The following is a 72,089-nucleotide window of genomic DNA, read 5'->3' as shown; positions in this document are numbered from 1 at the left end:
TTTGTGGAATAATTCTTGGAAATATAAATAGGTATAATTACTTAAAAAAGCAAAATGTAGCAAAATTAAGGAATATAGATGTGCTAATTTTTGTATAACAGTATTACATTTTGTTTTAATGTTTTCAGAGCCAAGGAACTTACAAATATTGAAACATATTTTACTTGAAAATATCATATTTCTTTCAAGAAAATGAATGTGTAACTTATTATAGTGACTTCTAGGATTGGTGGTTCAAAGCCAAACTGTATTGGATAATGAGGCACTGACTATGAAGTTATACCATCTTTTCCTCTAAGGAAAGTTCATAACTTTCAATACCTTTTGGGATTGTCTGTAAGTAAAGATATTACATAAAATTTCGCTAGCAATATTTGAGATTAAAATGAAAAGAGAAATAGTTTTTAAATTAACTTTAAAAATAGTTACTGGTATGAATATTTTATGGAAAGCAGTTCCACCAATTAGCTCCCAGGTGTGCAGAGACCTGATAGCTGGATGCTGCCTAAGGCACGTATGACATTAGAAAAATAAATCAGCTCTGAGGAATTCAGAGGACAGGTTGGAACATGAACATAGATTAAGTCACATGAAAATGAAAGTACTAAAGTTTGAATTTCTTTAAAATTTGCAATAAGACTGTAAACTCAATTCTCAGTTGCCCAGTCTGTGTAATTGCTTGGATACATGCATGCTAGAAGACTTGAAGCCAGATGTTGATCTTTTATTCTCACCCTATGGATTCTGTCCTCTGTTTGAATTTATTATTGATTCCTTCAAAGTAAATGTTCACTGGGGTTTAGATTAGAGATGAAAACCTGGCACATAATTATGCCTGTGAATCTTACTACCAGAGGATTTGGCAAATGACTGTTTTCTATTTGAATCTTCTCAAAAATCAGTAGCAGCTTTCGTTGGCTTTTGTACCAATTAACTAGAGAATTGATTTTAAGTTAACCCACAGAAGCATTTTATGACTATGGAAATATTTCGGAAGTTTTATATAACTTGCATTACATTTTAGAAATCACTAGTCTGAGGAAAAGTTGGTTTGTGAGATTTGTTTTTTTTTTTTTTCTTTACCATTTTGGAAATTAGAATTAGCCATTAAATATTTGTTTTATATAATATGTTTTGGTCTGTTAGAATCCTTATGTTTTAAGCTTTCTTACATCTCACATTTCTACAAGTTTATGTCAATACAAATTATAATGTAATATTCTTGGTAGTTTATATACTGCTCACTCAGTTGCATAATGCTTGCCAACTCTCAGGAGCAATATTAGTCTATAATCTAATGTAAATAGCATTCTAAAGTGTAACTACAATAATAGGGCCTGGCATACTGGCTGAAGGCTGTAAGTCCAGTGCTTTGGGAGGCCTAGACAGGCAGATCACCTGAGGTCAGGAGTTCCTGACCAGCCTGGCCAACCTGTTGAAACCCTGGCTCTACTAAAAATACCAAAATTAGCAGGGCATGGTGGTCACTCGCCTGTAATCCCAGCTACTTCGGAGGTTGAGACAGGAGAATTGCTTGAACATGGAAGGTGGAGGTTGCAGTGAGTGGGATCACTCCACTGCATTCCAGCCTGGGAGACAGAGCAAGACCATCTATAAATAAATAAATAAATAAATAAAAATACAGTGTAACTATAATAATAGTGTCTTTGGTTTTGTGAATATTATTGGAAAAGGGCATTAGAATACAATGGGAAAATTATGTAAAAATAAAATCTAATTCAACTTGTATCATAGATATTTTTGAGAATCATTTATTTATTCATCAATTATTTACAAAACTCCACCACATACTATTTGTGGTATGTGCTAGAGATTAATTTTGAGGAAATCATACATAATTGCTATTTTCACAGAACTTTATGAAATTAACTAATGGAATCAAGGATTTGATTAAATAATATTATACATATATAACTTTCTAATTTAGTAAATTCTGATGAGAAGAATTACAGAAAATATATGTATAATGGAAATTTTTTAAATGATAAATAAATTAAAGCTTCTTTTTATAAAGCAGCAGTTGAGCTGAAAATTGAATAAATTAGTTAACGGAAATACACATGTGGGGTTGCTTTTCACAAACGTTCCATAAAATCTCTTCTACTGAAATGAGCTTGGAACAATAAGAAATGAAAGTTCATATGAATGTAGCATAGAGAACAAGTGAAACCATAATAACAATATAACATTCTAGAATAGAACTGAAGCAGGACATACAATCAAATTGAAGATTTAGATATTTACCTGAAGAGTAATGGTAACCAATTCAATTTTTTTTAACAGATGATTGAATTAAGTGACCAGTCTTTCTGGACACTTCATCAGATTATTAATATGCCCCTTTTTGTTATTCCTCATATGACATTTCAGTTACTCATCCTGAGCAAGGTCCATATCTGCTAAGATTATTTCTTATTCTGAATATCAATTAAGGTTTTTATATTTTCAGAATGAAAGTCACAGCTAACGATGAGAAGGAGAACTAATCTTTTAACAGCATTTACAACAAAGCATGATTATATGATACTCTCCTAGTATTTATCATGTTACTCCAAATTCCACATGTTAAAATATTAAATATTAAAGTCAATCTTTCATGCTTATAAATGAGTTTATAATATAAAAATTTGGGTAATGGTAATTACGGTAGGAAAAATTTTCAGTCATTTTTTTCACAAAAGTAGAAGTAAAGGTTAATCCAGTATTGGCATATCTGTCTCTTACATGGTTAATTTAAACAATGATGACATTGTCGTTAAAATTTTAGTTTTTAGCTTGAAAGTCTACATCAAGAACTGGCTTTGCCATTTTTAGACATGGAATGATTTATATTTTCACCAACTCTAGAATATCTGTATTACCCACATTTTTTAGATGAGAAAAACAGATTTTGAGAGTTTAAGCTGTTTCCCCAAAGCACAGTGTCAAACAATCTCAGATTCTATAAACCTAAGAATAGATGATCTTGCCTTAAATTTCTTCCATGTAAATAAAGGCTTTATTAGTATTTGTGTAAAAATGGTCAATTTACATCCTTTTCTGTGCCTCTGTTTTCACATTTGCAAGTTAATGATGATAATATGATTTAAAAATAGGATTGTTGGGACAAATAGGTAATGTTACACAAAACAGCGTTTAGCACATAATGCTTAATGTTATTGGTTCTCATCATCAGTAATGGTGTTATTTAGTGCTAATAATGATGATGAGAGTAGTTACAGTATTTATGTGGTGTAAAGCATGAGTGTGAGGTAAGAAAAAATGGATGTGAAAGATATTGATACCTGATTATCACAGGTTATTTTCCCTTTTGCAGATATATATAGAATCTGCAGATTTGTATCTGGAGAATGTATATCTGCAATATATTCTGCAGATGGAGATAGATTATATTCCAAGTATCTTTTGGGATTAGGTAACCATAATAATGATGTTATAGTCAATGGGATGAGAACAGAAGTAATATTTGACTCCCTCTGGCCCAATTCGTAAGTATATCTAACAAATGATCATTTTTATCTTCTCTTTTGCTAACTGGATGCTAATGACAAAGGTGATTTTGCAATTTGTAAATATTAGACTCATCACTTTGAATAGAGATAACTTATATTTGAGCAAAAGCAATTTTGGAGTCTAAATTCTTCTGTTTTTTCTTTCATAGCATAATGATTCTTTTTTGTATAAAGTAAATTTCAGCATATCAATGTATAGCAAAACTATAATGATACCAAGAGATTCTTCTGTCATGGCTAGCTATAACCCTCATTCAGATAGAACTATGGACACAATAAATATTTATTCAATGGATATATATCAACATCCACTGGATAAAGTTAAAAAAACAACCAAACTGACTTAAAATGCATAGCTTGTGTTAAAAAATCTTTTTTATAAAAACTAGTTTTATGTTATATATTTTCAAAGCAGCATAAAAGTATAGGAGGCTTTATTATGACAACTGCCAATTCTATTAATGTAGAAGTGTTTGATTTGATAGAGGCTCTTTAGTAAAAGTCCTAAATTCTCTCACTGTCTAACCCATTATTTTACAACCCCTAACTCTATTAATAAAAAACTTTAGGCACCTATTTTTCATTTATTGGAAACATAAATTACTAAAATTGTCTGATCTTTGTCAATTATTAATAGTGCTATTAATTATTAATTATAAAGATATATAAATATGAAAAATAGAATTTGATACCTGAGAAAATGGTATCTAGAAAGATACAAATCATGTTAGCCTAGGTCAGCAAGATGTCAGAATGGAAATTTCCCAGTTCACATCCCCCAGTGGAAACAAAGATTTAGCAGTAATCCACAAAGTGCCTTTGCAGGAGCACTGAAGTCCAGATAGGAGATTTGAGTCCCCAGTGGAGTTTAAAACCAAAAGGGCCACTATAAGAGGGTAGGCTTTTGCCTCAGTGGCAGGCTTACCAACCATAGTCCTAGCTTAGACTAGAAGCAGCCTCCAGCTACATCCACATTGCTCCAAAGGACATGATTATTTTTCTTATTATGGCTGCACAGTATTCCATAGTACATATGATATATGGACCACATTTGCTTTATCCATTCCACAGTTGATGGGCATTTAGATTGATTCTGTGACTTTGCTGTTGTGAATAGTGATGTGATGCACATACAGGCGCATGTGTCTTTTTTGTAGAATACTTTATTTTTCTTTGCATATATATTCAGTAGTGGGATTGCTAGGTTGAATGGCAGTTCAACCCACAGTTCTTTGAGAAATCTCCGAACTGCCTTTGACAGTGGCTGAACTAATTTACATTTCTACCAACAGTGCATAAGCCTTCCTTTTTTTTCTGTAATCCAGCTAACATCTGTTATTTTTTGACTTTTTAACAAAAACCATTCTAATTGGTGTGAAATTGTATCTCGTGCTTTGATTTTTATTTCTCTGATGATTAGTGATAATGAGCATTTTTTCATCTGTTTCTTCCTTACTTATGTATCTTCCTTTGAGAAGTGTCTATTCATGGCGTTTGCCTACTTTTTAATGGGATTATTTGTTATTTGATTGATTTGTTTAAATTCCTTGTAGATTCTGACTATTATGCCTTCATCGGATGCATAATTTGTGAATACTTTCTTCCATTCTGTAGGTGGTGTTTACTCTGTTGATAGTTTCTCCTGCCTTTCATGAGCTCTTTAGTTTAACTAGATCACACTTTTCAATTTTTGTTTTTGCTACAATTGTTTTTCAAGACTCAGTCATAAATTCCTTCCCAGAGTTTGTTCTAGGATTCCCCTGTCTTAATTACACAGGGAAAACATAATTTCAGCATTAGCTACTTTTTCAAATCATTACAAATAATTGAAATTAAGAATATGGAAAATTTTGTTCACTTAAAGAAATAAAACATTATGTCTTTTAAGATGACAATTGTCAGGCTATATATTCGTAATTTGCCATCATTCAAGTTTATAGTCTTAAAAACTAGATAGCAATTTAAGCATATATTTAAAAGTACATTAAGGCGCTGTTCCTGTGTTGATGTTAGTTTGGGTTATTTTACTTTTATCATTCAAATTTGGACTTCTTTTTCATAAATTCATAAATTATTTTTCATAAATTCATAAAAAAAGAAAAAATGGCAGTATCAAAATTGTGTAGGAATATTCTCTTACATAACATGTGAACTTACCAAATAGACTGAGAATCATTATCAATGGAACACTAATGTAAAATGAACATGTCTTATAGGGTTATTTTATTTTTATTATTCAAATTTGGACTTCTTTTCATAAAATCAGAAAATAATAGCAAAAAATGGCAGTATCTAAAATTGCATACTAATATTCTGCTTTACATGAGAGGTGAGATTTACTTATCAAATACACAGAATCAGTATCAATGAAACACTAATATAAAAATGAGCCGTTATCACATAAAACTGCTTTTATAAAATAAAACATTTGAAAATCAAGTATCCATGAGAGCTGGATAATATTCATATAAAAATTGTTTTAGATATGTTAGAACAACTAAAAAAATATTAAATTAGTGGTATAATTATTTACTAAAAATATAGAAATTAAGGAAAAATAAATTATACTGGCTCTTTTCAAAAATATGTATACTACTAGAATGAGAAGTTAAAAGTGTGTGTGTTCATTCACAGAAGGCTGAAAAAGCTGCAAAACATTGTGTTTAAATAATATGTATTTAAACATTGTCACAATTTCCAAAATTAGAGTTTATAACGTGCCTATATTTTTTTCAGAAAAAAAGCTGTAAACTGATTATCATAGCGTAATGTGATCTAATAATTTATTTAAGGTTAGTAACATTCCTTCAAAGAATAATTGTGCTAATAATTTTTAAGCCATGTGTAATTATCGAGATTCTCACACAAAAAGTGTATTTATTTTACTTTCCTAGACAGTGGAAAAAATAATTTTCATCGAAGTATGTTTTCAAATTTCATCCAAGACAAATTAAAGTGCTAAAAATTGAAAATATTTTATAAATCACTCTGAATAATATTGCTGAATCATCTAGAGTATGATCAAGGCCAAGCATTTTTCCATATAAATAGGCTAAATGAATACAAATTGTTTATCTCACTATGAAGAACTCAACACTTATTGCAAATTCTAAATTCACAGCAATTCTCCAGGTAGAAGTTGATGGTTTTGAGCTGATTAGGAAACAAATGTAAGATAGATTTCCTATATTCAGTATAAGGCCAAATCTAAAAGAGGTCAAATGAAAAGAAAATATAGTCATATAATACAGCATTCATAGTTTAATTGGCAATAACATCTTCAGCTTAGGTTCCTGTCTATGATTTTTATAAGGTTATATAATTCACATGCTTTTGGGGATTGAATATGGGACACAAAAGACTCTAGAGAAAAAGAAAATCAAATAATTTATTGAAATGAATAAAAATAAATATTATATCTAAAATGATTTATACACAATTTCAATGCAACATCCATGTTTTAAAATTTAATTTTACTTTTTTTAATTTAAATAGAGTTATATATTTTATTTTATTTTTATTTTTGAAAGAGTTATATATTTTATTTGAGTAATAAAGTTGTCAAGGAATATATAAAAAGGATAGTTAATGCCTAGGAATGTAATAAAAATGTTTTAATGCTTTCTCAATATGTTTTGATTCAAAATTATTTAACGAAGTAACTAAGAATGTCATAAATTGAAAATGTAGAATAAATTATAAGAAATTTATGATTGCTAATCACATAAATTGTAATTATTTGTGACATTTATAAATTATGAGGGCTGTTTCAATCATTTCTGATATAACAGTTAATTAATCAAAGTTACTTCAACCTTTCTGAGAAAAACAATTTGAAATTTTATTATAAACGATATTACTTATCCATCAAAAATAATCTCTTACAACCTCCATATGAACTCTAATTTGCAAATTAAAAATGTATGCTGGTATTTATTGAACACATCTAAATGTGTTAATATTTTAATCTCTTCCAATATAAGGGATAAAACAAAGTATAAAATGAAACATTCTAAATAAGATTCTATGGCATTCTACATGAGTTGGTGACACAGTTAGTTATTATGGAAGGATAACTGATAGTCCTAAATAAGTTGTTAAATATTTTCCCCTATAAGCTTGTTGTTTTGAAGAACATAGTGAATTTACAAAATTATTTAAGCTTCATTCAATTTTATGAACTCTTTCTAATGGAAAAATAATCTGCTTACATTACACTGATAAAGGATAATACATGTTATTAGAATTAAAATATCTTGCTTGGTTAAATTTTCATTTTATAATTCAGTTTTCATTTTTCTTCTGTTTTCTACACCACATCTGGTTAAATTATGTGAAATGTTATCTCTATACATGAACTTAATAAAGATTATTTCCATGGCAACTGGTACAACTTTTCAGTAAATAATAGCTTTGAAGGTGCTGTATCTTTGGGTTTATGTTTTGGGTTATTCCATTAACCCTAAAAGATTTTTGTATTTATTTTTTCTTGGAAGGACTTAATTTGAAGAACAAAAGTAAAGATCAGAGTTAAGCTAAAATAGATTTTTCTCTTTTTTCCTCTGAGAAATATCTACAGAGACACAGTGACATGCTTATACCCTGTATTACACAATTGATAATTTAAAACTAAATCAAACCAATTATTTCCAGATATGATTGATACTTCAAAGATATTTTTCCCATTGGTAAAATATATTCATTCACATTTGCCTTCACAATCATTTATTCCTTAAGGATTATACCTATTTTGTTTACTCTAAAGCAAGAAAAGCACATCAGATTTACCTTATAGATGCTATAGATTATTTGATTTTTAATATAATTTAATTTGTATTCTTATTTATATCTAAATATAATTTAATAATAGGTAATAATTATTTTATTTTTTATTATCTCAATGAACATTGATTAGGTTTTCTAATGTGGTAATTATCTAGAAGGACTTTGAAAGTAGACTAGTAAGCAAGCAGACATTGGCCCTCCTCTCATGAAGAAAGCATGTGTTTAGGTAACATTACAATTTCATATAAGGGTAATTTTATCTTCTCATATGAATGCAGAAGACTGAGATAAGTGATAAGACATAATAGAGTCACACACATTAAAGTAGTAAACATCCATGAGTCTATCAAGGTTTAAACTGCTTCAAACATGTCATAGGGAAAAATCCACAGTATATGAAATCAGCATACAAAAATGCTGCCTTAGTTGAGAGAACAACCTTGAACAACAGAAATGAACAGTTCTGTGAAAGATTTCTACATTTCTGTGCCTTTCAATTTCTGTTTTCCTGACACCACGTTGCAGGTCTGAAATAGGCTTTAAGTCATTCTTTTCCATGTGTTTTAGACCTTACTGAATCATTTGTGGTTATTTTTCCAGCTTCTTGGTTGATGGATTACATACTGTCCATTTTTTCCCCTTTCTCTAGAGAGCACAGTACCTATCTTTACCTGTGTATATATAGACTGCACTTTGTCATACAGAACTACATTAATTCGATTTTTGTTTTTTTGTGATGGAGACTTGCTCTGTTGCCCAGGCAGGAGTGCAATGGTGTAATCTCAGCTTACTGCAAACTCCGCCTCCTGGGTGCAAGTGATCCTCCTGCTTCAGCCTCTGGAATAGCTGGAATTACAGTCACCCACCACCACGCTCAGCTCATTTTTGTATTTTTAGTAGAGATAGTGTTTCACCTTGTTGGTCAGGCCGATTTCGAACTCCTGACCTCATTTCTTTCCACTAAGCCCCCAGCTCAGCGTATCTTATCAACAAACATTGCCTTTTTAAAAACTGGTTCCTTAACTTGGAAGAACATTGCTACTGAAACCAGTAGCATCAGAAAAGATGCTCAGCATACCAAATGCATAATTGCATCCTTGGAAGCCGTTTATAATCCTAACTTTTGTAGCCAAATATATCATTCCACATAAAAATAGCATGTAAATTGTGTCTCTTATTCATGAAGATTTAGAAATTAATTATACAGAGTAAACAGATTCATTTCATTGAACTCACCTGGAACCTAAAAAAATTATATAAGATAGAACTATGACAATTAATTGAACAACTTTTTTTTGAAATCCTAGCAAGACCCAGGTTTAAAAAGTAAATTAAACTCAGAGAGTAGATCACTATTAAATAAGCGTATGAAAATGTTCAACCTTAATTGTGATAAGGAAAATGCAAAAAATTACTACATAAATACAATTTTATAGCCACTATGTTAAGAAAACGTATAGTTTGAAAGTACCAAAAATGAGCAAGTAAAATATAATGGGAAGTTGTGAAATACTAATACTTAAGTGTATACATTTATTAACCACATTGCAAAATAATCGTGCTTTATCTTGAAAAGTTGGACATGTTTACTCGATCATTCCTTATTCCAGTTTTATGTATATTCATTAGAGATACTCATATATGCATAGCAAAAGTGTTTACAGTTGCTCATATCAACAATGCTTATAACAGAGAAAACTTAGAAATCTATCAAATATCTATCGATATGAGCACTTAAATTTTGGGAACAGAACACTTAGGATCTCAAAGGGAAAGGTAGAAAGAAAGCAAAATTTACAGATTTATGTAGCAGTTGTGGTGAGGAAAAATATAAAAGTAATTATAACTATGAAATATTTGAATTATAAGATTATATATTTCGAATTACAGTCTGCTGTATAGCGGTTAGACTTTTAAATAAAACATTTGTGCTTGTGAATTTAGATAAATTAGTAAACAAGTTTACCAATGAAAAAAACGACTAATTAATATATTAGTATGAATTGTAAATTTTGTATTGGTGATCAATAAATTCCCACTGGATTATTGACAACCATCTACGTCAAGGGAGGTTTAAGTTATTTGTATATTCTGCTTCTTGGACTTTTATTCTTGATCTGCTTAATAATTCTAGACTATAATAGAGCAATTTAGATGAGACATATTCACTATCTTGACAGTTTATCTGATATTCAGTCTTAAGTATTTTCTGTCCCTCAAAGAGGTGTTGCTCTTTTAGAAAAGATTTTATAGGAGTAGGGAGGAAAGGTAGAAATAAGAAAAAGATTATGTTGGATGTAATTACCAGTTTATTAGTGGAGGAGTGTTCCAGGCAAGGTTAAGAAATGGGCTGGAAATAGGAAGAAGGTGTGCAGTGGCTGCTTTACCTGGTTTCTTATTCTCCAATAATTATTAGAGCCTCCCAACGTCCCAAAGCTACTGAATTTTTGAACTGCAGATTGATTCTGGTAATTTTTTTGCCAATCCTTCTTTTTGTCTGGACTTGAAGATCATTTTGTGAAAAATTTATGAAGGGTCATTTTTTAAGGCTTCATCAAATTTAATAAATCATTACTGATAAATATTAAGTAATCTTAAAAACTGAGCAAAGGGAAAAATGTATTTTTGAAGTGAGAGAAGGGGCCATTATGAAATGTCAGAGATTTCATCATCATATTTATTATTAATATATTTAATAAAATAAGAATAAAATAGTGTTAGTAAATATCCGATAACTCCAAGATTTAAGTAGACACTGGTTTTACGGGGTTAATATAAGCAAACTTTTCTATGAAGTTCTCTACACATGCCATTTACAAATCTTCATCAGCCGCTCATTTTTTAACACACTTCAGGGGGCTGCCTGAATAATTCTTCCAGAACTTATCTCGAGTAAGGTTGTTAAAGACCCCATATCATGAATGCAATGAACATACCTTAATCCTAATTTACCTTTCCCCTACTTTAGCACCTTATAGGGTTGGGCATGATTTTCTCTAGAAATATTATTTCTTTTGAATTTTCTATTTCCATAAAATGACGTTTTAAGTTTTCCAGCTATTTCTCTGGACCTTCTTTTATAGTATCTTGTCAGTTTCTCTTCATTTATACATGCATTAATGATTAGAGGTTTTCTGAAATTTGTAGTAGACTTTTAAAACATTTAATGTGCATGTACTCTCATTGTTTGAATTATAATCTCTTCGTGAGAGCTCTCATATTCACATCTCCATCTGGGATTGCTCCAGGACCTAAACATGCAGCTTCTTACTGACATCTGCCCTGAACTGTTCCACAGGCACTACCCATTTAGCACAAATTTCCTCTTCAAACATACACACTTTCTGTGTTCCCTAAATCAAGAAATTACATCATGGTTTACATAATGGTTTTCCCTCAGCCCCAAATCTGGAATTATTCTCGATTCTCTTAACTGTCATCAATTCTATAACAAATCCAGTTTATTCTATATCATACATACCTCTGAAACCCACCCACAGTTTTGTTCCTCATTGTCAAATGGCCATGATTTCTCTGGATTACTGTAATATTCTCTTTAATAATGTTTCACAATTAACTCTTCCTACTTTGTTATTTATTCTTCATTCTTTATTATTTTTTTTTTTTGTAAATGTAAAACTGATGGTCGTCTGATATGTAGAACAATTCAAGGCCTTCTTAGTGATATTTGAACAGACACAAAATCTAGCCAATAATACCATCCAGGGTTTTTTTCGTCTCACTTTCCAGGATCTTTTCACTTATCTATTCCTTTTTCTCTCCCTATCTTAGTGATGCTGACTTTCACTTATTTCCTCTATTTGTCATGATCTAGGCCAGTTTTTCTGTACCTCAAAAGACGTGTAACTCCTACTGTTCCTTTATGGGAGCACTTGCATAAAAACACAAACTGATATAGATTCTTCTATCAATTCTTCACATCGAATGCTGAAATTAACTTCTTTGTAATCATCATAATTGAAATTTATTACATGATAAATATATATTTTCTATGATATTGGAGGTTTTTATTAGCACAGCACCTGTGGTAGTCTTGTTCATCATTATAGTCTAAATATGAGCTTGATAAATTGTAGGTATTAAATAAAAAGATATTTGAATTAAAATGAATAAATTAAAAACCTCTATATAAAGAGAATAATTAAAAGTACTTCAATGAAGAAAAAACACAGAGGCCCAATTTAATTTAAAAATTTACTAAACCTTAAAAGGAAAAAAAATGTGTTATCTTTTATTATTCTGAAATTAAATCTAGTGTGGATCAGCCAGGGCCCACAACCAGTGAGGTAAGAACTTATAAAACCTTGAAGAAATCAAAATGAAGCAAAATGTTCCCTAGAGTTTAAAAGACTAGTGTCTTTCAGGTGTATACATTTTTGAAATTTTATTTCTGTTCTTTTAAAACTATTACTCAGATTTCATGGAATAAAATAAAATGTATTTATATATTTTTACTTCTATGAATATAGGCAAATATCTCTTCTAGTAAAAATCTTTCTTTTAATAAAAATACTTAAACACATTTAGATATTTTGTATATTTATCTAGCGTTTTATTTCTAATCTTATGTTTAGCAGTTATTAATATTCCTTTAGCACAACATCATAGGTTTCATAGACAGAGATTTCCACAACTAGGAATCCTATACTGGAAATGCTGTATATACTGCCCTACATCTATTATACTTTAACATATTTAAGCAATTTGTTGAATTCTTATTTGCTAAATGTTATTTTTACATCTTTTGGCTGGGTTCAGTGGCTCATGTCTGTAATCCCAGCACTTTGGGAAGTTGAGGTGGGCAGATGGTTTAAAGTCAAGTGTTTGAGACCAGCCTGGCCAACATGGTAAAACCCCTTCTCTACTAAAAATAGAAAATTCATCGGTGTGGTGGCACACACCTCTAATCCCAGCTACTCAGGAGGCTGAGGCAGGAGAATCATTTGAACCCAGGAGACAAACGTTACAGTGAGCTGAGATCAGGCTACTGCACTCTAGCCTGGGCAACAGAGATACTCCGTCTTAAAATAAATAAATAAATAAATAAATAAATAATTTTAAATATAAAAGTAAATAAATTTCCCATCTTCTAGTAAATTTCTGTTTTCAGAATTGATCATCTATATTTTCTGGCCTTTCATCCTTTTAAACATCTTAGTCAATTACTTCTGTACTCCATTTTTGTCTAATATATTCATTGATGAAATGAGGAGTGATTCTCATAATGATGAATATCTTGCTATATTAACTTAGTGTGTTGATCTTACTGCCTGAAGTACACTTTCAATCTTCAACTTTCTTGTATGAATTTAAAATCTGCTTATTATATTAATATGTATCTTTTAGTATTTTAATGTTGTTTCATTTTTTTCTGATTAATACTGAGTAGGCTACAAAATACATTGTATTTCATACTAATATTTTACATACAGAATAAACATTTTATATACTTCTTTAGAATAAGTTACTAAAATTTCTAGATGCAATATAGTTGAAGGAATATAATGAAGTCCTTGAGTGCAAACTAGTTGATTTTAGATATATTCCATGTTTTATAAAAGTCAATAAAAATGGCATTAATGTATTTTTAAAAGATATTAAGAGAAAGACTAGAAGTTTGCGTAGATTAATACATGAAAAGTAACTCAGTTTTTATTTGCAAAAAGAATAATTATTTTTAAAGAGATAGTTTTGTTCTAAGTTGTCTTTTGACTCATTTCATTGAAATGGTAAGCTTGATTAAATTAAACAGTTTTTCAAAGAATATATAGACACATTATATAGACACAACAATATACAGACACAACATAATATAGACACAACATAATATAGACACAATAACCCAATACAATTTTATTTATATATGTTGAAGTTCGAGTAAATAACATACACTTAAGCTGAACTGTAATACCTTCTTCAAAACGTGTCCAATGAAGCACCTTTGGTGAAAAGTTTGCATTTCTTCCAAATGTCATAACCAAAAATCATTTAATTAATAAAAGTTTTTTTTTATTAAACTTTAAGTTCTGGGGTACATGTGCAGAATATGTAGGTTTGTTACATAGGTATACACATGCCATGGTGATTTGCTGCATCCATCCCTCTGTCATCTATATTAAGTATTTCTTCTTATGTTAGCCCTCCCCAATCCTCCCACTCCCTGTTATCCCTCCCCTAGTCCCCCACCCCCAACAGGCTCCAACATGTGATGTTCCCCTCCCTGTGTTCATGTGTTCTCATTGTTCAACACCCACCTATGAGTGAGATCATACGGTGTTTGATTTTCTGTTCTTGTGTCAGTTTGCTGAGAATGATGGTTTCCAGCTTCATCCATGTCCCTGAGAAGAACGCAAATTCATAAAACTGCCTGCTCAAGTGGTTCCTTGACCCCCTTTAACCTGACTATACACCCTCCTTTCTTTCTTTAAGATGTTTGTCATTAATGATTGTTCTTTCTATTGCAATAGCCTGAATAAAATCATCTTCTTAATTTTTCAGTACATATTATCTCTGACTAAAGAAAGGTTGTAATTTAGCATATACTAATAATTTTAGTCTTTTTATTTTTGAATTATTGTATCTTTCAAATGCATAGTAAAATGTATCTTTTTTTTTTTCCCAAGACAGAGTCTTGCTTTGTTGCCTAGACTGGAGTGCAGTGACATGATATCAGCTCACTGCAACCTCTGCCTTTCAGGTTCAAGCAATTCTCCTACCTCAACCTCCTGAGTAGCTGGGATTACAGGCACCCACCATATCTGGCTAATTTTTGTATTTTTAGTAGAGACAAGATTTCACCATGTTGGTCAGGGTAGTCTCCAACTCCTGACCTCATTATTTTACCATCTCGGCCTCCCAAAGTGGTGGGATTACAGGCGTGAGCCAACATACCCAGCGGTAACATGTAATTTTATAGAAAGTTATAGACATAAATTTAAATGGTAATATATATGTATATGTATGGACATGCAAATATACTGCATTAGTCTGTTCTCATGCTGCTAATACATACATACCCATGACTGAGTAACTTATAAAGGAAAGAGGTTTAATTGATTCACAGTTCCATGTATTTAGGGGAAGCCTCACAATCACAGCAGAAGGCAAAGGGGAAGCAAGACATATCTTCCACAGCTGCAGGCAAGAAAGCTTGTGTAGGAGAACCCCCTTGTAAAACTATAAGATCTTTTGAGACTAATTCACTATCACAAGAACTGCATGGGAAAGATCTGACCCAAGGATTCAATTACTTCCCACCAGGTCCCTCCCACAACACATAGGAATTATGGGAGCTACAATTCAAGATGAGATTTGGGTGGGGACACAGCCAAACCATGTCATACACACGCATTATTCACCTGAATTAAATAAAAGCAAGTAATAGAAAGAAGAGAAACATTAAATTATATGGAATAATTTTCATAAACTTTATATATACATATATACAGTTGCATACACACAAACAGTTTAAGGTGGCTACATGAAAAGATTAGCTAGAAATAGACAATTTTAATCTCTTTAACTAAATGTAACTATTTAAAAATCCAAAATAGGTTCTTGAAATCTTTATATGTTTTTATTTGGGTTCAGCAACATCTTGACGTTAAAATGTTAGCACCACAAAGCACCTCAATATGAGCCTAATGAAAAACTTAAAGAGTAATAAGGGCAGAAATCTCTCTTCATTTAAAAAAGTTATTTATTTATAAAAATTTTATTTTCCTGACGATGGAATATAGAAATGAAGCTCAGATTTTGCTTAGTGACATAGCCAAGTCATATTCCAGATAGAGATTTTTATACTACCACAGAGTTAATAATGAAGACATGTAGGTTTCCTATACAGCCTTTGCACCCAAAGTTTAAATTAAAAAGAAAAAAAAGAGAGATCTTGTATCTTAGAATACCTTCCCTTCTCTTAGCAACCACATTATTGTAATTCAAACTGCTAACATTCTAAAATCCTCTTTTTTAAAAAAAGGATAGAACATGCTGAAGAAAAGAGTTACAATGAGAAAATATATGGTAACAAAATACCTATGTAGTGCAGAAGTCTGCACAACTAAACCATTTAGAGTAGAGGGAAAAAAATAAGATTCCAAAGATCCAATAAAGTCAATTTTTAAAAACATATATAAATCAGTTCCTATGTTTTTGATCAAGTTCAATTTTCTCTTTCCTTAGCCATATATTAACATAATCTAAGATAAATTAACTTGTCTTATATTTTGCAAAGCAGCTATAAGTATGAAAAAATACCATAATAATAATCAGCATATAAAATTCGCTCAGAAGAGTTTTCAGAAAATATATCTCCAAATAGAGTGAACAAAAACATTTTATAATAATTGTTGCTTAAAACTAAATATTTTTAAAATAAATTTATTAAAATTATAATAGCAACATTGCTAAAGAATATACCTAAATAAATCTAGAAAACAGTTCATTGTTTCCTACTATCAAAATAAACATGTATTTATATATCTATTATAAAACATGGTAATTATATTAAATTTGACAAAAATAACAGCCACAGGGTCACAGTCTTTGTAATATTTCAGTATAAGTAACAACAAATTATTAAAGAATATGCTTTTTAATTGGTGAGAAATATACCAAATAGTTGATTGCACCAGGGTGGGGCAGCATCAAAGCCTCTAGTTTAATTTTTTTTTGTGACAGTATCCCTATTGCCCAGGCTGGAGTACAATTACCTGATCTTGGCTAACTGTAACTTCTGTCTCCCAGGTTCAAGCTATTCTCCTGCCTCAGCTTCCCAAGTATCTGGGATTACAGGCACCTGCCGCCTCACCTAATTAATTTTTGTATTTTTAGTAAAGACAAGGTTTCACCATGTTGGCCAGGCTGGTCTTGAACTCCTGACCTCCAGTGATCTGCCCACTTCAGCCTCTCAAAATGCTGAGATTACGGGCATGAGCCACTGCACTCAGCCTCAAGTTTAATTCTTAAGTGAGTCAGTCAGTTATAGTTCTACTCAAATATTTGAGTGAACCTAAAATTTCATCTAATGTCTATTATCTTTCATTGTATGCTAAAACAACTTGAAGTCTCATCTATATAATTTTATAAATAATAACCTATTAAACAAAACAAGAAAATTAAGGGTTTACATTTTAGAGCACCCATATTCACCTACAGTTGATGAATTTACTGTTAGAGTGAAAAACAATAGAATTTTGATGAATTCTGAAATGGCTCCACCCTATCCAAACAAGTTGTGTTAATGTGTGTATATATTTCTTAATAAATTACTAAAATTGCTACAAATACCAAGGCTTACAAATTTCCATTGAGAGTAGCCTCTGTCAAAGCTTTACTGTTTATTGATTAATTTCGTTACTATAAAACAAAAAGATGTCTTCTAATTGAAAGATATCAAACACAAAATGTTGAATTATAAAAGCAGCCTCAAGCAAATAATAATTTTTACTCAGCACTAAAATTCACATATTCACAGGAAGTAAGCAAGCATTGGGCATGGACAAAGCATTCTTTTCCTCGAGGATCCCAAAACCAACAGATGTAGAAACTAAAAATATCATTTTCCCCTTATATTAGCATGTATTTCAATTTTGGATTAAGAACTTTTGACAATATATGCAGGAACACCATTCATAAAAGGAAACTATTATGGCTTTGGAGATTTTTTCTTTTACATACTGTTGATTTCATTGAGGAAAAAAATTATATTTAGGTTTCTCCCTATTTTCAAGCCAGCCAGCCATCCTAAATTCATATAATATTTTATTTTAAATTATAACAAATCTAGACCATGATATTATCTCCTGCTCCAAACAACATACTTTTCCTAGTTTGTACCATTAACATGTTTATTAATGGTATTTATATTATTAGGTGTTATTAGGAGATCATTATAATTTTACAAGAATGTCTAATTAAGATAATTTATTCCCTCTTTTATGTTAATCCTTTCCTACCTAACATCACATAAGATAATGGAGGTGTGATTTTTTCCAGTAATTTTTGCAGTTTAATAAATGACATAAACAACTTTCTCATCCACATCCATTTTGAAATTATTCTTAGTATTTTAATACAAAAGAATAAGATAGCATAATACTGCTGAATCTACTATGCATTACATTTCATGATTCTTTAATATTGTTTTGATGAGAGAATAAATTAAAATATCTTTCTCTAGTTTTGATATCCTGAAAGTTTATCATGTTTTTTTCTTGCCTAGACTGAATAACCTCTGATTTGGCGGAAGTCCTTAATTCTTTTACTTTAATCATAAAATGTATTAGATTATCTCTTCATGTATGTATGTGTTTGTATGTATATATGTGTGTGTGTAGTAAATCAAAATAAGTTGAAAAACAATATTATCTGATAACCTCTAAATATTGCAATAATGTAATAGAATTGATATTTTCAAATATATTTTATTTTTCAATTGGCTGTACCACTATTGGCAAGCTCAAAGTCTCCAAATACATTCTTCATGGACTTGTGTGCAATAGAAGATAATACAGAAGCCAATATTTTCCCTTTTGCCTCTTGGTAATGCATAGGCAAGAGGCTTGCCAAAAAAATCAGATCTTATTCCTCAGATAACAAATCCTATAAATAAACAGATACTGTCTCAAATATCAATATGCTGAAATTGAGATCTAAAAGGTGTCTCTAAAATGTTTCTTAAATATCTCTATTTCTGGTATTTGTACCTTGTGAAATGTTCTGTTTTTGAGTGTGACCTGGGCTCTGAAATGCTACTAATAAAATACTGCATATTTAATGAGACATTACGTGAAAGACTACAAAATTAACTGCTGACTTTCATCTAAGATGCTCTTCCTCACTCTCTTGCTTGCTTACTTTCTGGGAAGACATTTGTCATACTGTGAGAAACCCTATGAAAAGTCCCAAATTGCGAGAATTGAGAGACGCTCCAGACAATAGCCAGGTAGAACCTGAGGCTTTTATCCAACATCTTTGAAGAACTAAGTATTGCCATGAACCAAATGAATGAGCTTGACATGCCACCCTCCCCAGGTTGCCCTTCAGATAAAACTCCAGCCCTGGCCAACAGTGTAATTGAAAAAAACAAGAAAGTTTAGCCAGAGGTATTCAGCTGATGCACATTCAGAATTCTGTCACTAGGAACTGTTGTTTTAAGCTCATTAATTTGGAATAAATTGTTATGTAGTAATAGAAAACTGATATAATCTTCAACCCATTGTTAGGATATATGGAGCTTAAGGAAAAAATGCAGTTTCATAGAGATACAGTGAGAAACTGCAGAATGGCATGCACAGGTGGAAAGTAATTAGGGAATTGGGGCATGTGAATACAGTTAAACTGTTTGAGCCTTTTAGGTACATATTTGCTTTAGTGGGATAAATACATTTTAAAAGTCCAGGATGACACAGACATTTATAATTTTTATTCAATTATCTCATATTTTATTTCAGTGTTAAATACTCATCTATGTTAAATCAATTATGCTCATTGGATTATTTTACTTTTATTTAAATTTTATTATCTGGTACTCATCATATAAAATATGCAAATCAAAGTCCTGTCCTTCAGCAATCAATAAGGTAAGAGAGAATAACAACAGAAATAAGTAGAATTTCATGATAACTTAAAAGACAAATAGACTTCACTTTGTATGCTAGTGTGAGACCGTAACAATTACTATGAATGCTGAAACTGTTCAAAAAAACCTTAATAATCAATGGGAAAAAATTTGATTGTTCCATGACCTATAAAATATTTGTTAAAAAATGTAAAGTGTCGTACTGCGGGTGATAAAAATATGTAGGGAAATAAAAATATAATAAAACTAATATTTATTTAGTTAACTATAATTTTTAAAATAAAAAATAAGTGTTTTATTTCTTTAAAAAAACTTATCAAGAATAGTTTGAATACTGATTGCCTTCTTGTTGTATAACTTACAGCACTAAGCAAGCATCTTTTTGTATGCCTTAGAGAATTGTTGTACTTCTTTCTAAATTTGGATTGTTCCCCAATATTATATTTTATTCTTTACAATTTCAATATTAAGAAATATCTCTGAGAGCTATTTGAATGTGATTTTTTTTTTTTTTTTTTGTGGTACTGCCTGTAGGTCACCTCTAGTCTTTTATCATAATCAGCTTCTTTATTTACATTGATAAGTTCACCATCACTAAATTACCCTGGATGCATATTTAGATTTTCAAGCAGTGGCAGTGTCAACATTGTCACAATCTACCATTTAACTTGTAATATCTATATAGTGTTATATAAATATTATGTATTACATAGAGAGATTATATATAACAGTATAATATATTACATATTATATATGTAAAAGGCAAATAAATCTCAGGACTCCAAAATCATTATGCCAGAGGAAAAGCCAAACTGGGAACTATGTCAGAGAAACATACCTCCCGTTATGTCTCTAAATATGATTGCTAAAAATATAAAAAGTTGCATATATCTCTCACAATTTGCCCACAAGGAATTCTTTGTGGACAAAGGACAGACCGAACTCAAAGTCATCCCTCTGAGGTTCACCTGTGAAAAATGCATATCTGTTTTCTTCCTCTGCCCTATTAGTTATGTAAAAATGCAGATTAACTGAGCCAGACTAAATTTGTGTTCGGTGGAAAGCTGATCAAGAGCTCAAATTGTGTATTCAATGGAAGGCTAATCAAGGACTGAAAATAATACAACTTTTTGACTCTTACCTACTTCTAACTTGGAAGCCCCCACTTAGAGTTATTCCACCTTACCAAATCAAATAAACATACATCTTACACATATTGATTAATGTGTCTTTTCTCCCTAAAATATATAAAAGCAAGCTATATGCTAACCACCTTGGGCACATGTCATCAGGACCTCCTGAGCCTGTGTCATAGGCATATCCTTAACCTTGGAAAAATATTAAACTTTCTAAATTGATTGAGACTTTTCTCAGATACTTTTTGGTTGACATGCAATAGCATATATGATACAATAATGGTATTATGTTACCAATATGTACTGTATTCTATTAAATACTGTATTATATTAATATATAATGGTATTGTATATAATATATGGTTTCATTTTTATAAGAAGTCAAGTAAGCCTATCACTAGGAGATAAGAAACAACACTACACATTTGTTATCTGTGTGTAAACTGAATCACAAGAATAGCTGTGATTACTCATTCATTAGGACATGAGTCTGTTATATACATAGTAATGTGTGGGGTGCAGAACCAGCAGCAGTTTATACTTTATGAAATTACAGTTTACATTTTGTCATAATTAAAAATTATACTATGTTGTTTGACAGGTGTTATTTCATCTAAATCATGAAAACTGAAATTTGTGCATATCAGTACCATGAAAAGTGAGATTTTATTTACTTAAAACATGCACTTTCAGAACATCAAAGTCTTTATAATAATAGCTCCTTGTATTTAAACTTACTTTTCTGCAGGAAATGGTTAATTCAGCAGGTCCAGGTTACTCAAATTCTATGTATTCAGAAAAACAGAGTAGTTGATCAGTTTAGGAAGAAAGATAATTTCTGAGACCTTAGAATATTCTGTTTGATAGGTGTGTTTTTGCATGCCTAAAGCTTTGGTCCTGAAGGACCAGTTATTGATGCTTACACTGTGACTTAGTTTGTCTGCATGTTTTCCTCCTAAGGGACTGGAACCCGAGTAGCTGAATTCAGTCATGCAAGGACTAGATGCCTATTTGACAGGCCCCTATATTAGTCCATTCTTATGCTACAAATAAAGACTCAAAACTGAGTAATTTGTAAGGGAAAGAGCTTTAACTGACTCACAGTTCAGCATGGCTGGAAAAGCCTCAGGAAACTTACAATCATGGCAGAAGGAGAAGCAAACACATCTTCTTCATATGGCGGCAGCAAGAAGTGCCAAGCAAAGAGAAAAGACCCCATATAAAACCATTACATCTTGTGAGAACTCACTCACTCTCAGAAGAACAGAAGCATGAAGATTACCATTCCCATGATTCAATTACCTCTTACCGGGTCCCTCCCATGACACGTGAGATTATGGAACTACAATTCGAGATGAGATTTGGGTGTGGATAGAACCAAACCATATTATTTATCCCTGACTCCTCCAAAACTTCATATCCTCACAACTTAGAACACAATTGTGTCCTCCCAATAGTCCCCCAAAGTAGTAACTTATTTCAGCATTAACTCAAAAGTCCAAGTCCAAAATGACATCTGAGACATTAAAAGTCTCTCCCACCCATGAGCCTGTAAAGTCAAAATCAAGTTCATCACTTCCTAGATACAATGGGGTCACAGGCATTGGGTAAATATACCCATTTCAGATGGAAGTAATTGGCCAAAACAAAGGGGCTATAGGGCCCAAACAAGTCTAAAATGCAAGAGGGCAGTCATTAAACCTTAAAGTTCCAAAATAATCTTCTTTGATTCACGTCTCATATCCAGGTCGTGTGAATGCTAGAAGTGGGCTCCCATGGTGTTGAGCTTTGGCTCCCTTGTGGCTTTGCAGGGTACAGCCCCACTTCCAGATACTTTCACAGACTGGTGTAGAGCAACTAAGGCTTTTCCAGGCACACAGTTTAAGCTGTTGGTAAATCTACCATTCTGGGTTCTGGAAGATGGTGTCCCTCTTCTCAAAGCTCCATGAGGCCATGCCCCAGTGGGGACTCTGTCTGGGGTTATGACCCCACATTTCCCTTCTCCACTGTTGTTGCAGAGGTTCTCCATGAGGACTTCACCCCTGTAGCAAATTTCTGCATTGACATCCAGGCATTTCCATACCTCCTCTGAAATCTAGGTAGAGGCTCCCATCAATTCTTGACTTCTGTGTACTTACATGCTCAATGCCACATGAAAGCTACCAAGGCTTGGGATTTAAACCCTCTGAAGTGACAGTCTGAGTTGTCCCTTTAACGCTTTTAGCCATGGTTGGCATGGCTGGGACATGGGGCACCAATCTCTAGGTTGCAAACAACAGAGTTACTTATGCAAATTTCTGCAGCAGCCTTGAATCTCTCTCCAGAAAGTGGATTTTCTTTACGATCCCATTGTCAGGCTGCAAATTTTTCAAACTTTTATGTTCTGTTTCCTCTTGAATGTTTTGCCACTTAGAAATTTCTTCTGCCAAATACCCTAAATTATCTCTCTCAACTTCAGTGTCACAGATAGCTAGGGCAGGAATAAAATGCCGTCAGTCCCTTTGCATAGTAAGAGTGACCTTTACTCCAGTACCCAACCAGTTCCTCATCTCTATCTGAGACCACCTCAGTTTGGACTTGATTGTCCATATCACTATCAGCATTGTAGTCCAAGCTAATCGCTAAGTTTCTAGGAAGTTCTAGGAAGTTTCAAACTTTCCCACATTTTCCTGTCTTTTTCTGAACCCTCCAAACTGTTCTAACAATTATTTGTTTTAGGCTCATAAGTGGCATGTCAAAATGGAAAATGACCTCAGGTACAAGTTCAGTAACTGGCAGGCTTAATGATAGCAGAGGAAAAACTGTGTAGAAATACCACACTTACTGTCTGAGACATAGGCTCCTAATTATAGGACACTAGAGAGATTGACATCTACTTAGAAAAAGGAAGATATGATCACAGAAAATATAACACATAAAAGGTCTACAGCTTAAAATACATCGACAGTTATGGAAAAACAATAGCAGAAAATATGCAAATATTTATGTTATTTATGAATAAATGGCATTATAGGACAGTTTAACTTCTTTCTTTATACTTTTACATTTCCAGAATTTTACAGTGTGTGCATATGTATGTATATCTATAATGAAAAAAAATAAATTTAGCAAATTACCTTGTAAATTTAGTGATGTGAATATTATTAGTCTTTCAAAAGCAATTAATATTAGTATAATTTGTATTGTTTAAAATACATCAGTAGATTAAATGTATTTGTAATTATAAGAGATAAACATAATGCACACCTTAACCTTAATGTCATCTAAATAGAAGATCAAGTAAATGTATTATTGGAATAAATTATCTGATAATTTAGTGAATAAAATTATAGAAGTTACAGTTTTTCTGAAACTTAAAACAGTTTTAATTAACAGGCTAGCCTTGAAACAAGAGTATTTTGAAAAATAATCCATGTGATATTGTAGTAATTAAAGCCAAAGACGTTTTAAAAGTCCTTTTAATATTGATCCCAATATTTTCATTATAGATATGGTATAGCCATACACTGTATAAAGATGTGTTAGTTAATGATGGACTGCCTATATGACTGTGGTCTCATAAAGTTATAATGCTATATTTTATTAGACCTTTTCTATGATTATATACACAATGGTAAATACCATTGTCTTACTACAACTGCCTACAGTAGTCAGTACAGTAACATAATGTACAGGGTTACGAACTAGGAAAGGCTATATCATATAGCTTACGAGTGCAGTAGGCTATATCATCTAGGTTTGTGTAAGTACACCCTACGATGTTCACACAGTGACAAAATCTCTCAATAATGCATTTCTTAGAACATATTCCCATCAGTAAGCACAGGATTTTTAAATGACTGCATTTTAAAAACGTTCTAAGTAGTATTTTAAAACCAGAAATGATGATCAATAATGTTGATAAGGAATGAGAAAACAGCTAATACATTTAAGCAGTCTAATTTTTATCTTAATCAATATATATGTTGTATAAATCATCTAAGTCACAGAGATAATCAAATTATCATATTTCATGTGAAATGTGAATAACAATTTTTTTTTTTGTATATTCTTGTTTAATTATGCTCCAAATTTATTTGTAAGGAGTAAAGTTATTGTCAGAATATAAACATCATTTCAATATGCTTAAAATTCAATCAACTTCCTTTGGCAGAATCAATGAGACAATACTGATAAGACATGAGCATACAATAAGCAAATTCTTAAAAAATGAATTTTATTCTTCTTCAGTCAATATGGAACCAGCATGACTGACAGTGTATTGAAATTTTATTTTTTTATCACACTTTTAAAACTGTCATCTCTGAAATAGTAGAGTTAAATATCTGCAATAAAATAAAAAAGACTACGGTTTACAACATTCAAGGAAATAGCATGTATTTTAATCTTAGCACTGTGAAATTCATTGAGAGCTCATTTACCAAATGCCATTTACAATTTGTGAAACAATTTGTAAACAATAGTGCCTGCTTATATAGTTAGTTGTGTGAAATTTTACTTCAGTAATATTTTATGGGGTATTTAGGAGATTATATATTCTTTTATTTATTTTGGTCACTATTTTCAAACTTCTATTTTTTTTACCCTTCCATTGTCTGCAGATTGCCATTTGAGGACACCTTCTACATCTGAGAAAACGTGCATTGGTTTTGCAGCATTTTTCTCCTCCAAATAAAGGTCAGTAAGCTAACAACTACACTGTAAGAAGTGAGTTTATGGATAGTGTTAACCACCTTACTTTGTATGCTATAGTTATCAATGTAACAGTTCTTAGAGATAAAAATTGTTTAAACTATGGCATAAAGGGGCCATTCATATTAGACAAACAGAGGTAGATATTTTTTAAATGGGAATATTTATTACAAAGTTGTTACTAAGCTTGTTTTAAGTCAGTCTCCAGAGATAATTAAAAATGAGAAGATATTAAAATAATTTAAACATTTTTTTGCCTAGCAAATAAATTTATTTAACATTTTAGATTATTTCCAAATCCACACTTCTAATAATTAAGAAAATTTAATGCAGTGACCTTCTAAGTATTTTTCCAGTATATTTTAAAGTATGGACCAAATAAAGCAAATGCATATAGTGTTTTCAACATATAACATAATATTTGATTTTATTATTTAAATATTATAAGATTATATTTAAACAGGAAGAGTTTCATATGCATTTAACATTATTTGTGAACAATTCTCGAAGGATATTATTGACTTTGCTTATACTTAAGAAATAGTAAATGTAGAATGTAAGAACAATTAAAATAACTGGTAGGTTTAGTACAATAGGAATACATTTTAGTGGTTTATACTTTATTTACTAATTTATCTTTGAAGAATTGAACATAGTAATGTTTTTATTTTGCATATTTGTCTTTCATTTCTCAGGTCTGAGCCAAAGGACACTTGAGTTATCCAATCTTGCAGCACTTAATATAGCCTATTGTTGGTACTAGGGGCATTGAGAACTTCAGATTTGATTAACACCCAAGAGCTGCTACCATACAATAAACTAGGCAGCTACTGGACAATAAGATGAGGCACATGTGTAAAACCTCTGCACTTAGCTTGGTGAAGAGTGATTACACAGCCATTATTACAAAAATTACTTTTTTCCACAAATAAAGACATCAGTTGTCTAGAGAGTATATGCTGCCATTTGCTTTTGTCATTTAAGAAGTGCTCAGTAGAGAATTTAATATAAACTTTTATTAAAAGGCAACTGTGATTTACTATCAAAAGCAACATAGACACTTCATTGAAAAAAGCAAGATTCTTAAACTTCCTTAGGGACAGTCCAGATGCATTATACTCTTTCAGAGTTTACTCTTTCTTTTCCAGGCCTTTCTTCATTTCCACCCTTCCCCTACCGGTAGGAGAGAGATTAGAGATATTACTTTTTTCGTCCACAGTCAGATAATGTTGTTTTGTTGCAGTAACTTTTATTTGTCTTCTCAAATCTCACTAAGTTTGTTTTCAAGCTTTCTCAAAGATAATTCAGTTATCTGCAACCTACCAAATATTTTATTTAAACCTATCACATTTATTTATTTGTTTGTTTCTAGCTATTCCGAAGCATAGATTTTGTTAGTATTTCAGTAACAATTTCTTAAACAAAATTTAATACAAAAATACATATTTAAAATATAAAATCAGATTCTCAATAACTATTAAAGATTTTAGTTAATTCTAAACTTTATGTAAATGTTAAAATGAGTTCAATATGTATAGACATGTTTTCTTAGGCTGTTGTGTTTTTTTGCAACATTTAGAAAATCAGTGGGATAGTACAGGGCTTTTTTTCATATTGTTAAGAATTTTACGCTATTAACCTTCCTTTTCTGGTAATTTGTGTTCTACTATATTCATTAGGAGCCTTCTGGTACAACATATCTGAAAATGTTGTACAATTAATATAACAGTAACAACTTTTTATTTGAATCTCTAAGCAGAAAAGTGTGAAGAAAATTCAGAGTCCAGAAACTATGGGAAATCATAAATTAAAAATGATTTTCAAATAATAGAATTGATGCTGCCTCTGGGTCATCTGTTAATATCTAAATTACCTAAAGCTTAAAAACAGAAGGCAAATTTGAGACCATGCAGAATAGTAGACCTTATCAAGGAGTACACATAAAACCAGGATTAATAAATGTAAGGAAAATATAATTCTTCTACAGAAGAAAATTAAATTCTTACTAATTTTTCTTTAACTTCTAAGTGTGTGTGTCACACACACTCACACAACTGTAATAATCTTAACTTTATGTGAATTTGAGGACCTATTTTACAGCATCAAAATTCTCCACAATGGCTATATAATTTAACTTTTTAAATTACTGCTTAGTCATCATTTAGAAAACTAGCAAACAAAAAATTAAAAATATTTTGAGAAAATTATTTTTAAAAATTTAATAATTTTAATTAGAATTGAATTTCCTAAATACCAGTCTCTGAAGCATAAGGAAACAAAGTACGATGATTGATAGTAAAAATAAATACAGCAGAATCAGACCCACATGAACAGAAGACACAAAAATAAAAGCAACATGTCTTAAGGTTCCCAGGAGAAATGGATTTATGTCTGTCTACACATATATACAGAAAGAAATGTATTATATGGAATTAGCTCACGTGGTTATGGAGGCTGAGAAGTCTCAGGATGTGGAGTCAGAAAGCTGCAGAGCCAAAAGAACAAACAACATAGTTTTATCTGGGTCTGATGCCCTGAGATTAAGAAGCGCTGAAAGTGTAAGTTTCAGTCTTCGTCTTAGTCTCAAGTCAAAAGACCAATGTCTCATCTCAAAGACAGGCAAAGAGAGTTAATTCTTCCTTAACCTATTGTCGAGGCCATCAACAGATTAAATGAGGCCTACCTATGTTGAGGAAGGCAATCTAATTACTGTCTTTTGATTCAAATATTTTTCTCATTAAAAAACACCTTGGGAGGCCGAGGCGGGTGGATCACGAGGTCAGGAGATCGAGACCATCCTGGTCAACATGGTGAAACCCCGTCTCTACTAATACAAAAAATTAGCTGGGCACGGTGGCGCGTGCCTGTAATCCCAGCTACTCAGGAGGCTGAGGCAGGAGAATTGCCTGAACCCAGGAGGCGGAGGTTGCGGTGAGCCGAGATCGCGCCATTGCACTCCAGCCTGGGTATCAAGAGCGAAACTCCGTCTCAAAAAAAAAAAAAAAAAAAAAAAAAAAAAACACCTTCACTAGCAGGCGAGTCTCGCCAGCAGTGTGGAGACTGCGAAAGGAGAGGCCAGGGAAGGTTTTCCCCATGACAACCCTCCCTGAAGAGCATGCAGTGCTAAGAGGGATCCAGAACCCCCAGGAGCAAGCAGCCTTAGGCAGCAACCCCTGCATGCTATTCTTCTAAGGAGCAGGAAAGAACAAGGTGAAGATGATTAACATCTGAAACCTGGCACTGTCACTAAGGTTCAGAGAATTGTAAACCGCCATGTGACTGTGAATATAGTCCTAGCACAAACCAAAAAAAAGGAGAAAAAAAAATTATTTATTTTAAATTGTGGTAAAATACTGACTGGGCATGGTGGCTCATTCCTGTAATCCCAGCACTTTGGAAGGCCAAGGTGGGTGGATCCCTGAGGCAGGAGAATTGCTTGCACCCAGGAGGCTAAGGTTGCATGAGCCAAGATCACACCACTGCACTCCAGCCTGGTCGACAGAATGAGACTCTGTCTCATAAAACAAAAACAAACAAACAAACAAAGATTTGGTAAAATACTGTTAATATAAAATTTACTATGTTAATAAAAGTTATTTTAAAGAAAAAACAAAGTACCTTCACAGATACAGCCAGAATAATGTCTCATCACATCTCTGGGCACCTCATGTGCCAGTCAAATTTACACATAAAACTAAACATCATACAATATTTAATAGAAGTAAAGAAATAAAATAGGAATTAAAAGATATGATAGGAAAACATTAGGGTATAAAATATAACAATGAGGCTATAGGGTAGATTTGATTGAAAATTCAAATCAATAAATAAAAGAAACAAATTTATTAATTCTGTAGGAGGTATGCGAAATAAATGTGATCACACATCTTTTTAAAGTATTTTACATATAGGAAGTACCCCAGAACTTAAAGTATAACTTAAAAAAAAAGAAAAAAGAAAAACACTCATTCAACATAAGGTAAATTTGTAAGATAGAAGCAATAGGTAAAATCACCTGGAATTAATGTTCTAGGTAATATCAACATAAGGGAAGATGAGGAGTAATGATACAAGACTGAAACAAACATTTGTTTTTTATGAGCAGTTAATTAAAACTATGTGTTTTTTTAAACTGAAGAGGAGAAAAATTGAAACATTAAAAAAATTTACAGAATTTAAAACATATACATAGTTAAGAAAACTGTTGAATTCTAAACACTATAAACATAAAAGAATACAAATTAGACCAATAAAATTAAAATCAGATTATCTAAAAATTAGAACAGCTTAAAGGCAGCAGAAAGATATGATTGATCCCTTAAAGAATAATAAATAGACTTACAGAACACTTCATAACAACAGCAATGAAAGTTAAGAAAAAAGTGAATATTCTCAAAATGCTTTGAGAAATAGATTTCGACATTGAATTCTGTATCTACCCAAACTATCAATTTAAGGGGGAGACAAAAAAAAATTCAGTTAATTTCCAACTGAGAATCACTTGGGAATTTTTTAAAGATGTATTTCTAAGATTAAAGAATGAATGGTGAAAAATGTGTTTCTGGTTAGAATGAGGTAACAGAAACAATATTTGTCCTCCCATTTGAAACTACCAAATATGGAATAAAGAAAATAAATGGCAGTTCTCAAGAAATGGAATTTGAGACAACAAAGGAGAGGAATCTTTGAAGTATGGGGAACAAAGGACTTGACTCTTATCAACTCACTGCATTGACACAGTTTCCAAGTCATGATCAACAAGGTAGATTCAAGCAAGTCTGCCAAATGGCCTGAGTTAAGGAGAGAGAGCTGAACATCCATGTAGACCAAGACTGCTATTATTTGCCAGTTCAAATAATGCCAGAATATTTTAAAAGAATGATGCATCCAGAGATACATGGGTTTATCTGAATAGTGTAAGATTGGTTTATCACTATAAAATTACAATGTGTTTCATTATATGAAAATATTTTTAAAAATATCTTAATATATATAATTATTACATAGCATCAAAAATACATTTTTAATAAAAATCTTAGCAAGTTAATAGTAGAAGAGCACGGTCTTGATCTGATAATGAACATCTAAGTAAGGCCTACAGATAAAAATAAACAAGAATAAATAATAAAATATATTATTCCCAACATCAAAATTAAGATGAAGATTCTAGCCTCTCAGCATTTCTATTCAGCTTTATACTAGAGGTAACAGATGGTGCAGTAGCCAAGAAAATAAGGAGCAGGCATCAAGTTTGAAATGTAGAAATAAAATAGTTTTTATTTGTGGATTATATGATCATGTATTAAGGAAACATGATATAGTATCAAAAACCCACCTAATAACTATGTTTATCAAGGTTACAATATTCAAGAACAATAGACAATAATCAATTGTATTTCTATATATTGTATATACTACAAAAAACTACTAGAAATTGAAACTTAAATATAATACTAATTAAATTAACAGCAAAAATAGAAAATACTTAAGAATAAAACTTTTTTGTTAATGTGAAAGACCACATCTACTCATGGATTAAAAAAAACGAAAAACAAAACAAAAAAAAACAAACTCTTAATGAACTAGGAGCTAAAAGGAAATTCCTTAACTTGATAAAGAATGTCTGTCAAGAAAATAGAAAAACTGAAACATTAAAAAATATTAACCCCATACTGGTGAGAAACTAGAAGCATTTGCACTAAGAGCAGAAAAAAAGGCAAGGATGCCCTCTTTCACCACTCCTTTGCAACATTGTACTTAAATAACTAGCTAATGCAATGCAAAAATATAAACAAAAGGCATGCATTGACAGAAGACATGATCATCTATGTATAAGGTAAAAGAATCAAAAAAAACTTAAAAAATTATAAAATTATTATAGTGAGATTTCAGGATAAAGTTGATATGTACAAGTCCATCACTTTCTTATACAACATCACCCTCTCATATGTACTAGCGATAAACAATTGGCATTTACAAGTAGAAGCACAATACCCTTTATATTAGCACCCTAAAGATGAAATCCTTAGGTATAAATCTAATAAAATATATGAAAAATCAACAGAAGAAAAACTACAAAACTCTAACGAACAAAATCAGTGAACTAAATAAATGGAGAGATGTTACATGTTAATGGATGAAGACTCAATATTGTTACAATGTCAGTTTTTCCTAACTTGATCTATAGATTTAATGCTATCATGATCAAAATCATGGGTAGTCATTTTGCAGATAATAATAAACAAATTCTAAAGTTTATATGGTTAGGCAAAAGACCCAGAATGGCCAATGAAATATTAAAAGAGAAGAACAAAGTTGAATGACTGATAATACTCAAATGTAAAACTTACCATAGGGCTACAGTAACCAAAACAAGTGTAGTATTACAGAAAGAACAGACAAAAAGTGTCTGGTAGAGAACTTTTGGCCTCGTTCCCCAGTCATGCGGAAAAGGCCTAATTCCCAATAAAGGAGGCCCTTCCTCCCCCGCAGGGAGGGTCCCTTATCACATTCTATCCTGGCCCAAGGCCAGCAACCTTTCCGCCCAGCAACCCCCGGAGCCAATCACCATCCGCCCCCGTAGCCTCCCGTCCCACAAGCTCCCGCCCGGCAGGTTTTCTGCCCAGCAACCAACCCAGCCAATCGCTAGATCAGCTCTCCTACCGCTTTTCTGCCCAGCAACCAACCTGGCCAATCGCTACCTGCCAGATCAGCCTTCCTACCGCCCCAGGCCCTCAGTCCCTATAAAACCGACGGAACAAAGCAAGCGCGCGCGGTTCGTCCTTTCCCGCTTGAGTCGCCCGGAGATCCCAGTAAAGTCAGTACTGGTCACCACGTGTCCTGCCTGGTGCCTATCGAGCGCCTGCCTCCGTGGGTCGGGGTCCCACAGCCGGGGTCGCACAAAAAGATCAGTGACAGAATAGAGAGCCCAGAAATACACTCACATACATATAGCTAACTGATCTTTGACAAAGGAACAAAAGCAACACAATGGAGCAATGTTCAACAAATGGTCCTGGAACAACTTGATATCCATACACACACACACACACACACACACACACACACACACACACGAAAAAAAAAAAAAGATCTAGCAACAATTCTTAACACCCATCACAAAAGTTAACTCAAAATAGATTATGTACCTAAATGTAAAACACAAAACTGTACCACTCCAAGAAGATAACATAATATAAACCCTACATGACCTTGGGAAGGTGGATGATTTTATATACAACACCAAAAGCACAAAATGTGAAAGAATAAATTGATAAGCTGGACTTCATTGAACATTTAAAAACTTTTGCTCTGTGAAAAAGAATGTTAATAGAATTAGAAGACATGTAACAGACTGGGAGAAAATATTGGCAAAAGATACATTAACTAAAACATTATCTCAAACATAAAAAGAATACTTAAAACTCAGTAAAAAGAAAAGAAACTCATTTTAAAATGTGCCCAAATTTTAAAAGGAACCTCACCAAAAAGATGTATATAAATGAGGGAATGTGTTCCTTTTTCAGGGTTCATGAGAGGGCATGGTTTTAAGGGCAAGAATTTCCCAGCGCCATGCATCCCTCCCATCTCTCTCCATCTGGGAGATTATGTTTGAATTTTGCGGGTTAAGGAAAAAACTAAAAGTCAGTCACTCCAGCGGAAGTTTAAAGGAACTTCCTTCATTCTCCAGAGGAACTTGGGAAGGTGGGAATTTCTCCCAGGATAAACTCCCCTGCTCCTTCACCCACTATGGATTTTCAGCTCTCTGGAATCCCCTCCCACATGGTGGGAGCTCCCTTTCCCCTCTGGGATTTCCCCTCTGGAATTCCCTTCCACAGTCTTTGTGGAAGCCTTTCTCTTCTTCTCCTTTACTTTTCTCTACGTAAATAAATCACCTTTCTGCAACACTTCTTGGGTCCAATATTTACTTTTATGAGCATATGGTGCAACCTGCAGTGGTCCCATCGCTTATTCTTTAAGAGATTGGAGGCCAAGAACGCACAGCATTCTCTCGGAGAAGCTGTGCCTCACCAGCACTCAAGAAAAAGCAGGTTACATAAATACATATTTCATATCATATGTCATCTGAGAAATACAAATTAAAACAACAGAGATACCTCTCTGTGCCTTCTAGAATGGCCAAAATCCAGAACACGGACACCATCAACTCTTATTCATAGTTTGTGGGAATGCAAAATGGTAGAGTCATTTTCAAAGACAATTTGCTTGTTTCTTACAGAGCTAGATATAGCGTTACCATAAGATTCATCAATAATACTTTTGGGTATGTACCGAAAGCAGTTAAAAGTGTATGTCCACACAGAAACCTGTATGTGGATGTTTATTCATAATTGCCAAAATTTAAAAGCAACCAAAGTGTCCTTCAGAAGATGAATAACTAAATAAACTGTGATGCATCCACACAATGTAGTGTAATTCAGAGATTAAAAGAAATGTGCTATCAAGCCATGGAAATACATGGAAGAGTCTTAAATGCATATAATTAAATAAAAGAAAACAATTTCGAAAGGTTACATACCATATGATTCCAACAATATGACAGCATAGAAAAGGCAAAACTATGGAGACAGTAAGGCGTTCAGTGTTTGCCAGAAGTTGTGGGCAGGAGGGATGAGTAGGTAGAGCACAGTAGAGCACAGAGGATTTTTTAGGACAGTAAGATTACTCTGTATGATACTATAATGATGGATACATGTCATTATATTTTTATCTAAACTCATAAAATGTACAACACCAAGATAAACTACAGATTCTGGATGATAATGATGTACCAGTGGACGTTTACAACTTGTAACAAATGTACCTCCCTGGTGAGGGATTTTGAGAATCTGGGAGACTATATGTATGGGGAGAAGGTATATATAAAAATATCATCTTATATACTCAGAATTTCACACTCTGCCAAACTAAGCTTACCGAGCGAAGGAGAAATAAAAGCATTTCCAGACAAGCAAGTACTAATGGGGTTGGTTACCACTAGACAAGCCTTACGATAGATCCTTAAGAGAGTGCTAAACATGGAAATGAAAAATCAATACCTTCAACTACAGAAACACACATAAATACATAGCCTGAAGACCATATAAAGCAACAACAGAAGAGAAACCACAAAGCAATAAGCTAACAACTTCACGATTGGATCAACAGTCCCTACTTAAAAGGCAGAGTGTCATGTTGTATAAGAATACAAGACCCATTCATCTGATGTTTTCAAGAGACTCAACATACATGTAATGACAATCATAGGTCCAAAGTAAAGGATTAGAGAAATATCTACTACACAAATGGAACCAAAAAAGATCAGGAGTCACTATTATATCAGATAAAACAGATGTTAAAACAATAACAGCATAAAAGGACAAAGCAGGTAATTAATGAATGATAAAGAGTACAACTTAAGAAGAAGACTTACCTATCTTAAATATATACACACTCAACATTGGAGATCTCAGATTAATAAAGTACTTCTAGACCTACAATAACAGACAGACAGCCACACAATAATACTGGAGGACTTCAGTCACCACCCTGACAGCATTAGACAGATAGTTGAAACAGAAATCTGACAAAATTCTGGACTTAAACTTTTTGATGGCATTCTTTCATTTAACAAACAAACAATCAAACAAACAAAAACCTCAAGAAACTTAGCATCAAAGGAAAATACCCCAAAATAGTAAGTGCCATCTATGACAAATTCTCAGCCAAAATCATACTGAGCAGGTAAAAACTGGAAGCATTTCTCTTGAGAACTGGAATAAGACAGTGATGTCGACACTCCTATTCAACATAGTATTGAAATTGCTAGCCAGAGAAATAAAGAAATAAAAGGCATTTGAACAGGAAAAGAATAAGTCAAACTATGTATTTTCACAGATCATATGATCCTTTGCCTAGAAAACCCTAAAGAGTCCACCAAAAGGCTTTTGAAATTGACAAATGATTTCAGTAATGTTTCAGAATACAAAATAGATGTACAAAAATTAGTAGCATTTTTATACAACAAAAATACTCATGCTGAGAGCCAAATTAAGAACATAACCCCATTTAAAATATTAACAAAACACTAAAATTCCTAGGAATATGTCTAAGCAAGATGATGAAAGATCTCTACAAGTACTACAAAACACTGCTAAAGGAAATCATAGATTATAGAAATGGAAAAACATTTCATGCTCATGGACTGGACAAATCAATACTCTTAAAATGGCCATACCTCCCAAATCAATCTGTAGGATAAACACTATTTCTATCAAACTGACCACATTACTTTTCACAGAATTCGAAAAAACTATGGTAAAATTCATATCAAAGCCAAAATAGTCAGAATAACTAAAGCAGTCCTAAGCAAAAAAAATTGAAGCATCACATTGCCCAACTTCAAACTATACTATAAGGCTAGACTTGCAAAAAACAGCATGATACTGGTGGTACAAAAACAGATACGTAGAACAGTAAAGCTACACACCTGCAGCAATCTGATCTTTGACAAAGTCAACAAAAAATGAGCAATGGAGAAATGACTACCTATCCAGTAAATGACGCTGAGATAGTGGGCTAGCCGCATGCAGAATGAAAATGGACCCCCATTTTTCATTACATACCAAAATCAACTCAAGATGGATTAAACATTTAAATGTAAGATCCCAAGCTATAAAATCCTAGAAGAAAACCTATGAAACATTATTATAGACATTGGCCATGGGAAAGCATACATGACTAAGGTCTCAAAAGCAATTCCAAGAAAAACAAAAATTGACAAGTAGGATCTAGTTAAACCAAAGATCTTCTGCACAGCAAAATAAACTATCAAATAGTAAATGTACAGCCTGCAGTATAAGATAAAATATTTGCAAACTAGGCCTCTGGAAAAGTTTTAATATCTGGAAAAGTTTTAGGAGGAACTTAAACAATTGAACAGGTAAAAAAAACAACCAGCTCCATTAAATAATGGGAAAGGGACATGAACAAGTACTTGTTAAATGAATGCATACACAGTGCCAACGAACATATCAATAAGTGCTCCACATCACTATTCATCAGAGAAATGCAAATCAAAACCACAATGAGATACCATTTCACACCACTCCAAATGGCTATTATTAAAATGTCAAAAAGTAACAGGTGCTGGTGAGGTTATAGAGAAAAGGGAACACATATGCTATTGATGGGAATGTAAATTAGTTTAGCGACTGAGGAAAGAAATTTGGAGATTGTTCAAAAAACTTAGTATTACTGTTTGACTCAGCCATCTATTACTAGGCATATACCCCTCCCACCAAAAAACACATATTTATTATCCCAAACAATTGTTCTTTTCTTTTAAAGTTGTTGAATATTATTTTGTTTTACGGATGTTCAACCATGGATCCATTAAAGGGTCAATAGTTGAATTTATGGATTATGGATTTATTATCATGAATTTATAATTTTTTATTTATTATTATGGATTTATCCAGATTTTGACAATAATGAACAATGCTGATGTAATTATTCATACAGAAGCTTTTGCATGAACATTACTTACTACTCTGGGATTAATGTCCACAACGTGCATTGGCACGTTCATCACAGCACTATTCACAATAGTAAAGACAGGGAATCGACCAGGCACAGCGGCTCATACCTGTAATCCCAGCACTTTGGGAGGCCGATGCAGGCAGATCACCAGAGGTCAGGAGTTCAAGACCAGCTTGGCAAATATGGCAAAACCCCGTCTCTACTAAAAATACAAAAATTAACTGGGCATGGTGGCATACTCCTGTAATCCCAGCACTCAGGAGGCTGAGGCAGGAAAATTGCTTGAACCCAGGAGGCAGAGGTTGCAATGAATGGAGATCTCACCTCTGTACTTCAACCTGAGTGAGAGAGCGAGACTCTGTCTCAAAAAATAAAATTAAAATAAATAAATAAATAGAATCAACCTAGGTCCCCATCAGTGATGGATTGTATAAAGAAAATTTAGTATATATACACCATGGACTAATATGCAGCCATGAAAAAGAACAAGCTCATGTTCTTTTGCAGCAACATGGATGCATCTGAAGGACATAATGCTAAATAATTTAACACAGAAAACTAAGTACAAATTAACACACAAAAGCAAATACTAGATGTTCACTTATAAGTGGGAGTTAAACATTGAGTACTCCTGAACATAAAGATGGCAACAATAGAAACTGGACACTACTGGAAAGAGAAGGGAGGGAGGGGGACAAGGTTAGAAAAACTATCTATTTGGGTGCTATGCTCAGTACCTGGATGACAGGATCATTCATATCTCAAACCTGTAATGTAATATACATAGGTAACAAACCTGCACATGTAGTGCCTGAATCTAAAATAAAAGTTGAAGGAAATATAAAAATAAAAAATAAAAAAACCCAGATTCCTTCAAAAGTTAAATTGTTTACATACATCTTGAAATGTATAATACAGTATCATAAACAAAATAATAACACTGATACTGTCAAGAGCTGAGCCATCACCACAGGATCCCTCATGATGTATTTTATAATAACACCTACTCCTCTACTCTAAAATGCTGGAAACCGTTGATCTGTTCTTTATTTCTGTGATTTTGCCATTTCAACTTGTGAATGGATTTATGTAGTATGTAACTTTTCAGAATTAACTTTTATGATTCTGCATAATTCTCCAAGATTCATCCAGATTGTTGTGTGTGTCAATAGACTTTTTTCTTTTCTAATTGCTGAATAGTATTTTCTTTTACAAATGTTTGACCACAGATCCATTAGTGAACATCTGGACTTATCCAGATTTTGGCAATAATGAATAATGCTAATATAATTATTTATACACAAGTTTTTCATGAATATTACTTATTACTTGTAATATTAATGTTCAGGGGTGCAGTTACTGGATTGTATAATGGTTGCATGTTTACTTTTAAAGTTTTTTCAACCACGCTGTTTTCAAGAAAAGTTGTAGCATTTTACATTCCTATTAGCAAAATATGAGTGTTCCAGTTTCTCCATATCTTTCCTAGCATTTGATATTGACACTTGTTCTCATTTTAGCCAGTGTGATAGGTAGGTAATTAATGTCATTGTGATTTTAATTTGCATTTCCCTAATGGCTAATAATATAGAACACATGTTTTGTGAGCTTATTTGCTAACTATAGATTCTCTGGTGAAATAACTATTCTTTTATTTTTGCCCATTTTCTAATAAGATTGTTTTCTTACTGTTAACAGTATTCTTTATATATTCTAGACATTGGTTCTTTACTAAATATTAAAAAAAATACTTTCTTTAGCTTGTCTTTTCATTCTCTCTTAAAAATATCCTTGGCGGAACAAATTTTTAAAATTTTGATGAATTCCACTTTAACATTTTATTTGTTGTGTTTTGTTGCTTAGTGTAAGAAATTCTTGCCTAACTGTAGATCCCAACCTTTGCCTAACCATAGATCCCCCACATTTTCTCTTTTCTTGAAAGATTTTATAGTTTTGTGTTTTACATTTAAGTTCATAAACCATTTTGAGTTAATTTTAGTGTAAGATATGAAGCTCAGGTTATATGAATTATGTTCCATGCCCACCATTAAAGTTATTTGTAACAGGGAGTATAACTCCCAATCAGATGAGAGTAATAATAGATTAAGATTTAAAAAATTACTACATTAAGTAAGATAAGAGAGAGAAATTGTTGAAAAGAATATAAAACAAAAGAAAATGTTTAAAAAGTCAATTAAAATAATTCCAATTATAACTAATCACAATAATATAAGATCAAAAACTTGCAAAAAACTAAACAATATGCCAGACACATGGTTTTCATTATAATGCTGATTAAACTATATTGATAGATTAAAATGTATGGCATATACATTATTAGAGATAAAAATGGTCACAACCTATTCAAAAGCTTTAATTCAAAGAAAACTATAGAAATAAAATGTTCATACTCCCATTCATGGATTAATGGGTTATGGGATTAATAGTTTATCAAGAGTATGAAACAGGTAGCTTTACAAGAGGAGTAAGAGAGACCTGGGCTAGCAGACAGCCTTGTCACTGTGTGATGCCCTGTCAACTTGGGACTCTGTAGTGACTCCCAGCTACCAAGAAGGCCCTCTCAAGATGCAACCCTTGAATTTAGACTTCTCAGTCTCCATAATTGTAAGAAATAAATTCATTTTCTGAATAAATTATTCATTATAAGTATTCTGTGATAAGTAACAGAAAACAGAGTAAGTCAAGGTTATTCCTGAATCTTCACTGTGAGAACCTGACAGGATTCTTGAAGGTAAGACATGAAAGTGAAGTATCCCTTATAAAATTATAAGTGTCAGGTGTTACTTTAGCCTTCAGCTACTCATCAGAATTACTATTTAAGTGTTCATATCAGTTTATGACTCAAGTGGCATGGGCTACAAGTAAGCAAAGTTCAGCTAGAACGCATATGCACCTGTCTCTCCAACATTTGTGAATTGCAATTTGCTCTGAAACCACAGTTCTCTGATGGGTAGAATACAATTAATTAATTTTAAAGTCATCCAAATTTTTCTTGTTGTCAGATATTGAGTGATTATTTTGAAGCTTTGTACATGCCAGAAATTAACTGAAAGCCAAAGATTAGCCTTTTCTTCACCAAAGAAAGATATTATCTAAGGTCTTATTCTCTAGATACAACCCATTTCCTAGGGAAAACATGTTAAATATGGTAAACAAAGGCTGAGAGAGAATACTCAGGCTCTCTGTAACTTATAATCGTTGACAAAAAAAACAAGCTTTTTCTTTATTTAGACTATTTTAACACCAGGAATTTCAGAGCAATGGATTGGTTAGTCAGATTGTTTGTATTCTTCAATGAGGCTACATAAATTTGTAATTTTGATATAATTTTGTCTTAAAATACAATTACTATATGTTAACATTCATGGTTAGTAATTATGGCAAGATTCTGGAAGAGTATGACGTGTTTCAAAAAATTTATATACATATCATGAAATATATGACATTTTATGGCATTTGTCTTTTATATATTAAAACGAGTCTTGCCCTGCCAATAAAATCTATTCATTTTATTATAGTCACTCTAGCTGTCAAATTTATTACTATATCCACCTGGCATGTGAATCTGCATTCTATGCATTCTCCTTTTATTGAACAGAATTTATGATCACTTTCAAAGCTCAATGAAATAAAACAAACAATTTCCAACAGGATTCATCAGCAGAGTAGGTGAACATTTTGTTGATACTCTGCACAGGAGACTGAGCTTAAAATAACTTTTGAATACTGTTATGAAACAGGCTGTTTAGGGGCCTGATGCACCTAATTTAAGTACAAGATGGGATGTGGTAGCACTGTATGAATTTACTGTTGCTGCAAGGCAGTATTCTATATTAAAAATTCTATACTAAACTTATAACTGTAGGAGAAATTTTAGTCAATGCTTGATGTCGAGTGGCATTACTCAGCATTGTTAGATTATTGTTTGGAATTATATACAATTTTAATATTGCCACTGCAAGTTGAACCTCATGAACTTTAAATCTGCATGTCATGACAATACATTAAAATGTCTTCAATAATTATGATTAAACTCTAGTTTCCATCCTTCCCTTGCCTCTAAGTGAAGAAACATTTTCATTATCTAAATATAGTAGTCATCTCTTTACACAAATGACTGAATCTGAAAATAGGTCTATATCTACATCACTTTATACGGTGTGTTACTTAGGAGTGTGTGTGCAAGCATATATGCAAATGAATGCATTTTGCATTGGTAAGTTTCATTTTAAAGCAAACCAAGTCTAACTCATATTGTTAACCGGAGAACCACTATGTAAAGAACTCTATCATTTAGCCATCCTGGTTTGCACTAATGAAAATCACCAAACTATCCAGTGATAGTGACAATGTCTTTTCTTCTTGCTATAGGCACTGCCATTCACATTGCTAGGTTAAAGACAAAATAAATTAACATTGTTTAACAAATACACTCAGTACATTAAATGGACTGTGGATACTATTATTTTGTACTGGTTTACAATCAGATAAGAGAAAAATGCAAAAATTTATGAAATAGTTATTGAATAAACTAGTCCTATATGTATAAAATAAACATATATTTAGTATTACAAATATAATGATGCAATAACTAAATTATCCTTATTAAAAGTCTTTGGTGAAGTTTTGTTCAACAAGTTATTTAAAAGTAATAACACCTATAGAAATATTTCTCATCTTTCTGACATCCAGTGTATATTTCTCTGCAGGGTAAAGAAAAAATAATGACTCTTTTTCCAGGTCATTTGATTAGGTGGAAATAAATTTACCTCTGATTAGTTTGTGGAGAACTTTCTGTTCCAATGCACACACAAAAAATGCAATGTTTTGTGCTCACGTACCTACCTATTTTCTAATTTATTTCTGTCTACTATTAATTTTCTAGGCTTAGATGCAATGTTGCATATTTTATCTACTTTATATTGCATTCTTGTTGTAAAAAATTAGGAATTCTAGTTATCAAATGGATATATAAAGTTATTTAATAATTATACAAATGTGGCAGGTAGAGCCTTATGAATTTTTTTTTCCTTCTTGAATATAACAATGGGGTAAGTAAGCTAATAAAATAGAATGAAAATAAAATATTAAAGGAAATTTACCAAAAATCAACAGGACATTTTATACTAAATAACAAAATGCTGAAGCAATTTTCATTAAAATTGCAGTAAAATAAACATTTCTACTATACTAGATATTATTATTTATGATTAAAGAAAGCTAAAGCTACTGTAATGAGAGATTATAATTAGCATACTTACGGTAATGCCCAAATCATCAGGATTTATAAGTGATATAATTGTATGTGACAAAAACAGTAATACTTTGTAAAATAACTAGAGTTACTAAGATAATTTATTAAGAAGGAGAAATAAAAACATATATTTTAAAATAATTATGATATATTGGTTCCAAAGAAAATGAAACGTTATTCTCTGGAAAATTGAGAAAAAGCCTATTAAAGGCATTAGAATATACATATTGAATACATACTTGTTATATAAAATAAATCATATTAAAGATGTAAATCATGATGATATAAGGGAGAATTATACAATATTTACTTAAAAATTTGTTTTGAGACTGCCTAATTTTTTTAAGTGTTAGTCTTTTGAATATTAACACAAAATGATATAATGATCAGTATAAATTGATTTATGTTTATCTGGCAAACTATTGTGTAACTCTGAGGAATATTTCTATTCTATAGAAGTAGTTTATTCTATTATATGGATTAAAAACCTGTTTATTAAAAAAACACCAATGGCTCTTGTGTCTGAAAATAATTAACAGGAAAGCTAGACTGTGCACAAATTTTGGCATGTCTATATAAATGAAATCAAAAGAATACGGGAAAATACTGCAACAAAATAGCAATCAAATAGTTCACATTCCTAATGTGCTTTAAGCTTTTATATATTGACAAGTAAAATATTCAAAAAATAAGTGGAAAAATTATGAAAATATATAAACACCAAAAATATGGTATCTATTTGGATAATAATAAGAATTTCAAGTTAAATTATTATGATATATCACTATCGTCCATTAGATGGCAAAATATTTACAAAGAAAAATAATTTCCACTATTAGGTACAAGGCAGATTATTCTAATGCGCAAAAAGATTGACCAATTTCTTCAAGATTTTAGGAGGGAAATAGGAAATAATATATTCAAATTGAAAAATATATTTACCTTTTAACATTTCGTTTTAAGTACCATGTTGCTCTAAAAGCACTTGCAGTAAAAAGATTTGTCATATAAAGACTATAGAAACATATTTGTAAGTTTGCTATTTTGTTAGCAAAAACAGGAGACCTGATATCTCAATAATAGAGAAGACTGGTAAACTGTATGGTATTAGTAACATGCTAATTTGGAGCTCTTAATTAAATCTTGCCTAGAAAGACTTTCAGAATGTATTCTTAAGTTAAAACAACAACAATAACAACAACAAAACCAGAATAATTGTGTAGTATATTCTCATTTTACAAATATCAAGCCATTTGATAACATCACTCACAAAAACATAGCTGTACAATTTTATCTTCCAGATCAGTGTGCAAACATAGCAAATATAAAAATGTAGTGGAAAACTTAAAAGGCCTGTCTCATTAATACTCTTAGGAAATATATAAATTATGTAAGTATTCTTATTAATATGACTTAATTAAATACAACCTCATAATGGAAAGATTAACTAATATGGCTCGTATTATGAGATAAAAGATTTCACACATACTAAACTAGATATTTCTATCTCTTTATATTTTTATTTTTCCCCCAACTTTTTTGAGATATAATTAACAAATTGAAATTGTGTGTTTATGATGTATACTATTATGTTTTGACACATGTATGTGTTCTAAGATGATTACTTCAATCAAGCTAGTTAACATGTCCATCTCTCACATAATTCCATTTTGCGTGTGTATGATGAGAGCATTTAAGATCTTTGCTTTCTTAGCAAATTACAAGAATGTAATTTAATCACAAAGCTGTACATTAGATCTTCAGAATTATTTTTTCTGCCTAACTGAAACTTTGTATCCTTTGACCAACATCTCCCTATTTCCACCACACCCCAGACCCTAGCAATGATCATTCAACTCTGCTTCTATGATACAGATTTTTTTTTTTTTTTTATAATTCTAAAAAGTGAGATTATGCAGAGTTTGGTATCTGTACTTGGCTTATTCACTTAATATACTGTCCTCCATTCATCCAATTTGTAAGAAATAACACAATTTTATTCTTTTTTAAGGTTAAATAGCATTTAAACTTCTTTAAGGGTAAAAGGATTCCATTAAATATGTGTGATATACAAACATAGATCACATTTTCTTAATTTACCTAGATGGACATTTATGTTAAGTTCGTATCTTTGCTGTGACAAATAATGGTGCAATGTGTATGAAACTCCAGATATCTCTTTGAGATACTGATTTCAGTTCCTTTGGACATACGCAAAAAAGTGGGATTGCTGGATTATATAATAACTTTATTTTTAATTTTCGAGGAAACTTCATAGGGTTCTGTAATGCCTATACCAATTTACACTATGATCAAAACAGTGTACAAAAGTTCCATTTTCTTCACAGTGTTGCTAACAATGTTTATCTTTTGACTTTTTATAACTACTCTAACAAATATGAGGCAATAATTCATTATAATTAGAATTTTAATTTCTGTTGATTAGTGATATTGGATATTATACCATATACCCGTTGGTCATTTGTATGTCTTTTTTTTTTTTTTTTTGATAAATGTCTATTCAGTTTCTCCACCCATTTTATAACTGGGTCATTATTTTTTATATTGATTTATTTGAGTTTCTTAAATAGTTGGCATATTAACACCTTATTACATATATGGTTGCAAAGATTTTCCTCATCTTTGTAGGTTGTCTTTTCACTCTGTTGATTTGCCCCTTTGCTGAGCAGAACATTTTTAGTCTGATGTAGTTCTATTTTCCTATTTTTCCTTTTGTTGCCTGTGCTTTTGGGGTCATAGCCAAAAAACAATTCATTGCCAAAACCAATGTTAAAAATATTTTCCCCCATGTTTTCTTCTAGTAGCTTTGCAGTTTCAGGTCTTCTATTTAAGTCTTTCATCCATTTTGAATTGACTTTTATGTATGGTGTAAGAGACGGGTGTCATTTCATTCTTCGGCGTGTATATATTCAGTTTATTTAATACCATTTACTGAAAAGACTTTCCTTCCTCTATTGTGTGTTTCTGGCAACTTTGACAAATATCAATTGACTGCAAATGAATTATGAATTCTGCTAAAATTGAAGAACAAACTTAAATTTATAGCGACTTTAGGTGGAAGAATGGTGAAATCATCAATGCTTTACCAAAAGTTTATGTGGGCAATGCCCCAAAGAAATCATCAGTTTATAAATATATACCTGGTTTTAAGAAGGAACAAGATAATGTTGAAGATGAGGTCTGCAGTGGCAGACCATCCACATCAATTTGCAAAAAAAAAAATTATTTTGTACATGACTTAATTGAAGAACACAAATGATTAACAGCAGAAACAATAACCTACAAAATAGATGCTCTCTGTTGGTTCAGCTTATATAATTCTGACTGAAAAATTAAAGCTGAGCCAATTTTCCACATGATGGGTGCCAAAACTATTGCTCCCAGGTCAGCTGCAGACAAGAGCAGAGCTTTCAATGGAAATTTTAAACAATGAGATAATGATCCTGAAGCATTTCTTTGAAGAACTATAACGAGATGAAACATGGATTTATCAGTAAAATCCTGGTGACAAAGCATAATCAAAGCAATGCTACCAAAAGGTGGTAGTGATCTGGTCAAAGCAAAAGTGGACTGGTCAGGAGCAAAATCATGGCAAAGTCCCCTTGGAGATGCTTAAGGCAATTTGCTTGTTGACTCACTGGAAAGCCAAAGAACAATAACATCTGCCTATTATGAGGGTGTTTTGAGAAAGTTGGTTGAGGCTTTACTACAAAAAAATGCCTGGAGAATCTTCACCTGAGTCCTTTTCCGTTATGATCGTCTTGTGCTCATTTCTTTCATCAAATAGGGTGATTTTATGTGAGTTTTGATAATAAATCATTAGGCATCTATCATATAATTCTGATATGGCTCCTTCTGACCTTCACTTCCTAATCTTAAAACCATATTTAAATATATTTTTCCAATTAATAGTATAAAAGAGAGTGCATTGACATGGTTAAATTCCCAGGAACCTCAGTTCTTTAGGGATGGACTAAATGGCTGGTATCATTACTTACAAAGGTGTCATGAAATTGATGGAGATTATGTTGAGAAATAATGTGTGTGTATATATATATATATATTTTTTTTTTATTGCATTTTAGCTTTTGGGGTATATGTGAAAAACATGCAAGGTTGTTGCATAGGTGCATACATGACAGTGTGATTTGCTGCCTTCCTCCCCTTCACCTATATCTGGCATTTCTCCCCTTGCTATCTCTCCCCAACTCCCCACCCCTCGCTGTCTCCCCCACTCCCCCCCAACAGACCCCAGTGTATAGTGCTCCCCTCCCTGTGTCCATGTGTTCCCATTGTTCAATACCCGTCTATGAGTGAGAACATGCGATGTTTGATTTTGTGTTCTTGTGTCAGTCTTGTATATTTTATGTTTTTCTTGTTTAATTCCATTTTCCACAAACTTTTTGATGTCCCCTTCTGTGTGTGTGTGTATGTATTGGGAGGTGTGTGTGTGTGCATGTGCATGTGTGCATGTGTGTGTGTGGACAATCTCCTATTGGTTCTGTTTCTCTAGAGAACCCCAATGAATATACTCCATTGGATCCCTCAAAAAGGAGGTAATCCTGTGATACTTTAATAATAACCAAGTAATACTAACTGTGTGGTAAGTTTTTATAGCAGCAACTGGAAAGTAATACAGCTTTTGTATCAGGAAGTGGAATGCTGCTGTAGCAATTACCTATAAATGTGTAATAATATGTGGGTAGGCACAGTGGCTCACACATGTAATCCCAGCACTTTGGGAGGCCATGGCAGGCAGATCACTTGAGATGAGGAGTTCGAGATCAGCCTGACCAACACGGCAAAACTCCATTTCTACTAAAATTTCAAAAATTAGTTGGGCGTGGTGGCATGCAACTGTAGTCCCAGTGACTCAGGAGGCTGAGACAGAAGCATTGCTTTAATCTGGGTGGCAGAGATTGCAGTGAACTGAGATCCTGCCGTTGCACTCCAACCTGAGTCATAAAGCGAGACTGCATCTCAATAAATAAATAAAAATATATATGTAACAAATACCTGTGAATTTGTTACGTTACCTGGGGAGAAGAACTTTCTTGATGTGATTAAGATAAGGATATTATAATGAAAAGTAATCCTGGATTACCTGAGCAGGTTTCACATAATCACAAGAGTCTTTTAAAAGTGGAAGAGGAAGTCAGGTAGAGAACCAGTTCATGGTGGTGTGAAAAGGACTCACTCTGAAGTGACTGGCTTTGAAGATGAAGGAAAGAGACTTGAGTCAAAGAAAGTAGCTAGTTTCTAGAAAATGGAAAAAAACAGATAATAGATTATCCTCTAGAGCTTCCAGAGAGGAGCACAGCCATGCCAACACCTAACCTTAGCCCAGCTACTTTCAAGACAAGGCTTCTAACCTCCAGAACTACAATAGATTAAATCTGTGTTGTTTTAAGCCATTAAATTTATAACAGCATTAGTAGGGAACAAATATAATTCCTTAATGTTATAAAATATAGTGAGAAAGGATAAACTATTCAAAAATATATTTGAAATTTTAAGATGTACCTTGTCACTAACAAAAATTGTTTCTAATATTTTGTCATTTTGTCACAGTGTTTTTAATAAACATAGGTTTTTAATTAAGGGATTTTAAAATACATTTGTAATACCTTCTATATTCATTAATTTTAGACTTCATTTTATATCATAGTAACAGTATAAATGACATTTCTATTTTGGTATTTTTAGATTTCGTGTATAGATACAACATTATCATAACTTTTTATAGATATTCATTCACATAATATGCTTCTGTTCTTTTTCATTATAACTTAGTAATTTCTCCAAAATTTACTCTATCCTGTACTTGAATTTAAATTTGTTCTCCCTATAGAAACATGGTTTTGATTTTACTTAATTGTGAAATGTATTTCCACCACTGATTCTGTTTATTCCTGATAAAAGAAGCAGCTTTCAGTAACAGAATTTAAACATGTTAATAAATGTTTCTATATTGATTATTATTGTGAAAAAAGGTTCACATTAAGAGGTTGGTGTTTCATATAGCCCACATAATATTAAAAATATATACTATCTGTTTGATACAGGCTCATACTGTTAAATTGAGTATGTTATAAACAAATATATTGTTCTGCTGACTACATTATTGTTTATGAAAAGTTAAAGGGTTACCTTACATTTGAGAAAAGCATGAAATCTGTTACAGTATACGTGGTACTCTTCAGGCTTAATGAGATATACCACATACAAGCTACTGATAGCGATTTTTTTGTAAGATAAAGAATCATTTATTTTCATTTTAATTATTTTAAATAATACATTTGGTGTATTTAATATATTTTAATTATACACAAAATGATTTATTGTTTATTTTGTTAATTAAAATTTTAATTTAAGCATTATCATGAATCTTTTATTAAAACCTGTAATTATGAATATCTTCCACATTACTTTGCCATTTAACTAAAATGCCTGGGTTATGGTATCATAATATAGGAGGGTATTAAATTAATAATTGTCTAATGGCATAGATTATGCATATAATATTTTTCCTGGTTTCTCTTAAATTTATCAAAATGTTTTATACATAGTGGTGTGTGGGAGAATACTGGTTGTGTGGGACAGCAATCAATCTCCTATGACACTAGAAACTGATAATTTTGGTTAATACAAGGAAATTGTAAGGAAGTTTGATGCTCTATCAAGACATGGGTCAAATACTTTCAAGTCTACTAAAGATTGAAAAGTAAAAGTAGAAAAGGATAGAGACCGATCTCTTCCACTTCTATACTCAAAACAGGAAATTTCCTGATACAGCACTAAATTAACATGTGACATAAGCTAAGTTGTTGCTCTTTTTATAGTTTAGAATGATAGTAAGTGGTATGAGATGGAAAAAAATATGACAACATAGTTAAGGAATGGCAAGGAGCAAGCATTAGAAGTCTAGTTAATACACCCTTCAAGCATGAGTGGGGCAAGCACCGTAAGATTATGTAATGGCACATGTTCTCACTCATAGGCGGTGTTGAACAATGAGAACACATGGACGCAGGGAGGGGAGCACTACACACTGGGGTCTGTTGGGGGGAAATAGGGGAGGGACAGCCGGGGGTGGGGAGTGGGGGAGAGATATCATGGGGAGAAATGCCAGATATAGGTGAAGGGGAGGAAGGCAGCAAATCACACTGCCACATGTGTACTTATGCAACAATGTTGCATGTTCTTCACATGTACCCCAAAACCTAAAATACAATAAATATATATATATATATATATATATATACACACATACATATATAAAGATTATGTAATGGAAACATAGAGAACCATATCTATGGGATGTCACTGTTGAGATTTTTATTAATGCTTACCTGTAGATCAAACTTCACTAAAATTTTCTTGGGATATAATTTCTTATCATTTGTCTTAGCTATTATTTTATAGATAAGAAAGTAATTTCATATATATATTTATATATAATCTTATTTTGACACTCATGAGCCATTTTGTGTTTATTTAACTTGTGGTAGATTTTAAATCTTCACTTCATACATGTCACACATGAATGTGTATTTAGCATACATACACTGCTTAGATTGTAGCATAACAAACATCTACCATGTTAAGATGAGAAGAAAGGCAGCAAACCACATTGCCACGTATGTACCTATGCAACAATCTTGCATGTTCTTCACATGTACCCTGAAACCTAAAATGCAATAAAAAATATATATCTTTATATATATATATAAAGAAGTAGATTGGCTGCATCTCAAGTTTCTATCAGTATTTGACAGGCAATTTTAATGAAAAAGAGCTAAGATGATGTACAGTGAGCTGGGCATTCTTGAATCATTTTACTCATTCTTATGTGGATAAATGTTTTATAAGGCTTTTAATATAATATGAATATATAGCTATTAGACTTCTTGGTAAGGTACAGTAAAAATATTATTAAGCCCAGAGGAGTTAATAACCTGACTAGGAGGTTGTGTATATTTTGTAAGGACGATATATATTGTTGCACTTAAATTTTTCAAGTTTGACAGGAAATGATGGGAATTTTATCCTGAAGGCAATCATCTTCCAAACAGAGTAACAGTGTGAAGCAAAATACTGAAAATGTCAACATTTCACACATCATTGATTCTTAATGCTTCTGAAGCTGTTTTTTAGTTTCCTGTGGCCACGGTTAAAAAATTGACATTCTTTTTGTAGTACTTTTCAACGTCTTAACATCTTTTGAATCAGAGCTAGCAATGTTATTTTTTACTTGTTTTGTTATAAATTCCATTCCATACCTGTTAGAATTTATCACTTGTGTTTTGACAAACTCCGTATACAAAAGATGTTTATCATTGAATCTTCCAGAGCTTAAAGTAAAAATCTCTGTCAAGTTATAAATATAAAATTATTTATTCTTCATCTTAGAGGAAAAGGTTTCAACTTCTCATCGTTGTGTATGATGTTTGCTGTGGGCTTGTTATATACAGTCTTTATTGTGTTGCAGTGTGTCCTTTTTATATATAATTTTTGAGTATTTATCAAGAAAGATGTTGAATTTCATCAAATGTTTATTCTGCATCTATTGATATTATTATATAGTTTTTTTCTTTCCTCAACACTAATGTGATATCCTACTGCTGTGTATATCTTGAGCCACCCTTGCATCCTACGGATAAATCTCACTTGCTTATGGTGATAGATTGCTGAGGATTTTTGAATCTATGATCATCAGGTATACTAACCTGTGAATTTTCTTTTCTTGTGATTTCTTTGTCTGGCTTTACTATCAGGGTAATTCTTGCCTCACAGAGTGAGTTTGGAAATAGTCTCTCCTCAATTTTTTGGTAGAGTTTGAGAAGAATTGGAATTAGGTCTTTGAATATTTGGTAGTGTTTCACATTGAAACTACCCAGATCCTGGCCTTTTCTTCGATGGGAGATTTTTTTATTACTGATTTTCAGTGTTCTTACTCATTATGAGTCTGTTCAGATGATCTATTTCATTATTTAGTCATACTAGGTTATATCATCCTAGGAATTTATACTTCTATTTACTATAATACTAGAAGGTTTATCCAGAGCAATTAAACAATAAAATAAAAGCCATTTGAATCAGAATGAAAAAGTTAAATTGTCTCTGTTTGCTGGTGATACCATATTATATATAGAAAACTCTAAAGACTCTGCCAAAAATAGGACCAATAAACAAATTCAATAAGCTGCCTTATAAAAATAACACATAAAACTCAGTAGCATTTCTATATACCAACAATAAATTGTCCAAAAAAGAAATCAAGGAACCGATCTTATTCACAGTAGTTTCCAAAAAATACTTATGAATAGAGCTAACCAATAAGGTGAAAGATCTATACACTGAAAAAAAAATTCATGAAAGAAATCAAAGAAGGCACAGAAAAACTGAAAGATATTCTGTTCTTGAATTTTAAAAATTAATATTCTTGAAAAGTTTACATTGCCCAAAGCAATCTACAGATTTTATGCAATCCCTATCAAAATTCCAATGAAATGTTTCATAGAAACAGAAAAATAAATAAAATTTATACAAAGCCACTAAAGGCCCTGAATAGTGAACAAAAATAATGCCAGAGGTATCACACCACCTGTACCTGGACTAAAAAATACTACAAAGCTACAGTAATAAAAACACCTTGGTGCTGGCATAAAAATAGATATATAGACCTATAGAACAGAATAGGGAGCCCAGAAATAAAGCCACACATTTACAATCAATTGTTCTTTTTAGTTTTTAAAATTTATTTTATTTAATATATATATATACACACACACACACATATATATATGATTTTAATGTGCTAGGAATATACATATATATCATTTTTATGTAGTAGGTATATATCTATATATAGATAGATAGATGTATCAATATAGGAGATTATATATATGAGATATCTATAGATAGGAGATGTAACTCATATGTATATGCAACAAGATCTCACCGTGTCACTCAGGCTCGGGTGCTTGGCATTATTGTAGCTCACTGTAGCCTCAAACTCTGGTCTCAATTGAGCTTCCTGCATCAGTCTCCCGGGAAGCTGGGGCTACAGGCATGGATGACCATGACTGACTAATTTTATTTTTAGTCTTTTTATAGGGACATGTTCTCACTATGTTGCCTAGGCTGTTCTGAAACTCCTAGTCTCAAGTGATCCTCCCACCTCAGCCTCCCAAAATATCAGGATTACAGATGTGAGCCACTGTGTGTGGCCTATTTATAATCGGTAAAAATCATGCATATTTATCATGAAGTATAAATAAGTTGTGCAGTGACTAAATAAAATTAATTTATATTTTCATTACTTCACCAACATCTTTTTTGTCTGTGTCAATAACACAAAATCCACTCTCTTAGTAGTTTCCAAGAAACAATACATTATTATTAACCATCCTGGAACTTCTTCCTCCTGACTAAAATTTTGTATCCTGGACCAAAATCTTCCCAATTTCACTCCCACGTCCAGCTCCTGGCAAATTCTACCCTGCATCTATGAATTCAACTATTTTAGATTCATCATATAAGTGAGATAGTGCACTATTTGTCTTTCTGTGCCTGATTTATTTGGTTAACTGTTTTTTTAAAAAAAGGTGTGAAGAATACACAACAGAGGAAAGAGTCTTTTTGATAAATTGTGTGGAGAAAATGGGATATATACTTGCAGAAGAAAATTGGACTCTTAACTCACATCAGGTACAAAAATAAGCCTAAAATGCAATAAAATGCAAACAACATAGAAACTGTAAAATTGTTATAAGAAAACAGAGGGAAAGGTATTTTTGACATTAATCTTGACAATAACACTTTAGAAATGACTTCAAAAGCACAGACAATAAAAGCAGGTGAGCCCATCCTAGTCCAAATTAGCAAAACCATCTCACTTGCTTATCAATCTATACCAAGTAAGAAATTGCCTATTTAAGGCACTAATTTATGGTATGTTTGTTATTCACCAAAGCTAATGAATACAAGCCTAAATCACAAAATAAGTTAATACACTAAAGTAAATCTCTACCATTAAATACTGTGCAGCTATTAAATATAATGCACATATCTATATGTACATATATTATGTTTACATAAGAGTTTGTATTAAAATAGAATAGCAGTGTGATCTCTGGGTAGGAAAATTAAGTATTACAATGACTGTCTCAATTTTGTTTTTCTGACACATATCAAATTATTTAAACCTGCAATATATTTCAGTTCTACATCTCTGATTATGGAAATATCTTTGGTTTAAAATATTTGCTATTGTTTGATTTACCCATGTAATATATTGAAAGAACAAGAGTTAATTCACATGATACAAATGTTGGAACAGGCTTATACATAAAAAAAAATCCCTTATCAAAATTGTATGTATTAGAAGTATTTTTAAAGATACTTCTTTGATTTAATGAATTGTCTCTAAAACCTTTCAAACAAAATGTAGTTTTAAAGGAATTGAGAATTTTAGCTAGTTTCACATATGTCATATATATGCTCCAATTTTCCCCTCTAAAGGAGCTAAAAATAGATATGATTCTTTTGAGGGTTTAAATGAGTCAAAATATAAAAGGTTCTTAGGGTAGAGTTGAGTATGCAGTGATTACTTAATAAAAATTAGATTTAATTATGTAGTATTGAGCAGTGCAGCTTGGAAGAAATAATTTGAGAATCAATCCCACTAATGACATTTTTAACCTATAGACCTGGTGGGATAAGATCATAAAGGAAGCACATCTAGATTGCTAAGAGAGAAGGTCAAGTGTTAGAATTTTGAAAAATAGCAAATGTAAGAGCATAAAAAAGACAATTATCCAAGTTATTTTCTGAAGTCCTGAAATCAACCTGATCCTTAATAATGATGATAGCTAGTAAGTTTGGCCGACTTACTTATTGCAAATACTAGTCATTCTCTGAATGGATTTGAAAATCTTCTCTTGCATATGCACACACACACACACATACACACACACACACACATACACACACAGTACACAACAGCATGAACCAGTCATGCTGGAATAGTGTGTCTTGATGTGTGGTTTCAATTACTGGAAACAGGGGAGTCATTAGAGAGGCCGCAGCTGGCGAAAAAGCCAAACCAGGTGATATGGGTTCAAAGTTGTAGGAACATATAGCAGTTCCTTTGGAGCAGACAAGAAAGAACAAATTAGAAAGAAGGTTTTATACATAAGTGGAAGTGCCAGACTTGGAAACATTTTTATACAAAAAAAAAAAAAAAAATAGATATTGTTGAATAGGATGCTCCTTACTGAAGGTTTGGGCAGAATATTAGCAGTTAAAAATCAGGTTCAACATGAATATACCTTCATAGTAATTTCATATCCCTGAAGAAACAAACCAAAGCAAAAAGTCATTTTCTAAAGAAATCTCTTTTTACCACTATAGTCAAATATGTTTGCTTTTTTATACTGCTTAAACAAATATGGCAAAATCATATTTAAATATGTTCATAAAATATTAATATATCTAATACTATAAAGGCTGTTTCTCAAGGACAGATATAATTACCTATTCTTGCTCTTAGTGTGTGCTTCCCAAACTTATTGGTCCAAGTGATAAATTCAGAACAAAGCAGTACACGAGAACTTTCTGGGTGTAAAAGACCAAAGGAAAAGATGGATGAACTGTGATATGAACTATGAATTTTCCATTAAAAGTAGAACACGGGAACATGGAGTCAGGAATGACAACTGTGCAGTAGTGCCAAAGAAAATATAACATTAAGAAAAATTAAATAATGCTGGGCATGGTGGCTCACGCCTGTAATTCCAGCACTTTGGGAGGCTGAGGCAGGCAGATCATGAGGTCAAGAGTTCAACACCAGACTGGCCAACATGGTGAAACCCCATCTCTATTAAAAGACACAAAAATTAGATGGGCATGGTGGCTCATACCTGTAATCCCATCTACTTGGGAGGCTGAGGTAGGAGAATTGCTTGAACCAGGACCCGGGAGCAGAGTTTGCAGTGAGCCGAGATCACCCCACTGCACTCCAGTCTCGGCTACAGAGGGAGACTCCATCTCAAAACAGACACACACACACACACACACACACACACACACACACACACACACAAGAAAGAAAGAAAGGAAAAGAAAAAAAAGAAAAGTTAAATAGATTTCCCAAATGAAAACATTATTGATGCAAGAAAGAAGTAACACTGAAAGCATAAGTGGTTAGATAGCTAATGTTTTGTGGAAGGTTGTATATACATGCATATATACACACGTATACATACACACATATACATATATTCTGATAACTTTTGATACATGTGCATTATTCAGTGTATACCTGGGATTGTCAAAAAAAATACAAAATTGGCAACAAATTCAGGTAGAAGGATAGAGTATGACTGTTGGCCCTCCTCAAACGTTTATGTAAATGGAAGGAGCCTGGAGTTGGCCTGTGGAAAAACGGTGATGGAAGAAAAAGAAGACAATGGCTTCTTCCTCAAAGACATCATATTTTGACAGCTAAGACTGGCATACTGATAGTAGTCTTATTATAATCTTTGACTAATCAGAACAGGATTACAACTTCCTCAGATTACTTAACTAAGAGTTACATAAATGTACCGAGGTAAAAAAAAAATGTGCAATTTAAAAACGTTTTGCCCTGTTGCAATAGTAGTTAATATGTAATGTGGCCTTCTTTTGTAGAGAGAAAATATTTGAAAGCACTGTCTGACACTATTTTGTCAGATTTGCATGCCAGACATTTTGTTCATGTGTTCTTTTCACAGCAGGAAGTCAAGAAACTGGGAAAACGACTGACTGAAATGGAGGTCTGTCTGCAGGAAATAACTGAGTTATGATAGTAAATTGTGGGAGAAATCTTAAATGGGTCAGGAATGCAGCAATGCATTGTTATTAATCTTTTCTTATTCCAAATATAAAACGACAAACTGACACACATATGTGCACACATATATACACACTGTTCTTAAAAGATAAATAATTTTCATTGTAAATATTTTTATGTATAATATAGATAATAAAATTATATTAGTAGGTGACATGGATTTCAAACTTCTTTCTTTTCAATTTGAATAGACTCTGAATACATAGGTTTTACATGGTTTCCACATCCTTAGCATAAGGTAAAGAGAAAAGAATCATCATAAGCTTTGGTTCAGCTGCTGGTAGATTTATAATCTGATTTCTTTGGAGTGTTAGGAACATGATATATGGGTATCTCTTTCGGAAATTAGTTTACATGAGAAAGCAAAGTTGATTTTTCATGGAATATAATAATAACTGGATTTCAAAGTGCTGACAATAAAATATTTTAAAACTATATGCAAACATTTTCTGTCAACTTCAATGGCTTTTCTTTTTTATTCTGTCTGATAATCATATACTTATTACTCTTAAGATATAAAAACAGTGATAACTATATCTATTTAGGTTATATTGTAGTGTTTTTTATTTGTATTGAAATAGCTGTCATAGTATTAAGAATAATAAAATATGACTATTCTGTTAGGCACCATTTTATTTGGTGTACTTCAAAAAATATTTGAATATATTCAGACAAAAAACCTTGTTTTTCCATTTTCTTTATTTTATTAATGTCATATGATTGCTATAATTTATTGTTTTATAATCAATGTGTCAAAATATGGCTATTTTGCATGTGCAATGTATTATCAGTGACACAAAATAAAATAAAATAAAATCCTAGCAGTTTACAGTCAAATTCCTATTGTGTACTCACCTTGATTCTATAATATTAATCACTAAAACGTTCACAACAATATTTTTCATATACTGTATGCTTACTGGACACTGGGTTAAACATGTTTTTTACATTATAATAGACGACTTTCACAACAGAGCTATGAAACAGGAGATTTGAATCTAAGAAGACTCAGCATTCTTGCACAAGATTACAGGGCTTATGGCCAAGCCAGAGTAATAACTCTTGGCTCACTCATTCCCAAAGGCTAGACTTCTTGCCAAGAACATGAAATGTAATTATATGTTAAGAGGCTTATTAACTAAAAGTAAATGTTATTTATAATTTTACAGGTATTGGTTATGAGTAAAGTCTATGTATAACAACTTTTTCTTAATGTAATAATATTTTAAGGTTATTGTCTACTTATATTACATGCCGACATAATACAGTGATTGTGTATAAGTACACTTGTTATGAAGATATAGCTAATCGTGAACTTTAGTTTTGCTATTTACTAGCTAGTAGACTTAATGGGTTACTATATTAGTTATAAGAGGAATACATGTGTTTAGATACACAGTTGGAAATGTCAGCATGTACAATTTTTACTTCTATTTCCCTTTTCTCTGTGTGTGTGTGTGTGTGTGTGTGTGTGTGTGTGTGTGTTGGGAATCTTTCCTTCTCTTCCAGCTATTTTGAAATATATAATAAATTACTGTTAATTATAGTCACCCTACTGTGCTATGTGCTATCGAACACTAAAACTTATTCCTTCTATCTCACTGTATACCAAAAGGTTTTCAGCTAACACAACTCTAGTCTATTTAACCGGCATTGTTTTCTAATCTTTATTGCCTTATGTCCCATTAAACAGAAGTCTTCTATTATGGAATAGTGAAAATTCTCAGTATGCACCACCAGTAGGGTTATTTCTGTAAAAAGCTTTACTCACTGTTTAGAATTGCACATTTTTCAATATATTCTAAGCAGTCAATTCCTCAAACTTTAATGTTTTTCAAAGTTTTCCCACGATTCAGTTTCAAGGCAGAAGGAAGGCTGTAGGGAGGGTGGTGAAAAAAGTAAACAAAATTCATTCACATGAATGCTGAAAATACACCGTCTGCTAAGTGTGTGTAGTAAAGTCTCAACTTAATTCCAAACACTTTATAACTTTTGTCTCATTAGGCATTGTGTTGACTTCTATATTCAGAACTCTTCCCCAGTTTTGCTATGTGTAAAGTCTGCTGTGGAAATTTTTCCAGTGTTCAACCATTAGGTGAATTTGATTCTTCGGATAAGCTATATCGTCTGATTTATCTGTATTAGTAATGAAAATGTCATTTTTGCTTCCCTATTTACTTTGTTTCACTCTCAAATTTTTAGAATTTGAGTGAAGGATTAAGGGAAATATTTTTGGGGGGTCCTCAGATCTCAATATGTATTATATAATTGGAAAAGTATGTGGGTAAAATTATTGTATTAATGTATTGAAGCTACAGAAAGATACCAAAGCAATAAATAGAAATATAATGAGTCCTCAACTATTTAAAGAGTAGCCACATGAATAACTGAGCTAAACTAAATTTTATAAGAGAGGACATGACCAAGAAAAGTGGAAATGTTCATAACTATTATTTCCACACAATGTAAGATTGAATTTAATAGATTCTCACCTTTAATATGTATTGCTTTAGTAAGGAAAATAGGACTTACATTATTTAAGTAAAGAACTAATGGCCAATTGCTAAATATTTGGTGGAGTTAAAATAAATATAACTTAGTGACATCTCCAAAAGAGATATATGAACAAGAATGTTTTATCTATTAATCCACTTGTGTGTAAAATTAATAAAAACTTGTATAGATGTTTTTATGTCACCAGACTGAAAGATCTTTAAGTATAGGGACCAGATTGTATTCATCTCTGTATCTTTAGCACTGTAAAGATAACAACAGAAGACTTTAAAATACGTGATAAAATCAGTTGCACTTTGGTGCAAACTGGTAGCTTATGTTATATTTGTAAAAGAAGTTACTGCAAGAAAGCTTTAATCCACTCAAATTCATGAATCAGCAATTCCTCAATAGTCTTGCAGCCATTACTTTTTCAAATATAAGTTCTCAAATGAATATATTTCTAAACTACTCATTAACTTTGATTAATAAACAAAGAACAAAATTTAATATTTAAGCCAAATGCCATATGGTTTATAAGGTAAAAATGCACAGATATCATTTGCACATACAAAGGTCTTAAACATGGTAAAATAGTTTTCAAATAAACAGAAATATTTAAAATTTAGAAAAAATTGGAATGTTGTTTCTAACCTACAATAGGAGTATCTGATACAGAGTGAGCATAACTTAAGTGATTCAAAAAATATTCATTTACATAATTAAAATACTTAAAAAGATAGTTTATCTAATCACTTTAAATTTAGATTTTATATACATCTTATGAATATAACATTTCAGAACTATTATATGCACTCATTAATAAATACAGTTGTCGAGAGTTACCAAGTTATATATAAAGTAGTGTCAAAAAACACTGATCTAGAAATTATGTACATAAATGTAAATAAGAATATATTTTTTTCTTCTTTAAATACAATTTTTAATCTGTATCATGGATTCTTAGAAGAGATTTATAAATGGGATAAATGCCTTTATGCAATTTCTGATATGATATAGAAAATTATCCACATATGTTCTTGTTAATTTTGTAATCTCAAAATAAATAAATACATAGTCTGTGAGTAAACAGAAATTGTTAAACCCTATTACAGAGTACTTTCGTTTGGCTATGGCATCTGGGTACCAATTTACAGCTTCTGCTGCACAATTAAATAGTAATATACAGTAAGAATGTGACTTGTTAAACAGCTAACTGCTCAAAATAGCTCTCTGGGTTTGAGAATGGACTGGAAAATTTACAGTTAGCACTCATTGTTTTAGTTAGCACTCTATTCCTTTAGGAAATACTCAATCTGGGTATTTCCTAAAGGAATAGAGAAAATTAAAGAAAATATGCCAATGACCAATATTTTAACTTCAGGATTTTCTCTAGTATTTTAACTTTCAGTGGCTTCATTGAGTAGTATTTCAATATTGAAACATTAATTAACCAATCCTATGTTAATTAATTGAACATTATTATAACAGAACATTTCATTCTGCCATCACTCAGCCAGAGTGTTGGAGACTGAAAATATTGCCACTGAGTACAGAGGAACTTTGGCGTGCAAAAAACTTTATCTTTATCTTGAGTTTCCCCAAGTTTTCATCAACTGTGAAATTCACAGTCAAGGAGACAGTGACAGCCCAACTACAGTTCCTCTTCGGTGAACACATTTTAAAATTCTGTAAATATGTGTGAGACTCTCATATCATTATGTGCTTTTCTGTACTTAATCTCTATTTTCTTGTTCCTCCCGCTCACTCCTAGGCCAAAGATTTATACTCATGTTAGTTTACTGCAGTCTTCAAACCCCTCTCATTTAAAAGTTCTATCTTAAAGTAACAAATGTTTCCTTTTAAGTATAACCTTTCTGTATATATCCGCCATTAACTATTCCTGAGAAGTTTTTGAAGACAGAGAGTAGTTAAATCCACTTCTATCATAATTTATTATTATATTTTGTAGAATGAACATCATAATATTTACTCAGTTGTAAATATGTATATATGGGTGTTACTAATCTCTTTCAATAAAAATAGTTTGACTAACCTACTCGCCATTAAAAATACCTCTTGATGCAGTGTGTACAATATTGTGTGTCATATTGGAAGATGTTAAAGAGCAATTTGGAAGTTTATTGAAGGAATGTTTAGCAGAACCCATTTTACATCACTCTCATCATTTTATAGCAACAACTAGGCACAGGCATTGCAACAGTCAGTCAGACAAAAATTAGCATTGCATAACCATGTTTCTAAAATTTTATAGCTGATCGAATCTCATTTCTTGTACTTCATCATCTCAGGAGAAAAGGAAAATTTATTATTGCATTATTAAAATAGTGCTTTTAATATATTTTGAATATCCCATATTTTTTCAGTATCATGACATTTATTTACTTATTAGCTATTTTAATTATGCCCTTTGCTTCAAAGCCTCAGAACACTAGCTGGATAAAGCTTCTCACTAAATATTTAAATAATAAAAAAAATTAAACAACAACATAATAGCTCAACAACAACAAAAAATTCCTAGTATAAAACCACAATTCTCATTTATTGAAACAAATTCCTTAGTGAGAAGAAAAGAATTGTGTGTGGTTTCCTTAGTATTATGCATTATTAATGCTAAAATTGAGAACAATGAAATCTGAATTTTGTACAGGGATCCCTATCTTCAATAATTAAAAAAGTCAATCAGTTTGCCACTTCTCGACATCCGTCTTACCCAACTTGATAAATAATTTAAATCTTTTATTAACAAGAGATGATTTATGGTTAGATAATTTATACAATTCACTGTAATATGCTGAAAACTTTTAGAGCAATCAATCCCTTGAGATAGAATTTTATATGTATAGAGCAAATAATGTTTACTAGAATTTTTTTTTGGTGTACTTACCAAAAGGAAGAACTTATCCTATGACAAATAAGTTTAAGAGTACAATTTTACATTACAAAAGAATGATTCTGCTGAAATGTGATTTAGACTAGCATCTTCAACTATTATGTTAGAAGATAATTACATGTTTCCCTAAAGACTTTCTAATATTGTTAAGAGTCTTTAGGATACAGGCTGATATGTAGTAGATCCTCAATAAGACTTGACTCTTTTGCATTGCTTCAGAAAGGTACTTTTTTCTGAAATAAGGTGTTTTGATTTTAGTACATTCTGCATACTCCTTTCCACTGTCTTAGTCCTTTGCATAAACATAGAAACTATATTTAGTCTTACAATTCAAGTTTTCATTAAAAAGTTTAATAATGAATTTAATTATCTTTAATTTTTTATCCAAAGGTAAAACTAAGTCATATGATACAATAATGGGTAATTTTGCTTTTGATTTTAGCTCAGGAACACACTACAAGTGGCCAAATATAACAGATTATTTCTGAAAATTTGCTCAATACTGGTTTTAAAACGAATAAAAGTTTAATCATTTCTCCTCTGATGGAAGATCTCTAGTTTTGAACATAAGGGCTCTGTTCAGAGTCAAAATAATTTAGAGGTAACATGCAACATATAGGTTAGGGATGGCTCTCCACTTTATGAAGGACTTTGGGTATCTGGTATTATGACTAAGTGCTCTGAGTTCCTTTAGAGTATTCGAATGGAGATTCAAATTTGTGGAGAAGCAAATAAATTTAATGTTGTTTTTTGCAGTACTTTTTAATTTTTATTCCTTTGAGCTGTTGAAATAAATATTCCTTGAACTGTGATTTGAAAATTTGACCATTTTTTCTTAGACTCATATTTCAGTGACTCTAACAGGGTGCCATTTGTAACAAACGCAATTAAAATAAATTTCATTTTGCTTAGACTTTATACATATTTTTCTTTCCTTCAGAAAAGCTTTATAATAAATATATATTTCCTATTTATCTGTAATTATCATATTTTTATCTTATAAATTATTCTAAGATAATTATGGAAAAAATTATTGTTTAACTTTACTTTATGTTCACCAAAACATCATTCTTTAAATTTCCAGTAAGACCTAAGTTGTATTTCAAAACATTTTTTTTCCAACACAAATAAGAATTGTACGTGAATTTATTTAGAAGCAGGTGAAGTCATTTTTTTCTCAAAGGAGAAGAAATGAAAGTGGTTTTTAGTTTGTCTTTATTTTGTTTTGCTTTACAATGTAGAGTTCATACTTTTTCATACAATTCTATGGGAAATGATTATCAGTCAAACAAAAAAGTTCAACTAATCTCTTCTTCTTGGACAAAGATGTCTGACCAACTTCCAAATATTAGTTCCATTTGCAAAGGTATGGTACCAATACTCACTTTAAATATATTTTAATATTTATTATTTTTCAGATGATTCAAGCACTACTTTAACTATCTAGAAATACAATTCTTATTTCTCTTCCTGAAGCTTATAGTTTCAATTTTTACATGATAATCTCAATATCTGGAGGCATGAGTCTGTGAAGAATTTCTCTGCTATCACTGCTCCGTCTACCTCCCCTGCATGTCTTTAAGCCTTTCTGTCTATAAGGGACACTAGGAAAGAGGGAGGCAATGATTTTTTACATAGTTTCTTTCATTGTTAGATTTTTCTGAAAAGGAGGATGAGGTCATAACTTTTTCACCTAGTATGAATTACCTGCTTTCTTTCATGACATAGATATCTGAGCTTAGCTGGCCAGTCTAGATTCCACTTCCAAGAATGTCCCTTCTCATCTATACAGCATGAAGCTAGGAATGTAGACATGACAAAGAAACCTGATTTGGAATCAATGAAAATGTCGATAAAAGACGGTGCCCCCATATGAAGGCAACAGGATGGAGAAAAGCTGCATTAGTCCCTCAGGAGAAAGCAAGAAAAAACATGTTAAGTTGGCAAAGATCAACACTGAAAGAGAAACCAAAGTGCTAATTCATATTTTTCTTGTCTCAGTGCAAGGAAAACAAGCTTATGTATGGATCAAGAGTGATGCTGATACCATTAAGCTACCTAGGCATCCTGAGTAATCTACATATCTTTCTTGCCAGTTGATATTACTCATTTAAAGGCTTTTAATCCCTGTGCCACAGAAATTTGCAGAAATATTCTGCAGTATTTTTTAGCTTATAGCCTATGTATGGCGTATACACTGGCTAATGGATGAAATTCTGTAACTAGAAGTCTTTGCTCATTTGATAGAGCAAACACATCACGGCCCAAAAGACCACAACATCATGAAGTATTTTGGTTAAGGGGAGCCATTTATCCACTACCTCCCACAACTATGAAAGAACTAAAGGTGTTAGAGACTCTCAGGGGCTTTTCATGGCATTACTTGAAGCCTGTTCATTAAAGATGAGCTGGAAGCAGTTACAGTTGTGTACTCAGAAGATTAGTGGGACTCTGACACAATTTCCATCAGCAGATTGCTGAATGAAGTTTTTTTCAAAATTCATCACACAGATCAAGCTCATGCTCTCATCTTAGAAAACTTGTCTGGCTTTCTTGCCAGCTGTCTAAACTCGAGTTAGAAAAAGGGTGGTAAACGGCAGAGACAGATTGTTATTTTAGCACCAGCTGGTCAGTTTTTAGATAATTTTAAGAAAGACGAAGACTAAAAAGAAATTAAAGACTGCTTTATTGGCTGCTTAGTTAAAACTCTCCACTGAAGAATTATAGTTTCAATTTTGGCCCAACTTTGGCCACTCTTTGTATAAAGAGAAAGAATAAATAACAACGTATGTCATTGTTGCAAAAAGCTAGTATGTTGGGAGAGGGATTGTAGAAAGAGACTCTGAAGGGTGAAGAAATTGTAGAAACATGAGAATCAGGAAAGCCCAAAAGCCTAAGGAATAACTCACAGTTGTCTTAAATGGACAGATTTAGGAAGTCTCAGAGGCAGAAATGGAAACTACTGGTGCTACTTAGTCTGTAATTTCCTCAGAAAGTTTTGGCTTTTCATTTGGTGAAAGAAGACTACGATATTTTGAGTTAGCTTTCTACTTTTTTCTTTTTCTCTGCTATTCCCATACAGATAGATTATCTTGCTGAGGACCATACATTCTTATTTTCTTCTGTTTCTCTCCTAAAGGTGTTTGGGAAAGACCTGCTTTAAATTGCACATGTTATCATATTCTCTACTGCAGTGAGTGTCTGTAGAACTCCTTGGGGAAAATGCATGCCATTTGGTTACTATACACCTTGTGAAAGTAAAGGGTTATAGCAGAGAGTTTCAGGCTCATACTGTACTAGAAAATCACCCCAAGGTACATTGGTTTGGGGAATGGCAGAGAGTGGCAATTTCATACCATGTTTGAAAAGCACTTCTGTCTGAACAAATCAATCTATCACTTTCAGAGCTAGGGATTGTTGATACTGGTGTACTTTAAGATATAGAACCAATAAAAATAGTTCACCAAAAGCAAAGTGCATGCCATATGTAAAATGATATCTGATGTCTTAAGTTCAGTCAGAAGAAATAAAGCCTGTTATAAAATGATTTAAAAAAAAGATAAACAATAATGTAAATAAGCCATTCATCTATAATATTATATTACTCTTCTAGCAAATTAAAAGGTATTTTTCCAGACTTATTGAGGTATAATTGACCAATAAAAATTGTGTATGTTCAAGGTGTGTAATCTATTTATTTGTTATATCTTTACATTGTGAAATGATTGCTCCAATCAAATTAATTAACACATTGATTCCCTCACACAGTTACCATTGTGTGTGTGTGAATGTTTGTTTGAGTGTGTGTGTGATAAGGATACTTAAGATCTACTCTTTTAGCAAATTTCAAGAAAACAATACAGCAAAACTGTGGTCACTATACTTGCATTACATCCCCAGAACTTATTCACCCTATAACTGAAAATTTGTATACTTTGGTCAATGTCTTGTCATTTTCCTCAGCCTCTGTCAACTATTATACTGTCTGTTTATATAAGTTCATATGTTTTAGATTCCACATGTACATGAGATCATAAAGTATTTTTCTGTGTTTGGCTTAGTTCACTTAGCATAATGTCCTCCAGGTTTATCCATGTCATTGTAAATGATAGGATTTTCCTCTTTTTCACTACTGAATATATTCAATTGTATATACGAAATATGATATTTGTAATCCATTCATTCATTCAGCAACACTTAGATCATTTCCATATATTGGCTATTGTAAATAACATCACAGCAAATATGAGGATGCATATATCTCTTTAAGATATTGATTTTATTTCCCTTAGATACTCAAAAGTGAAATTATTAGATCATATGGTAATTCTATTTTTAAGTTTTTGAGGAAACTCTAGACATGTTTTTCATAATTGTTGTACTAATTTACATTCCATGAATAGTGCACAAGAGTTCCCTTTTGTCCATACCCTCAGCAATGTTTGTTATATCTTTTTGTTCTAATAACCACCAAGTGTGAGGTAATACCTCATTGTGAGTTTTAGATGCATTTTTTTTTTTGATAATTAGTGATGTTGAACATTTATTCCTAAATACACTGGCCTTTTGTATGTCTGAAGAATATAAATTTGACAAAGATAGTTGACCACTATATAGATTTTCATAAAAGCCTACCATTAATTCCTGTATTTTCTGAGTCTGTTTCCTAACTTCTGATCTTGGTATCATTTTCTGAAAGTATTTATCTATAATTCATTGATGTTTTAATTTTTTTATTACTTTATATTCCTCTAGGGAATGAAACTAGATTCTTATTTGCTTTCACTTATGAAACAATCCAATATTTATCACAATTGTTTTCTCAAGGGTTTTGGGATTTTCCTACAATATTTTCTAGTCTTTTACAGAACGTAGAGAAATTTTTCCAACCAGAGGGATTTATAATTATTCAAACTATGGGTGTTTTGCTGGTATCCTCAGAAACTAAAGATCATTGCAAATTGATACTTCAGTTTTATTATAGTTCATGGCTTCACAGGAACGTAAGGCTTCACCAAACAAATTGCAATACTGCACGATTGATCTCTATATTTCAGACATCTGTTGTAAGCTCTAGGGCAGAGTGCTATGATCTAGAAGTCAGCTAATTTTATCTATAGAATGGCCTATTACAAAAATATAAAGAACATAGACAATTTTGGGAACTTCTACAATATTGTAGATAGCAGATTTCAGCTTTTGAAAAGAAAACAAAATCTCTGATGGAACAATTACATGATAATTACCTAAATCTTCTGGTTTGGTCCAGAAGATCTAGGTAAAAATCTGAAGAAGTTATTTAAAAATCTGAAGAAATTTTCAAATAAACCAGTCATAGCTTCTCCCCAACTTTATAAAATAGATACTTTTTAAAATAGGAAATATTTTCTTTCAACAAAAACTAAAGTATCTCATGAAAAATTGATAGCTGATTTTTCAGAGATAAAACTTTATAACTGCCTGCTTAAATATTAGTATTTCATTGTAGAGTTCCTAAAGGCAAAAGGATGTTTCCAAAGGTGATAATCTTGCTGATAGAGCTGTAAAAGCTGTTGTTAAAAATATGATAGACTTCAACCTAATATGCTCCACTCTTGAAACAATAAAAAAGTTGTTCATTTAAAAACTATGTAGAGATAAATAAATGGACAAATGGATTTAAAAATTGGCTAAAATAAATATGACTGACTATGGGAATTACCTAACAAAATAATTCCAATATCATAGTCCCTGTTGTCTTAGGGTTGTTTTGCCACCAACAAAATAATCTGAATGAGAGAGAGATTTTAAAGGCACTAGAGTCTTAACTACACCTAATAACATAAAATTTTTCAAAACATAAAAGAGATATGCTATTTGTGTGCAGAATTATTTTCATGCCACACCCAAAATAACTATAAGAAGTTTTCCTTTAACAATTTTACCAGAAACATTGTGGCAGTTGAATTTCATAGAACAAAAAAATAACCTATAGAAGGTAAGGTAAATTTTTTTGTCTAGTTGTGGTGTGTATGATACCTGGGTGGTCTGATATTTTCCCCAATACATGAGCCTAATGTTTGGGAAATGGTAAATGCTCTAGTGATAAATGTAGTTTCTGCTTTTGGGATGCCATAGTATCTAAGACAGACAGAAAAAAAATGTTATGTCTATGGTTATCTAGGAATTATGCAAATATTACAGATTCCTGTAAGACTCAGTTCTCTGGAAAATAGAGCAAACAAATCACTCAAAAAACTCAATTGTCTAAAATTCTGCCACCTCCTATATTAAGATGATCTAGAGTTTTGCCACCACCTTAAAATTGGAGCAACCTCTACAAGCAAACATGGATTCTTTTATTTGAATTTTTGTTTAGTGGACTTATGAATTTTCTTCTGACTTCTTTTCTGTGCCTGATTTAACTGAATCCTTTCATAATGATGTTTAGTACCTCAAAGGGCTTCTCTCTTCCCTAGTAACTCTGAGACAAAAAGTCATAGGAACCTGGTAGGACCCACCAGAAGTCTGCCAAGCCTATTTACCATATTTCACAAATTAAGGTGTTCTGGAGGGAAGACAGGCTTTTATGTCCTTGGGAAAGACTTTTTTAAATGCTTGCGATTACCCATTTAGCTATCAAAGTGAAAGCAAACTAACTAAAAGTAAAACACAGGATTCATAATTTCCATGTGAAGCAAACATCTCAGGGAAACTGAACTGGGGATCCCACGAAAGACTGCAAACAACTTTTATAAAGTAGCTAATTGTTTTACTGAACACAACCGAGGGGATATTCTAGCAAATGCATTACTATAGATTGCATCCTGTCTTAATCAAAGTAGGGTTATTTTGATTTCTTCTTTGAGAATCACATTTTAGACTGGGCACAGTGGCTCATGCCTGTGATCCCAGCACTCTGGGAGTTTTCGGTAAACGGATCACTGAAGTCCAGGAGTTTGAGACAGCCTGGGCAATATAGCAAAACTCTACCTCTACAAGGAACACAAAAATCAACTGGGTGTGGTAGAATGTGCCTAGAGTCCCAGCTGCTCAGGAGGGTGAGGTGGGAGGATCACTTGATTGAACTCAGGAGAAAGAGATTGCAATGAGTCAAGGTTTTGCCACTGCATTCCAGCCTGGGTAACAAAATAAGAGCCTGTTCAAAAAAAAAAAAAAAAAAATGGAAAAAAAGGAAAAAGAATTGCAATTTACTAGAAAACAAACATGTTGTCTGTTGTATTCCTTTTTTTCTATAATCCCAGTCTCATGGATAAAATTGAGTCCCTCAATATTTATATGTTCAAGTCTTAACCCCTAGTACTCCAGAATATAACTTTATTTGGAAAAACAGTCCTTGACAATTTAATTACTTAAGGTAATACTGGAATAGGTTAGACCCCAATCCAATATGAAAGGTGTCCTTATAAAAAGGAGAAATGTGGACACATATCATACAAGGATAAAAGGATAAAGCCATGGAGAGATGAAGGAAGAGGTTAGGCTGTTGTTTCCAAGTCTGGGAACACCAAAGATTGTCAGGAAACCACGAGAGGGTATGTAAGAGGGATTGAACGGAGCTACTATAATTGCCCTCAGAAGAAACCAGCCCTGTTGACACCTTGACCTTGGGTTTCTATCCTCTAATACTGTGAGACAATAAATTTCTGCTGTTTAAGCCACCCAGTCTGGGGTACTCTGATATAGTAACTCTACCAAACTAGCAAACTAATACACCAAGTAACAATTCTCATGATCTCATTTCTATCAACTCTAAATTTTACTTCTCATAAAAGCAAGGTTTAGACTCATAAATACAACAATACAATTACTGATAGAGTAAAAATGAGATTATTTTCATTAGTAATGTTTTAAAACAACAAAGTAAAATCAATTAATACGCATCTAGACACTCAAGCCATATTTTGATACTAAAAAATTATTAGAAAGATAATGTAGGAACAAATAACATGTAATAAGTAGACAAACATATATCTGGCATTTTCAGCTAGAGACTGCAAAAGACAGATCTAGTGTCACTAGAATAAATTTGGAAGCAAGGTCTCTCCAATCCTAATGTAGACAGATAAACAAAGGTGAATGCCTGTTATTCACAGAGATTTATTTGATGGGCCAGGTGCAGTGGCTCATGCCTGTAATCCCAGCACTTTGGGAGGTCAAGGCGGGCAGACCACAAGGTCAGGAGTTTCAGACTAGCCTGGCCAATATGGTGAAACCCTATCTCTTCTAAAACTACAAAAATTAGTTGGGCATGGTGGCATGTTCCTGTAGTCCCAGCTACTCTGGAGGCTGAAGCAGGAGAATTGCTTGAACCTAAGAGGTGGAGGTTGCAGTGAGCCAGGATAGCACCACTGCACTCCAGCCTGGGCAACAGAGACTCAAAAACAGACAAACAAACAAACAAACACAATATATATGACAGTTATAGTAGGATAACTATTAATTCCTTCCCATTCTGATAGAAAACAAACCAACAGACCGAAAAGATGCATAGGCTGAGATTGTCCATATGACTTGAAATAATTACAACTGTGTACATTAACACTAGAAATTTAATCTGTATCTTTATATAGTGTATCATAATACAACTTTGATACTAAAGATGGCCAGGAATATCTTTGCATTTCACATCAAGGAAAAACTATTGGAGAAGATGGAAAAAATAATAAAAGAGGCCTAATTATCATATTATTGTTATGATATTTATGTGATGAACTACAAATCAGATGTTATTTGTTGTGTCTTACAAGAAAAACTTTTCACTAAAAAGTTATATTATCTGGTTCCAGAATCAAGCTATTCCTTAAGTCTGAATGAGACAGGACTCTATAAAGGACTACTAAATGACTATTTGGTTAATTATTTGAAAATATTAAAGACAAATGATTTGTATAATTAATGTATAGCTAATAAACATTTTTGTATGTTGCTAATCAATAATCTGATTTAACCACTCATCATTGATATGTTACATTAGAAGGTAATCCCTGATATGGTTTGCTGTGTTCCCACGTGAATCTCATCTTGAATTGTTGTTCCCATAGTCCCCAGATACAGTGAGAGGAACTTGATAGGAGGTAATTGAATCATGGAGGCAGTTATTCTCATGCTGTTCTCATGATAGGTAGTGAGTTTGCATGAGAACTGATGGTTTTATAAGGTGCTTTTCTTCATTTTGCTTGGAATTCATTCCCTCTCCTGCCACCATGTGAAGAGATGATTTCAGCCATGATTGTAAGATTTCTTGGGCTATGCCAGCCATACAGAATTGTAGGTCAATTAAACTTCTTTCCCTTATAAAATGCCCTTATTAGCAGCATAACTGACAAATGCAGTAAGTTGACACCAGTAGAGTGAGGTGCTGCTATAAAAATACCAAAAATGTGAAAGCTACTTTGGAACTGGGTAACAAAGGTTGAAACAGTTTGGAGGGCTCAGAAGAAAATGGAAAGATGTGCGAAAGTTTGGAATTTGTTGAATGATTTTGACCAAAATGCTGATACTGATATGGACAATGAAGTTCAAGTTGAGGTGGTCTCAGATGGTGATGAGGAACTAGTTGGGAACTGGAGTAGCAAAGAGATTGGTGGCATTTTGCTCCTGTCCTAGAGATCTGTGAACTTTAAACTTGAGAGAGATAGTTTAGGTTACCTGGTGGAAGATATTTCTAAATAGCAAAGTGTTCAAGAGGAAGCAGAGTATAAGAGCCTGGAAAATTTGTTGCCTGATGATGCTATAGAAAGAAAAATCCATTCTCTGGGGAGAAAGTCAAGAGGGCAGCAGAAATTTGCATAAGTAATGAGGAGCCAAATGTTAACCAAGATAGTGTAAAAAATGTCTCCAGAGCCTTTCAAAGACCTTCATGGTAGCCCCTTTCATCACAGGTCCAGAGGCCTAAGAGGAAAATGTAATTTCCTGGGCTAGGCCCAGGGCCTCCCTGCTCAGTTGGTATATTATTTTATCATAATTTTGACAGTAGTTATGTTTTCTATTTTGCTATGGAATTGCTAAATATTTGAATAACTGCAATTTTCCTAAAGAAAGGTAGAGACAACAATAAAAATAATTCGAACATAGTAATATTACTATTGTTAAGTAACACATAGAGGAGATTGAAATGGCAAATTTAAATGTAATATAAAGGCTTAATTCTCCATGATAATGTAAAGCAATCACCCCTTTTCTAAGAAGATTAAC

The 72,089-nt window shown here is 32.2% G+C and overlaps 1 long non-coding RNA gene across 1 annotated transcript; it reads left to right on the top strand.

Annotated features, from left to right (window-relative positions):
- The first annotated feature begins 25,658 nt into the window (after positions 1-25,658).
- On the top strand, positions 25,659-56,712 carry LOC135272604 (uncharacterized). The gene is made up of 3 exons (XR_010340624.1): positions 25,659-25,736; positions 53,199-53,301; positions 56,367-56,712. It is a non-coding gene; the product is annotated as an uncharacterized LOC135272604 (long non-coding RNA).
- Positions 56,713-72,089: the final 15,377 nt, after the last annotated feature.

This window comes from Aotus nancymaae, unplaced genomic scaffold (genome assembly GCF_030222135.1).
Source record: "Aotus nancymaae isolate 86718 unplaced genomic scaffold, 86718_ANA_hifiasm-v0.15.2.pri h1tg000117l, whole genome shotgun sequence".
In the NCBI taxonomy this organism is placed as follows: domain Eukaryota; kingdom Metazoa; phylum Chordata; class Mammalia; order Primates; family Aotidae; genus Aotus; species Aotus nancymaae.
Note: the sequence above shows the minus strand (reverse complement) of the source record. Positions and strands in the feature narration are given on the sequence as shown.